Below are 72,089 nucleotides of genomic sequence, written 5' to 3'. Positions count from 1 at the left end.
TCAAAAACGCGTGAAAAAAAAAAAAAAAAAAAAAAAAAAAAAAAAAAACGCAAACGCAGAAGTTTTCATCCCAATCCAAACGCACTCTAAGTGAAAGTCCAGTGATAATGGTATACGTATTTTTTATTGTGACCGATTGAAATCCCATCTCCTCCACCTCACTATATAAAGATTTAAAAAAAAATTAAAAGTCATCAAATGAAACCATCTAAACGTACAATTAAATTTTTCTCAAAAATCTTCTAAAAAAAAATCTAAACAATAAGAAAAACATCTTCATACCATATCAACCACATAACAAAATTACATGATATCTTCAATTCATGGTAGCAATAAATCATATCTTGTTCCTACAAAAACACAAATGAACTTTCTCTCAATTGGCCATTAAAATTGCACAAAATTCCTTCATAAAAGCTTGTACCGTCTTCCAATTTGTTACAGTACCATCTTGAGTCTTCACCAATAGAGGCATCATGGTTTGGGTTATTTTGATCATTAACCTTTTGGAACTTCAAACCCATTACCACCGGCCATTCACCGAAGTGAATTGAAACTCAACAGACAACAGCAGTTCGGTGAGTTTTAATTGAAACTTAGCGGCAATGGTGTTTCTGCAACAAAGAATCTATTAGCTAACAAATTAGAGATAATGTACATGTTATATATATTGTACATGAACAAAAAGAAGATGTTGAGTAAATACCTTTCAAATTTTAATTGGAGCAATTGCCAATTGCTGACTTGGTGAAGACAACCTTGGGGCCAAAGGGAATGGTAAATTTTTTTTTCCCACACTTGAGAGGATGTTGCTCTCTTAGGAATGTAGCCTCCACGATGAACTTTAACTTTAACAGCTGGGTTGTCAACCATCATTTGCAAAATTTTATCTAGAAAAACATAAAACAACCTTACTTAGGGATAGACATGGGAGAGATTATAAAAAAAATTAGCAGGAGAATTTTGTTTTATTTTAAAAGTGAAATTGATTATCCTATCCAATTGTTAAGACTTTCAAGTTTTTAAATGTGGGTATAGACTTGTAGATGTAAGGAATTTCTTTTTTGGGAAATACTAGTAGTTGTGTTTGTGAACAGATAAGTCTTAAGTTTTACCATAAAGTTAATAAATGCCTATAAAACCAAGTAATGGTAAGTGTTCATTGTAAGCCAAATTAACACCAATACAAACTGAAAGGTTGTACACAGAAAAATCACAAAATCTCTCAATCTCAAACAAATTTGTTTTCTCTGGAACACTAAATTTTCGATTTTGTAATATGTATTAAATGACACACATAACAATAAAACAAAATGTATATACTTGAAATCAAAGCCAACAACAAAATGAGAGTTCAAACAAAAAACACAAATGCACACTCACAAAATCTCTAAATTAAAACCCATACCTCCAAACACTCAACTCACCAATTAACCCCCTCGGCTGGAAATCAAATTCTACTCCTATAGTTGTGCAATGAAGTAATCTCGAAGTAGCCTCCATTACAGGCTTACGACCACATCAAATTACTATGAACGCCAACCAAGATGTGTTGTATATTTTTAACTTCCTTCACTTTTTATAGTAGTATAAGTAATCCGAAACTCTTGTTAGAGACGTGGTTTTTTTTTTTTTTTTTTGGTTTTAATAAGAATCTCAATTTCAAATTATATACATGTGTTACATATTTTTAACTTCCTTCAGTTATTTTAGTAGTAGTTATTCGAAATTCTTGTCAAAGATAACAGTTTATTTTATTTTAAGAATCTAAACATGGATTGGGTTTGGACATGGTATATGAAATTTTTTGGATTTGTTTTTAACTTTCATTTTTTTAGTAGAGTAGTTATCCGAAACTTTTGTTATAGAATTGAAAGTGGTTTTTTTTTTTTTTTTTTTTTCATATGTCTAACCCTACCATTTAAGTTTTACAAATTGGTAAATTTGAGGGTATTTTGAGCATCAAAATTGAGGAATCCAAATAGAGAAAGTCCCCTTAAATAGTAGTATAGATAAAAATAAAAAATAATAATAAAAGAAGAAGAAGAAGAAGAAGTTAAGAGCAGTTAGTTTTTTAAAAAAGAAGTTAAAAGTAGTCTAAATTGTAATCGAACGTGTATATATCTATTTATTTTTTTTTTTTTAATAATAAACTTGAGGATATTAAAAAAAAAAAAAAAAAAGGATAGGAAGATAAACGTGAGATTTTTTTTTTTTAAAAAAAAAATCAGCAACATGGAGCTGTTTAACTTTTTTTTACTTAACTTGTTTTTCTTTTCTTTTCCTTTTTAAATAGTAAAGCTATAGTTGCTTTAAAAAAATGGATTAGTGGGAGAGTGATCATATTTTGTAGGAAATGTTTTTTATGAGAGTTAGAGATATATTTTTATGATGTTATCTTCAAGTTTTGCCCCTATTTAAACGTAGGTTGTATGAGTATTTTGGAACCAAAAAAATATCCAGTCCAAATATAGGAAGCCTCATTAAATAGTAGTATAGATAACATGGATAAGCCATATGTGCCCTGTTTGGTTTGTGTTTTCAATTTCGCGTTTTCAAAACTTTGTTTTCCTAGTGTTTTGAGAAATTTTTCTAAAAAATAGTTTCCAAGTGTTTCATAAATATAAACAAAAATTTAAATAAATATGTTGATTATTTTCTTATTGAATGTATTGAAGCTAAAACAATAAAATGAGACCTGCAATAATTAAAAAGTAACTAACATTTTGTGCAAAAACTATAGCATGGGACTCTCAAGCAATCAAATTTACCTCACTTTTTGAACAAAAAGTTATTGTGAAACCCCACAATGTGCCAAGCTGGTTGAGCAATTAGGCTCACTTAAGCCAAACATAACATCTTATTTTGCAATAAGCATTAAGTTGGCAGTTTCAATAATTTAACTGCATCCCAAACACACACTTAGGTTATGTTTAGTAACAGTTTTTGTTTTCTATTTTCAAAAACTTGTTTTTGGAAATATAAAGAAAAAACAATTTTTTTGTATTTTTGAAATCAAAAATATGTTTGGTTAGTTGAAATTAAAAAAATAGTTTTTTGGAAGAAAAAAATAGAAAATATTAAAACATGTTGTTACTAGGATTTGAACTCTAATGCTAATTCATTAAATGAGACAGATTCATTAACTCAAATGTGTGTTTTCATTAACTTTTGAAATATAGAAACTGAAAACAGCATTTTGCGTGTTTTCAGTTTCCTTCACAAATGGAGTTTTGAGAACAGTTCTTATTTTCTGTCCATTTTGGGTTGCCAAACAAGTTTTTTTAATCTAAAAATATATATATATATATATATATATTTATATATATATATATTTTTTTTTTGGAAGCAGAAAATAAGGGGAAAAAATAGTTACCAAACATACCCTTATTTTCTATTTTTCAACAATTTAAGTGCACTCTTCAGTCTTCCCTCAAATAGTGATAGAGAAACGATAAATGAAAATTACAAAACTACCATCAAGTTATTTACAAAAATGCCACCCAAAACAGAAAATAGGACCTAAAAATAAGTTTGGTTTATTTTTCAAAAATCATTCTCCATAATGAAAAATGAGTAGTTTGAGTTTGGATAGGTTGTAATAATGATGTTTGAGTTTGAAGAATATGGTTTCATAAAGTGAAAATTCAAATTCTGAAATTTTCTAAATGAAAATTCAAAATTTTGAATTTTTTGGAATTTTTTGGTGACTGTTCAGAAAGGTTGAAGAGGTTTCAATTTTTGTTAACCGTTTTATGAAAAAATAACTAACTCTCTATACGTGTCTTTTCATGAAATATAACCCTAGGAGTATGAAATACGAATAGAGGCTTATGTTCACTTGAAAAATAACTAACTCTCTATATGTGCCTTTTTATAAAACATAACCCTATGCATATAAATAGAGGCTTATGTTCACTTGAAAATAACAAACTCCACAAAATAGTAAATTTGAGAGAAACACAAGAAATCTTATGATCATTCTCTAGAATTATCATCTGTAGAACCCAACACCTTGGTTGTATCCTAGGGACAAATTTGTGATAACCCTTTAGCAACAAAAGTGTGGGGGGCAAATATTGTCTAAGGAAAACGATATAGTGTCTATAAGTTATCTATTTATGTTTGTCTTTTGTGTTAAACTTGTTCTTTCATTATTACTTTGTGTAATATCCCCAACATTTGGCAATTCTCCTTACCTCACTTTGCAATTTTTTCATGACTTTACGGTGCCTTAAGAGCTCTGACATTGCCCATTCTAGGATTGTGTAAGTAGTAACAGTTCCAGCAACAAACATAACCTAGAAACCAAAATAGGTAAAGAATCTATTGTTAAAAGGAATATGTATGGGTTAGAAAACGGGGCCAATCATGTTAAAGTAGGAGCTATGACTTATAAGCATTCAAGTATTCAACAAAGAGTTTATCAAAAAAAAAAAAAAAGGTATTTAATAGGGCAATGAGGCTGAGGATTATTATTATTATTATTATTATTTTGGTGACAAAAGAAATAAACTAAATAGATATTTGATGTGAACACTAGGTATATGTATGTGATTGAATTTTTTTCAATCAAACAAATAAATTATGAATAGAGATTTTTTTTATAGAAAATATGTGTGTGCAATTTATAATTGAATATTTATTCATACTCCTTAGAATGCTTATTAACAAGACCCTTAGGATCTATTTGGTAAGAGATTTCTAGTAATGTTATTTAAGTTTTATAAAAATACGTGTGAGTAAAAAAGTGAGTAGAAATACATGTTGTAGTGTTTAAATAACAGTTTTTATTGTTTAAACACAATTACCAAACGGGGCCTAACCTCTGGCTTTGTGCTAAGCATATTCAAACAATGGAATATTGCCCTTCACTTATTAATTATTATACCTGGGAATATGGTAAGAAGACTTTGAGTTGTACATTTTAGGCTAAAATACAAAATTCACCTTCTAAATTTGACAAAAATATCATTTCAGTCTTCTAACATTGCTTTTGCTCAATCGAGTCCTCTAAGTTTCAAAATTGTTCAATCAAGACCTTCCGTCAAGCCTCTATTACATGCTCCGTTAAAACACACCTAAGATTATTATTTTATTATAATTTTAAAATTTTTTAAAAATCCAAAAAATTAGAAATATAGAAAGATTCTTCAAATCCGGTGGTGAGGACGACGGTGTTAACCAACTATTGCACAATACCAATTTGAAAATAAATCAAAATCAAAGCAACCACTTCCCAAACACTAGCAAATGGCCACACCCAAATACCCATCTTCCTAAACCCAAATCAAAGCCACCATTTTTTAACAACCCAAAGAAAACTCAACCATTGACTAAGCTTTAATCACTGACAAAAATAGAACAAAAAATGGAAATTAAAACTACAAGAAGGAAAAAAAAAATAAAAAAAGAACAAGAGGTTTACACCACTTTAACAAGGTTAAAAACAAAACAAAAGATCGGTTTACACCATCTTCCTTCCGCCGATCTTGGATAGTTGTCCTCAATGTCCAGATTGCCCTTCCCACAACCACTTGTCAATGTTCAGGGACCTTATATTCAAAAATACATATCCAATGTTTTATTTTCTAGGTTTTTAATTAAACTTTTTTTTTTTGAAAGGTAAACTACATATTTGGTCCCTAACTTTTACACCATATTTCAATTTAGTGCCTAACCTTTCAACTGTGTCAATTTGATCTATAATCTTTCAATGTCGTGCCAATTTAGTCCATGATGTTATATCTTAGAAGAAAATTGCTGACATGACAAACGGCCAAAATAAAATTTAAGTTTATTGTCTCATCAACGTAAGCTAATTTTTTGTTTTGACCATTAAACATGTCATAAATTTTCATCCAAAAGATAACGGTAGGGACTAAATTGACACAATACTAAAATGTTAGGGACCAAATTGACACAATTGAAAAGTTAGGGATTAAATTGAAATATAGTGTATAGGATAAGGACTAAATATGTAGTTTACCCTTTTTTGAAATATTAATTTTTAGTGTGTTTTAATGGAGCACTGTAATAGAAGCTAACTGAAGGTCTTAATTGAACAATTTGGAAACTTCGAGTAGTTCACTGAAAAAAAAAAAATTAAAGGATTGAAATGAATTCCAGTTAAACCTAGAGTATGTATTTTACATTTTAGCCTATATTCTAAAAGGTGCCATAGGTATAGGTAAACATGGAAGCATTGTAATAGAAATTAAATAATCATAGAATATTGGAATATTGACAACTTGTTATAAAGTTATCATAGAAAGATTTGCACCCCTCAGAATTTTGTTAAAGTAGGATATTTAAAGAATAATTCGGAGCGCAATAAATGAATATTATTTCCTCTTTCATTATAGAAGTGAGTCTTACCTTTAAGATATCTCTAGAATAATTTGAGAGTACAGCATACACTCCGCTCCCCCCACCCCTTCTGCACGCGCATGACATAATAAAGGGTCTTACTAATTAAATTTATGGTAAGACCCACTATTCATATGAGAGGTAATTAAATTTATGATAAGACCTACTATTCATATGAGAGGAAAGAGTTGCTAGGGACCTTGTAGTAGAATTGGCATTACCCAAGCACAAAGTGCTTGAGGGTCTAGGGAGAGATGGAGTTCGAGTTGCAAAGTTAGTAATATATTATAATTATCTCTCTAAAAAAATGTGAAAGGGAAGAGTACGTATTTATTGTACTACCAAATTATTTTATTATTTTTCGTTAAACAGATGTTTCTATACAAAATTGAGCAAATAATTTCTTTTCCTTAGTTTTTTCTACAAGATAAAGTAAAGAAGGGAAAACGAGAGTGTTAGGTTTAGTGTTAGCAAATTCCAAGATCATGTATCATGTTTGAGTCATAATTGTCGAATTTCGAGTACAAGATTAAGTTCCAAGATTCAGCTCAAGAGAAGGTAGTAACTAGAATCTCAACTAACCTTTGATTGAGTTTTGATTGATTGAGACAAGCTTCTCAATCAAATCTAGACTAAGGCTCGCTCTATTGAGACATGGGAAACCTCATTTTTAATCAAACTCGTTTAGTCAATTGCTAAGTTGGAAATCATGCCCTACATGCTAAACTATATAAGGGCATATAAGAGTCAATTGAAAAGGGATCTTTCGTAAAACATTTTGTGCAGCGTAGTGAAGAAACCCTTAAACCTCTCTATTCACCATCTATCTAGAGTTCAACAAGTAAATATAAAGATTGGTTGTTCAAGTGGGTGACCAAGGCTACAAAGCCATTGATGTACCTTTGCAATGAAGAAGAAATCTTCATGGTGGTCCTTCAAGTCATGGACACTGTTCATGGGAGAATTTCAATTTAAAAAGTGTCAAATCAATTTAGAGTAGAGAATGAGGCCACATTTGTAAGTATTCTATTGGATAGAGACTAGGGATTAGAATATAACATATTTGTAGGCTTTAATTAAAAATAGTGAAATTTTTCTTGGTGCTAGCTAGGATTAACCCCGGTAATGGTTTTCCTTAGAATGCATCTAAGGTTTTCCACTTCATCACCAAATAACCCGTATTATTTCCTTTATTGTGTATTAGAAAGGCACCCTAGAGTCATGAAGAAATTGCAAAGTGAGGTTAGGGGAATTGCTAAAGACAAGGATTTTGTTGGGAAATTTAGACCCTGGTTGATAGAATTAACAAGTTTTAAACCCAAGTTGTTAATTAGATTTATTATGAATAAAACTTGTTAAAACAAACAAACATCAATATCATGTAGCAGAAAAATAAATAAGACAAGATATGATGACCTAGGAAAACCAATGAAACAAACTAGTTTCACAGTAAAAAACCTGGGGGGAAACCTTCCCAAAAAGCAATCCACTATAGTAAAGAGAAGTTTCAAATATAGTACAAAACTTTTGTCCCTAGACTCTATAATCCCCGTAGATGAACTCACAGCAGAAACTTTCTACCGTTTCAGAACCTCTGAACTCTTCAATATATGAACGCCACCCTTTTGATTATTGCACGAATCCCAGTACGTGACTATCCAATTGCGCGGATCCCAGTACGTGACTTAATCACCAACTAGAAGAAGATGTTGGCTGCAAAGTTCTTCACTTCATCAACAATGAAAATCAAGAAGCACTTGGTTACAAAACCTTAAGGCGCAAAAGACACAATAGCTTCTTTCAGAGAGAATAAGGTTTCGGTCACCTTTTACATATGTTCTCCTTGTATTCTCTTATGTGACGGCTTCTAAAATAAGCCTTATATAGGTCTAGAGTTGTGAGAAAAGAAACCCTACACATACATGTCATCATGGGCTGAAAATCAAATATGAAAATCTAAAATTTGTAAAGCTCGACAGATAAGGTGTCGAGCCAGGTGTCAAGAATTAAAACATCAGACACAAGAGATGAGGCTCGATCGATCCACCAGGTGTCGAGAAGCTATTGAGGGGAAAAAAACTTTCTCAATCGATCGACCAGCTATCGAGAAGGTGTCGAGATTGCGATAAGAAACACCTTAAGAGGCTCGATAGATAGCTTAGCTGTCGAGAGGTGTCGAGCAGCTATCGAGCTTTAAAAACTCAGCACTTCTTCACTTGTTTCTTGGACAGACTTGATGACTTCAATACTTGATCTTGAAACAAGGTTTCTTGAAGTATTAAACACATCCTAGATCTACCCAAATACAAGTAAAATGCATTTTGTCAAACGATTAGCCAATTACACAAAATATGTATTTAACAGATTTTATAATTGAGAATGATTTAGAGGAAATGCATTACTTGAAAGCTATGATCAAAGAGACCCTTCGCTTATATCCTCCAATCCCATTACTAGTTCCTTGAGAATCAACCCAAGATGTTAAAATTAAGGGATATGACATAGCTGCTGGTACCATGGTTATCACTAATGCATGGGCAATTGCAAGAGACCCTTCATTGTGGGACAATATTCCAGCTGAGTTCCAACCAAAGAGATTTTAGAATTCTACAATAGATTTTAAAGGACATGATTTTCAATTGATCCCATTTGGAGCTGGAAGGAGGGGATGCCCAAGAATCGTATTCGCTACAAAAAACGAGGGCAATAGCCGCGTTTCTAAAACGCAGCTATAGACCCTAAAAATGCAGCTATAGGCCCGTTTGGTCTATAGCCATGTTTTCTAATGACCTTTTATTTGCGATGGCTACCAATGACCTTTTATTCACAAATCTTGTGCACAAGTTTGATTGGGCATTGCCTGATGGAGCAAAAGTAGAAGTTTTGGACATGACTGAATGCATTGGGCTTACCATTCACAGAAAATTTCATCTACTTGCTGTCACAACTCCAAGTTCTTGCTAAATTTCTTTATAGTGTTTATGCAAAGTAAATAAGTAATAGCTTATTTTTATGGTTTTGAAAAATTGTTCTAAAAAATTGTTTCCAAATTTTTCGTCACCCAAAAATCTGTTTGACACTTATTGTCTATTTTTATTCCTCTTAATCAGTAATAGAGAAATGCTAATAAAAAGGACTACTTGACTTGTAACCTTAGCAAAAAACATATTTGCCTGCTAGCGCAATGACACTAAAACTTTATAATCACTTTATAGAACTTCCTCCATGAATGAACTCATTCATAACCAAAAAAATTCCGAGCTCATTCTTGGAGTAATCTTCATACTATGGAATCTTTCCCCTTAATTTGTATAGCAAGATTTTTGTTTTAATTATGATGTAAAAGACATGGGCAAAAAATTATCAATTTATCATCTTTAAGTAGATCATAACCTCATCACTCTAGCAACTTTTAACAAAATCTCATTGATACAATCCAAATTTGATGTGTTTTAGAATAGGATTTTCCAAAAAATTTATGAATCCTACCAATAAACATTGTTCGAACTTATTTTGGATGAGATTTTATTCTTAAAAATATGATTTTTGACTTATTTATATTCTTGAATTAACTTTTAAAATATGCATGTATCATTTGTAACTGATGAAATTAATATTATAAAGCAATACCCTAGCAATTTTATTCATAAACTCTCTCTCTTGGAGTGGGAAAAATTCCAGTCTCTAAAGAACCGTGCTAAGTGCTAATTAAGGAAATCAAAATTTAAATCGTGGAAAATTATTAGGTTCCATATGAATCTTTAGCTCTTTTGACTTTGGAGGCACATAGAAGTGAGTGGTTTTACTTCATTTCTAAAATAATTATTAAGTGATAATCCAATTATCTCTCATTTCTTATTTATAATGGATTGAACCATAAATTTAATTAACAACCACCAAGAATACGAGAGTAGAGAGCACCGAGTCATCATTGCTTTCAAAATGAAGTAAACAAAGGTTATTCATAATGGATTCATTACTAAGAAATAGCAGCTAGCAGGATAAGAGCATCTCTAGCAAATTCATTAAATTTTTGCACTGTTTGGAGAATGAACAGTGACTTTTACCTATATCTACACACTTTTTCAAATGCACTTTCCAACAAATTCTCTATCCCATTTGTAAGCGACTAAATTTCTCGGTTCGAAATTAGTCAAACAAGTAAAATAGTTTCACAAATGTGAATTTGTATTGATGATTGTGTAGTACAATTCTCTGTGATTACAAAAGAGTTATCCTCTGATTCGATCTCCTTAAAAGACTTGTTGATTGGATTTGTAGTAATGTGATTTTGACTTGAACACCTAATATACTTCAATTTGGCTGAAGAATGGATCGAAGATCTTTGGAATAGAATTACAATGAATCTCTGGCTATGAGCTTGTTGGAAATCCTTTGTTCTTCACGTTCTTTGTGTTCTTCGTGTGCTCTTCGTCTTCGAAGGTTTGTGGTGGAAGTTCTTCGGGGCTTTAGAGGCTTGAATCCATTGAGCTTCACTGATTTGTGATTTCTTGAGATTTCTAGAGGCTTTTGAGTTTGATTCCAGTGAACTTTGAGATCTAGGAAGATAATTTGGATGATTCCTCTTCGAATGTTCTTTGTATTTGAAGGTTTGTGGTGGAAGTTCTTCGGGGCTTTGGAGGCTTGAATCCGTAGAGTTTCACTGATTTGTGATTTGTTGATGTTTTCGGACCTTTGAGCTTGATTCTCGCAAACTTTAGGATCTAGGCAGATGGTTTGGATGATTCTGCTTCGAATGTTCTCCAATTTTGGGGTTGAAGTTCTTGAACTTGTTAGAGGCTTTAGGGCTTGATTCTAGCAGAGTTTTTTCACTTCTGAGTCTTGGTCGTCCTTAAATGTATTAGGAAGGCTTCTATTTATAGGAGTTTGGAGGTGGGTGAGCAACATGTGGCGGAGTCTAATTGGTGACACATGTCACAGCCTGATTGGTCTGCTTGTGTCATCACTTACACGTGCTGGACTGCTTGTGTCATCGCTTACACGTGCGAGGCTGCTTGTGTCATCGCTTACATGTATGCTGATGCGTGATTGGTTTTTGCATGACACTTGGCAACTTTCCGTTGGCTTCTAAATAGTGATATTAAAATCTAGTAGCAATACATGGTGTTTTGTAATTGGCTGTATTTTGTGGACTTGGTAATATGACGTGTCAGCTTGTAATAGGTCGGGAATTTTCCCTCTCTACACCATTCTCTATCTCATTTAAATATTATTTCTTTATTCATTATTTATTATTTATTCTTTTTTTAACAATTACACATCTTCTAACATTTATTTATTCAACACTTTATTATTATAATAGAAAAAAAAATTGAAAAATGAACAGTAGCTCATCAGACTTGATGAGCTACTGTTCATGAGCCAAAAAAAATTTGGATACATAGAATCCATTGAAGTGGCTTTTTTTAGTCTCATTTTCTATTATAGAGAATATTTTACTTTTGCATAAACTATTAAAGATACTATAAGGGGGCGTAACAACACAATAAAACAACATTTGTGGCTAAAACTTACATATAGAAAGAGAGGGGACCACCACAAAAAAGATGCGGATAATAATCAGATATTCATCAAGTTTTAGTGGAGCTTATTAGCTGAGATGGATCCCATCGTGATTTAAGTTATAACTTCTAAGTTATAACTTCTAGCTATACGTTTTTGCCTTTTTCACTAGATGGACTACACGTGTCGATCATCCATACTAACATATCTGATCCACTCCTCGCGTTCATAATGTAAATATCTAGATCTCATTTGAGACAATTTACAGTGGGCACAAGTATAAAAGTTGACTCACCGCGGAACATCAACAAAGAAGATCAGATCCCAAAAGCTTAAACATACACTTTGCCCGAAAAAGAGAGAAGAAAATGTCACAATTCCTGCAATTTTTAGTTACAAATGTAACATCCTTCTTGCTGCAACCCTCTGTTTTAACAATTTTAGCCTTCATCTTCATACTCCTATTCAAATGGTATTCCATCCTTCCAAACGGTAACACCAAAAAAAACTCACCACCATCACCACCAAAGCTACCCATCATTGGAAACCTTCACCAACTTGGCTTGCAGCCTCACCGTTCACTCCAAACCTTAGCTCAGCGCCATGGCCCTCTCATGCTGCTTCACTTTGGCAGCGTACCAGTCCTTGTTGTCTCGTCTGCTGATGCTGCCCAAGAGATCATGAAGACCCGAGACCTCAACTTTGCAGACCGACCCAAATCAGGCATCTCAGAGAAACTATTATACAATTACAAAGATGTGGCTTCAGCCCCCTACGGTGAGTACTGGAGGCAAATGAAAAGCATACTTGTGCTACATCTTTTAAGTAACAAAAGGGTTCAGTCCTTTTGCTCTGTGAGAAAGGAGGAAACTTTCCTGATGATTGACAAAATCAAAGAGTCCTGTTCTTCTTCATCTGTGAATTTGAGTGAAATATTTGCAAAGCTTACTAATGATGTAGTATGTAGGGTCGCCTTGGGAAAAAAGTATGGTGAAGGGGAAGGTAGAAAGAAATTCAAGGAGCTTCTCGGGGAGTTTGCGGAGTTGTTGGGTGCTATCAACGTGGGGGACTATATTCCATCGCTTGCTTGGTTGAACCGTGCCAATGGCTTTGATGCCAAAGCAGAGAAAGTGGCTAAACAATTAGATGATTTTCTAGAAGGAGTAATTGAAGAGCATATAAATTGTCAGAAGAAAGGGGATCATGACCGTGGTTTTACTTTTAGTCAAGAAAATGAAGACCAAAAAGACTTTGTAGACATTTTGCTTTGGATTCAAGAGGAAAACGTGATTGGTTTCCCTGTCGACAGAGATAGTATTAAGGCTTTAATCCTGGTAAGAAAATTCTCTCTCTCCCTGTGTGTTCTCATTCATTAAGGGGAAAATTTTAGCTCCAAAAGGAAATTTCTTCCAATTCACTAAATGACAATTTATAAATTTGTATACAAGTATTTTTAGTCACATAATTTAATTATTGAATTTTGTGATTTTTTAAATAATTTAGGTTTATGGTTTATGAATCACCAAGAAATGGGTTTGTTGAGCATTGCGTGGGAAGTATGGTTATGTCCAAATTACTACATTTTTTTAGAGGTAAAAGATAAATGGGCATTGACTACTACACACTTTTTACAATACATCGTCTATAGACATCTCGTAGTTCATGTTTTAAGAGTGGGCATACTTAAAAAATACTTGAAGTTTGTATTAATTTTAATAAAAAGGTGAGACATTACTTCGATGCAAAAGTAGCCAGTGGCATGATAAGCAGAAAAAAAAAAAAAAAAATCTTTCGGATTCATTTTCACTATTCTATTTTATACTCCACAAACTGCAGCATTATGAGATGTCTGTTTTTATTTTTATTTTTTCATCTTCAACTTTGATTACTTTAAAAATTAAAAACAGGATACAGGTGGACTGCCATTAGTGAAGTGAACTATGAAGTGGAACCTCTGAACATGACAAATGATTTTTATAAAGATAAATGAACAATAATTGTTTACACAAATTTATTGTATCCAGCTTGTTATTAATTATTTTTAGATTAATCTTATTTCTTAAATGGGGTAGAATATATATATATATATAATTTTTTTTAAAATTTTTTTTTTTTTTTTTTAAGTTTCCACCCAAAATTGAGCAACAATGTTTAGCTGTCAAGCTAATGAGGAGTTAAATGGGGTAGAATAATTTAGAATGGTCATTCAGCAAAAAAAAAAAAAAAAAATTTTGGAATGGTCGACAAGGGACATTATCGGTAATACTAGATGGCCTAATTTCATACAGAAGAAAAGATTTATAAAATAAATAAATAAATAAAAAGGAAAGAAAATATGCTCGACTGCAAAAGGGTCTATATTAGTGTAGGAGGCTATGGTATTTCACACTCTTTCCTCATATATATTGACGGCTTTCTCTAATATTTTACCGTATTTTGTTATAGGATGCATTTGCTGCTGGGACTGACACTACATACACGGTTTTAGAATGGACAATGACAGAGCTCATAAGGCACCCTGAGATGATGAAGAAGGTGCAAAATGAAGTGAGAGAGATTGCTGGCAACAAAAAGGACATAACTGAGGATGATTTGGATAAAATGCATTACTTGAAGGCAATAATCAAAGAGACTCTTCGCCTTCATCCACCTATTCCACTATTAGTTCCTCGAAAATCAATTCAAGATGCAAAAATACATGGCTATGATATCGCAGCAGGCACTCAAGTCATTATCAATGTATGGACAATTGGAAAAGACCCTACATTATGGGACGAACCAGAGGAGTTTCAACCAGAAAGTTTCTTAACTTCTTCAATAGATTTTAAAGGACATGACTTCCAATTGATCCCATTTGGAGCGGGAAGGAGGGGATGCCCCGGAATTTCCTTTGCCATAACTACCATTGAGCTTGTTATGGCAAATCTTGTGCGCAACTTTGAATGGACATTGCCTGATGGAGCAATAGGAAAGGATTTGGACATGACTGAATCTACCGGTCTAACCATTCATAGAAAATTTCCTCTTATGGCAATTGCAACTCCATATTTTGGCTAGTATATATAGACACGATACATATTAGTAGTAGAAGAATCCCGAAGTTTAGTTTGGCTAGAAAGATCTACACTACTAGAAAAATGACATTTAGTGTCGAACTTTTAAAAGCAAAAAGATTATGCAAAAAGCGTATATTTTGCATCAACCAAATTGTTGCCACATCGTGATGTGATAAATTGTGACACGTAAAATCTTTATTTGACATTAAAAATAAATTATTTTGGTAGCAACTAATATCTTTTCCATGTCAATATATACATATATATATATATATATATATATATATATATATATATATATATATATATATATATATATATATATGTATATACTTTGTTGATTGAATCCATGTCAACATTTTGGTTGATGCAATCTTTTTGTGTCAACATTTAAAAAGCCTATTGTAGGTACCCAATTTGTTACGATCCCAAGACAGTATTAGGCTCGTACGAAAAGAGGCCCTCACAATATCATTTGTAGAGAGTGGACTTCAAAGGTATGACCTTGGGCATAGATGAGCTGTTTAGTAGTAGTTTTTACGGGAAATACTGCATGGGCGGGTTTGGTTTCCCTAGCTAAACCCCTTTTCTTTTTTTTAGCAAGAGTTGTAAGACCCCCCTGAGCTTTATTTTCTTCTTCTTTTATACTGGTGTTCCATCCCCCTTTTTTGGTGTCCACGTGTTGATTTTACTTTTGGGGTGCAGGCCTGTCCAGTCGACCCATACCTAGAGTGGTTGGGAGTTGCTGGAAAAGCGCATAGGCATGGGCATGGGCTTATCAGACGCTGAATTCCGTATTACTGTGTTGGTTACTTTTTCCCTGGCCCCGCCCCTACACTCAGTTTGCTCCTTTCTTTGGGCGTTTAGTGAAGTGCCGAGCAGGAGGTCGTCCTCGGCAATGGCTCTCCTCGGCTTGGGCCGCGGACCTTAAGATAAACTGGGCTTGGGCCGGGATTACACTTTCTTTGGCCCCACAATAGCCCCTCAAAAGCCTGCTGCCCGATTTTTTAGTTGGGGAGGAGGGTTTTGATAATGTTGGGCCTGCATCATAGCCTGCTCTGATTCTACACTCCATTAATATTTGCATTTTCCACTTACACGGGGGACGTGTCAAATTAAGAGGCATTCCTTCACCCACTCACGCGGGGTCCTTTAACACCCTTACGCTCGAGGTGCTCCTTCACGAGGATCTTCAGATCCTACGGTCACGAATGGCGTTGGAACTTGAGCCCACTATTCCTTGTCTGTAATATTCTTTGGAACTCTGCGTAAATTAAATATCTCCTACTTTCCCTTTAAATAAGTAGGACAGGAGGTTATTCCTCTTACATTCAAACCCTTCGGTTTTCTTTACAGCCGCAATCCTTCAGCCATAATCACAGTCTCCATATTTAGTGCTCTCCATCCTTAGTGTAATATGCCTAAGGCACGTATAGGGGTGAAGGAACTGCACCCGCCACAGAGGCACCGGATCTCTCCGAAGCTCAAGGTGGTGTGGTCTGGACAAGGTGGACACAGACTCAAGATGATCTTCCATCTTGGTAAGGCGAGGATGGTTTTCTACCTCTTTTAGCCAAAATCCGAAGCAGGTACTGGTCGCGTCAGACTCTTGACGCATCAGAAGTAAGGTTTTCCGCCATCAGCGCCGTCTGCTTTATCGCAGACGTGGTTATACGGAGGCTCCTCCACCTCCGGCTCTCTGCACCGTTTCTTCAAACGGTGTTAGCCTGAGATCAGGTTCCCTGCACCTTTTCTTCAACGTTGCAGGCCCCAAGTTGGGCTCTTTGGCTGCCTGAGTTATGGGCATGTAAAAGTGTTGAGGAATGGTTTCCTTAAACAGCATCTTGGAACAGCAGCCAATCTCTCCTCTGCACTTTTTCTTCGACTTTATCTTCATTCTATCGTATCTTTTCTTTTCACTTGTGTAGTTAGCTTTAGTATAAGCTTATTCCAGCTTTTCATTGTACACTATACTATTTCTTTGTCTTAATAAAAGATGAGTTTATTTCTTTCTAAATATTTTTCATTTCGGCAGCAATTACTTTGTGAATGAATATTAAATATACGCTCGCCTTTGATGATACTTGGAGTAGAAAAATGCCTTAAAACAAACTCCTACTAGTTTAAACTTACTGACATTATCAAGTATAACAATGGTAATCCTCAATAAATTAAACTATTGGAACTAACCGGGATAACGGCTGAGCGCTGTGCGATGCATGCTAGACAAATGTCCGAGAAAGATAAACTCTAAATAATTCATCCGAGAGGGTAGCCGAGCAGTGAGGGACCTCAATTGTGTTTTTGGTAGCATATTGCTCTATATTGCATCAACCCCTTTGGTACTGAGTGTCCGAGGGTAGACTGGGGAATCCATTCAGTGTAGGGATTAACCCAACTGTTAATGGGGAGTTCTCCTCGGATAGATTCTAAGGCCCATGTAACGTAGTTTTTCTTTTAAGTACTTGGTTTCCCCATAGGCTTGAGTTCGAGGACCATGCAAGGCCTTGGTTCTGTCCAAAACTTGTAATTTTGCTTGTAAGTAGTTGGTTTCCCCAGAGGCTTGGGTCCGAGGACCATGCAAGGTCTTGGTTCTGTCCAAAACTTGCACTTTTGCTTGTAAGTAGTTGGTTTCCCAAGAGGCTTGGGTCCAAGGACCATGCAAGGCCTTGGTTCTGTCCAAAACTTGTACTTTTGCTTGTAAGTAGTTGGTTTCTCCAGAGGCTTGGGTCCGAGGACCATGCAAGGCCTTGGTTCTGTCCAAAACTTGTAATTTTGCTTGTAAGTAGTTGGTTTCCCCAGAGGCTTGGGTTCGAGGACCATGCAAGGCCTTGGTTTTGTCCAAAACTTGTACTTTTGCTTGTAAGTAGTTGGTTTCCCAGAGGTTTGGGTCCGAGGATCATGCAAGGCCTTGGTTCTGTCCAAAACTTGTACTTTTGCTTGTAAGTAGTTGGTTTCCCCAGAGGCTTGGGTCCGAGGAGGCCTTGGTTCTGTAAGTAGTTGGTTTCAGAAGGACTGCAAGGCCTTGTTCTGTCCAAAACTTGTTGCTTGTAAGTAGTTGGTTTCCCCAGAGGCTTGGGTCCGAGGACCATGCAAGGCCTTGGTTCTGTCCAAAACTTGTAATTTTGCTTGTAAGTAGTTGGTTTCCCCAGAGGCTTGGGTCTGAGGACCATGCAAGGCCTTGGTTCTGTCCAAAACTTGTACTTTTGCTTGTAAGTAGTTGGTTTCCTCAGAGGCTTGGGTCTGAGGACCATGCAAGGCCTTGGTTTTGTCCAAAACTTGTACTTTTGCTTGTAAGTAGTTGGTTTCCCCAGAGGCTTGGGTCCGAGGACCATGCAAGGCCTTGGTTCTGTCCAAAACTTGTAATTTTGCTTGTAAGTAGTTGGTTTCCCCAGAGGCTTGGGTCCGAGGACCATGCAAGACCTTGATTCTGTCCAAAACTTGTAATTTTTGCTTTTCTCATCTATGGGGCCTTGGCTTTAAGGGAATGAAATCCTCGGCCGAGCCGCTTGAACCATCTGCGTGGCTGACGCTATAAGTGTAGCCCCTAGTCAAGAATCATAGCCCCTATCGAAGCTTTACGCTAGAGCACTGTAAGTGGCTGGTAGAAACGACACGGGTACTATCTCAAACCATCATCTATGCCAAGACACAAACCTTCCCACAGACGGCGCCAATTGTAGGTACCCAATTTGTTACGATCCCAAGACAGTATTAGGCTCGTACAAAAAGAGGCCCTCATAATATCATTTGTAGAGAGTGGGCTTCAAAGGTACGACCTTGGGCATAGATGAGCTGTTTAGTAGTAGTTCTTACGGGAAATACTGTATGGGCGGGTTTGGTTTCCCTAGCTAAACCCCTTTTCTTTTTTTTAGCAAGAGTTGTAAGACCCCCCTGAGCTTTATTTTCTTCTCCTTTTATACTGGTGTTCCATCCCCCTTTTTTGGCGTCCACGTGTTGATTTTACTTTTGGGGTGCAGGCCTGTCCAGTCGACCCATACCTAGAGTGGTTGGGAGTTGCTGGAAAAGCGCATGGGCATGGGCATGGGCTTGTCAGACGCTGAATTCCGTATTACTGTGTTGGTTACTTTTTCCCTGGCCTCGCCCCTACACTCAGTTTGCTCCTTTCTTTGGGCGTTTAGTGAAGTGCCGAGCAGGAGGTCGTCCTCGGCAATGGCTCTCCTCGGCTTGGGCCGCGGACCTTAAGATAAACTGGGCCTGGGCTGGGGCTACACTTTCTTTGGCCCCACACCTATATAAAGTCATCATTTAAGTTGCCACATATTGTATTATATATATTCAACATATGTTTGATTAATTTGGTTTCCCCAGAAAAAATTATCAAGTTTGATACAACAATTGTTTCTATAATTCTCAATGTATGCTGAGGTGAGATATAGAGAATTGGCTCATGAAGAGAGAGACCTGCAAAAGGAATTTGAAGCATTGTTAGAAAAAATCATTTGAAAGCTATTCTTCAATTGTCGACTGCAAAAGGAATTTGATCTCTTTATCAGTCTCAAAACTTTTGATTACCTTATCAATTTCCTTACAAACAAAATGATAACCAAAAGTTTATCAGAAACCTAAAATGAATTCAATTACAATCACGAAACCCAATCTAAAAGAACCAGAAAATATAAAAGAAGATCGTATTAATCAAAACACATAAGAGATCAGAACCAAAAAAAAAAAAGAGAGAAAATATATCCTAAAATCATATCAATGTGAGAAAATCAGAGAAGTACTAATCTCATAGCAACATGGATTCGAAAGTGAAACCATAGAGAAATTCAGAGAGAGAGAGAGAGAGAGAGAGAGAGAGAGAGAGAGAGAGAGAGAGAGAGAGAGAGAGAGAGAGAGAGAGAGAGAGAGAGAGAGAGAGTTATGAGTGGCCTATCTTTTAGCACATAAATAAAATTCCCAACAATCCCCTCTTTATTGGGCTTATGCCCATCTTTTGTGTCAACTTCTTTTTGTTATTATTTTTTTTATGGAATTTGTGTCAACTAATTGAGTGATGAGAAATGATGTGTACAACTTGATGGTAAAGATATATTTTTTCTTGTAGTGTTCTCTTTGTTATCCACTCCATTTTGGCATGAGAATGGTATTTGGAAATAAATAAAAGAGTATGGTACCTAATAAATATTGAACCGAAATGCAATGAAGTTTCACATCAGAAACAAAAATTTAAATTTACTTAATAATGTATGCATTAATAACAAAAATACAAGGAAATTATAATGTCTCATATTAGAAAAATTATGTAAAGAAAAGAAGGCAAGTGCCAAATAGTGGTGCAACTAGAAATTTTTACTTAAGGGGGCTAAAATAAATATATCAATATTTTTTTATCTCACCAAAAGTATATAATCTATATTTAAAACATATCTTTAATATGACTTTTATATATATACCAAAGAAAACTGCCACCACCAACCTCAACTAGTTTTTATCATATGTGGTGTGATAATGACTAATTATCTTAGCACCAATGGACAACCCTAATTCTTATATCATCTGTTATCCAATATTCAAATTCATCATTGAATTCAAACAAAACTTAGAAATATAACTACATACATACATTTATATATATATATATTTCAATAGTTTTGATATATAAATAATCTCATTGATGTATATAAAAATTCGTGATATTGCATCAGCGTTATTAAGGGAAGACTCATAGTTTATCTCTTCATATGTATATCATGAATCAATTTTCATAAAGTCTCTCTCTTAGAATGGGAAAAAAATTTCATCTGTGAGGAGTGATGCTAACCAAGGAAATCATCAAATCAAGATTCAAATTGAGTGAACCCACTCACTTCTATGTGCCTACAAGGTCCAAGGAGCCAAATATTCAATGGTAACTAGTAGGAGAAATGGCGTAACTATACAAGAAAACAACATTTGTGTCCAAAACCTACAGAAAGAGAGAATATACCACCATAAAGTGTTGGAATATTAATCAAATATTCAAACATTTTTGTGGAATTCAAATTGAGGTGCATCACACACATATCGTGTTTTACCTTCTAGCGTGTAACATTTTCATGCCCAGTCTGTATTTTCCTTCTTTTCACTACACGTGTCTAGCATCCACACGTCGCGTTCGTATCCTGCGAATTGAAGCGTATAATTAGTCACATGCTGACTCTTATACACATTCATGTTGATACTATTCTTTGGGCGGTTGGGCATGACATGAGCATCCAAAGCGGCCTTTTATATATATAAAAGTTGAAAATTTGTGGAACATCAACAAGGGAAACATACACTTGCCCGGAAAAGAGAGAAGAAAATGTAAAATTTCCCGCAAATTTTAGGCCCAAATGTAACATCCATATTGCTCCAACCCCTTCCAAACGGAAACACCAAAAAAAACTCACCACCTTCACCACCAAAGCTACCTGTTAACGTGTATTAGGGTATGTGGGCATTAGGCCCATCTTGTTTACTTGTATAACACACTTACTTGTACTGCACATTCTACCTCCTATATAAAGGCACTTATGTATATTCTATTACTTGAGAAATACAATACAATCATTCAGTATTTCTAACATGGTATCAGAGCCATTACTCTAATTTTCTTGTGTTGTATAGTCCTGTCTTCGTTGGTATTTTTCGCTGCCTCGACTTCATCGATTAGTAAACCTTTTCCGTGCCCTCTCCTGACTGTTCCACCGCCGTCAGAGGTGCAAAGGTTGAATCTTCACCGCCAGAAGCTCGATCACCGCCACCAAGATCACTACTTCTGTCGGATCTTCCACACCAGATCTCCGATTAAGACATAAGACCTATCACCGGGTAGATCTTCAACCGATCTACACAAAAGTCGCCGGAATCATCATCAGCTGACCATTCATGTGCTTCCACGCACCGGTCAAAGATTCCGCAGCTTGTCCACGCGCCTTACGCGCCATCAGTATTGCTCCGATCAACTCACCGCCGCCGTCATCAGAATCGTCTTTCTCTGGTCTACATAACCGGAGAAAAATCAGCCTCATCGAACTCTCCACGCGCCCTTATGCGCCAACCAAAGTTCCGGCGAGGATTGACTCACGCGCCTCATGTGCTCCACGCGCTGTTGTGCACCTGCTGACGTCATCGCTAACGTCATCATTACACGTCATCATCCACGTCAGCCCTAACTGAGGTCTTCAGCTTACGCCATCCTGCTGACGTCATCATAGTGTTGACCGTTGACTTTGACTTTGATTGTTGACCATTGACTTTTTCTCAGAGTTGACTTTTTGCAATCTAGGTGCTCCTTACCCAGTTTTTCGCGTAGATTTCATTTTTACAGTCCATTTCTGCATATTTTGCTTCTAAATGAAAAATAAGGACAGGTCTTCTTGTTGTTGCAATAATCGTCACCGACAATCTAGCAAATGTTTTTGCAATTTTTGCAAATGTTTTGGCCACAATATTGAGACTTGCTATCATCGCAACAAATCAGCTGTGTCAATCTCCACTGCTACTGTTGCTAACACTGAGAGTGTCCAACCAATGGCTCCCATTTCTGCATAGTCTAAGTCTTCAAAACGCTCTTTCACCATGTCCACAGATGATCTTAAAAATATCATCGCCAATGTTATTTGTATGATTGGTAATGCATCTTATTCCTCTTCTCTCTCAGCTTTATCTGGTATGTCTCATTCCTCTTGGCTTATAGATTCTGCTTGTTGCAATCACATGACTCCTCACTCGTCCTTATTTTCTGAACTTAAACCTGCACCACACCCTCTTAATATTCACACAGCAAATGGTTCCACTATGTCTGGTCATAATATAGGTTCCGTTTCGACCTTCAATCTCTCGGTTCCTAATGTCTTTAATGTTCCTAACCTTTCTTACAATTTATTTTCTATGGGACAATTAGCTAAGTTAGGTTATCGCATTATCTTTGATTATTTTGGGTGTATTGTGCAGGATCCAAGAACGGGACAGGAGCTTGGGACCGGTCCCAGAGTTGGGTGTATGTTTCCCGTGGACAACCTTCTTCTTCCACTTGTTGCTCTTGTTTCTGTTGTTGCAGCTGCTGCGGTTTCTTCTACTCCTTCCCTTGCACTTTGGCATGCTCGACTTGGTCACATATCTTCCTCTCGAGTACAACAATTGGCTTCTAGAGGTTTGTTAGATTCAGTGTCTATAGGAAATTTTGATTGTGTTTTATGTCAGTTAGGAAAACAACCAGCTTTGCCTTTCAATACTAGTGAATTAATATCCACTGATATCTTTGACCTTATTCATTTTGATGTTTGGGGGCCTTTCTCTGTCTCTAGTATTGGTGGGTCTCGATATTTTGTTGTCTTTGTTGATGATTACTCTTGCTATAGCTAGATTTTTAATATGAAACATCGTTCTGAGTTATTGCAAGTATATTCTAATTTTGCAAAAATGGTTGAAACTCAATTTTCCAAACGTATCAAAATTTTTCGATCTGATAATGCTCTTGAGTACACTCAATATGCTTTCCAAGCTGTTTTGCATTCCTATGGCACTGTTCATCAACTAACTTGTCCAGGTACCTCTCAGCAAAATGGTAGAGCCGAACGAAAACTTCGTCATATTCTTGACACTGTTCGTACTTTTCTTCTCTCTGCCAAAGTTCCTACTCCTTTTTGGGGTGAAGCTGCCCTTCATGCTGTTCATGCTATTAATCACATTCCAAGTCCTGTTATTCAAAATCAAACTCCATATGAGTGCCTTTTTGGGTCACCTCCAGACTATCACCACCTTCGCTCCTTCGGTTCTGCTTGTTTCGATATTCTTCAGCCACATGAGCATAACAAACTTGAGCCTCGGTTAAGGCTTTGTTGTTTTCTTGGCTACGGCGAAACTCAAAAGGGGTATCGGTGTTATGATCTTGTCTCTCATCGTCTTCGTATCTCCCGCAATGTTGTCTTTTGGGAACATCGCTCCTTTGTCGAGCTCTCTCACTTCCATGCCTCCCTATCTTCCTCCTCTGTTTTAGAACTTTTTCCAGATGAGGCACATATTCATTCTGTAATTGCTCTTGATCCTCCTGTAGTTGCTTCTGATCCTCCTATAGACTTCTCTGTCCAACCACTAGATACCTTTGATCTCTTTCCTAGTTCACCTTTTTAATGAATAGGTGGAAGATGCATATGTTGAAGACGCATAGGTTGAAGACGAGCTACCTAACCCTGAGCTTGGGTCCCCTGCTCCTGCTTCGCTTGAAGATCTTGCACAAGACATTCCACCTCGTCACTCAACTCGGGTAAGATCTATTCCTATACATTTACTTGATTATCATTGTTACACTGCCCTTGCTACACTGCATGAGCCTCACACCTATCGTGAGGCTTCCACTGACCCTTTGTGGCAGATTGCAATGAAAGAGGAACTTGATGCATTGTCTAAAAACCATATTTGGGATTTGGTGACTCTCCCCCCTGGGAAATCTGTGGTTGGTTGTAAGTGGATCTACAAGATTAAGACTCGCTCTGATGGGTCCATTGAGCGCTACGAAACTCGTCTTGTTGCAGAAGGTTTTACACAGGAGTATGGGATTGATTATGAAGAGACCTTTGCTCCGGTTGCTCGTATCTCATCTGTTCGAGCTCTCTTAGCTGTTGCTGCTACCAGAAAATGAGACATTTTTTAGATGGATGTCAAAAATGCATTCCTTAATGGGGATTTAAGTGAAGAAGTTTATATGCAACCTCCTCATGGTCTCTCTGTTGAATCAAATAAGGTTTGTTACCTTGGGCGTGCTCTTTATGGCCTTAACAAGCTCCACGAGCTTGGTTTGCCAAATTCAGCTCTACCATCTCTCGGTTAGGTTACATGGCCAGTCATTATGATTCTGCCTTATTTCTTCGTCACACTGACAAAGGCACTATTTTACTTCTCCTGTATGTGGATGATATGATCATAACTGGTGATGACCTTAGTGGCATTTAAGAACTCATGGGTTTTCTCAGTCAGCAGTTTGAGATGAAAGATCTTGGACATCTCTGCTACTTCTTGGATCTTGAAATCACTCATTCTACAGATGAACTTTATATTACTCAAGCCAAGTATGCCTTTGAACTCTTGTCTCGAGCTGGACTCACTGATAGCAAGACTGTTGACATTCTAGTTGAGCTTAATGCGCATCTGACTCCATCGGGGGGAAACCGTTGTCTAATCCCTCTCTTTACAGACGCTTGGTTGGCAGCCTAGTTTATCTCGCTATCACTCGTCCAGACATTTCCTATGCTGTTCACCAGGTGAGTCAGTATCTATCTGCTTCACGATTGACTCACTATGCTGTTGTTCTGCACATTCTTCGATACCTAAAGTGCACTCTCTTCCATGGTCTTTTCTACTCTGCTCAGTCTCCTCTTGTTCTCCGTGCATTTTCTGATACTGATTGGGTAGGAGATCCCACTGATCGCAGGTCCACCACTAGTTATTGCTTTCTTCTTGGTTCTTCTCTGATTTCTTGGCGAAGTAAGAAACAAACTCATATGGCCCGCTCTAGTATTGAAGTAGAATATCATGCCCTTGTTGATACCACATTAGCAAAGACATTATTTTACTTCTCTTGTATGTGGATGATATGATCATAACTGGTGATGACCTTAGTGATATTCAAGAACTCAAGGGTTTTCTCAGTCAGCAGTTTGAGATGAAAGATCTTGGACATCTCTGCTACTTCTTGGGTCTTGAAATCACTCATTCTACAGATGAACTTTATATTACTCAAGCCAAGTATGCCTCTGAACTCTTGTCTTGAGCTGGACTCACTGATAGCAAGACTGTTGACACTCCAGTTGAGCTTAATGAGCATCTGACTCCGTCGGGGGGGAAACCGTTGTCTAATCCCTCTCTTTACAGACGCTTGGTTGGTAGCCTAGTTTATCTCACTGTCACTCGTCCAGACATTTCCTATGCTGTTCGCCAAGTGAGTCAGTATCTGTCTGCTCTACGATCGACTCACTATGCTACTGTTCTGCGCATTCTTCAATACCTAAAGTGCACTCTCTTCCATGGTTTTTTTTACTCTGCTCAGTCTCCTCTTGTTCTCCGTGCATTTTCTGATGCTGATTGGGCAGGAGATCCCACTGATCGCAGGTCCACCACTGGTTATTGCTTTCTTCTTGGTTCTTCTCTAATTTCTTGGCGAAGTAAGAAACAAACTCATATGGCCCGCTCTAGTATTGAAGTAGAATATCGTGCCCTTGCTGATACCACATCTGAGCTCCTTTGGCTACGGTGGCTTCTCAAAAACTTAGGTGTATCCATATCCTCTGCTACTCCTCTTTATTGTGACAACCAGAGTGCCATTCATATTGCTCACAATGATGTCTTCCATGAATGGACTAAACACATCGAGATCGATTGTCATTTTATCCTTTATCATCTTGTCCATGGTGCTCTCAAGCTGATCTTAGTTTCTTCTAAAGATCAACTTGCAAATATCTTCACCAAGTCACATCCAAAGGGACGTCTTCGCACTTTGGTTGACAACCTCAAGTTGGTCTCACATCCACCTTGAGTTTGAGGGGGGCTGTTAATGTGTATTAGGGTATGTGGACTTTAGGCCCACCTTGTTTACTTGTACAGCATACTTACTTGTACAGCACACTTACTTGTACTGCACACTCTGCCTCCTATATAAAGGCACTTATGTATATTCTATTACTTGAGAAATACAATACAATCATTCAGTATTTCTAACACTACCAATCATTGGAAATCTTCACCAACATGGCTTGCAGCCTCACCGGTTACTCCAAACCTTAGCTCAACACCATGGCCCTCTCATGCTGCTTCACTTTGGCAGCGTACCAGTCCTTGTTGTCTCGTCTGTTGATGTTGCCCAAAAGATAATGAAGACCCAAGACCTCAAATTTGCAAACTGCCCCAAATCAAGCATGTTCGATAAACTATTGTACATTTCAGTGGTGACTCCAGGAATTTTGTCCAGGGTGTTCCTATTCCACTTTGAAAAAATTTCGGGTCAATTTGGTCTATTTTGGGTGCTTCGGGATGTTTCGGTAAATACTAGCCGAAATTCAATATTTGGCCGGCATGAAGTTTGTGCTTAAAAAAAAAAAAAAAATTCCTAAAACCAAACCAAAACAAATTTGCATTCTAAACACTGAAAAACTTCAAAAGGAAAAAAAAAATAAAATAAAAAGAAAAGAAATGAACAAAGGTAAGGTTATTTGAAATATTAATAAAATTATTAATTATTGTTGTTTAGTTGTTTCATTAATTTGTTTGTCTTTTATAAACTATAATTTGTTGTATTGTTGTTTCATTAACTATATTATTAATTGTTATTTAGCCTAACATAATTTAATTTATTTGTCTTTTATAATGTATTAGTTAATTAAATTATTAATTAGTGGTGTTTAGTAGCTTCATTAATTTTTTTTACTAACTACTAGCAATCTAGCACACAATCTACTGTGCATAAGCACACACTAGCACACACCTTATGTGTGCACACATCTCTGCCTCTGCATGCCTTTACTTCCCCAATTCAAATATCCCATCCGACCCCACACCACACAGGCCCTGGCCCCATCTAACCCCACTCAACAAACAAAATTCACACAAGAGGAGCCAATCAAATAAATTCACAAATCACAATATACAAAAAGACAAACTCAACAACACCAACTGACCAACACAGTGACACACCAACGGATAAAGTAAAAAAAAAAAATAGGGGCAAGCAAATAAATTGAATAATTATAATTTATAAAAACTTAAAAGAGAGAGAATCACTTCAAAAAGAAAGAGAGCTCTCTTTCTCTTAGTCTCAGACAGTCAGACCACAGTCCACAGCAAAACCCAAAGATTAAGAGAGAAAAAGAGAGAGATGTAAAGTCTAATAAAATACCTTGAGGCGTCGCAAGCTCTAATCCGATCAGTGTCGCATACACTAAGCTCTCTCTCTCTCTCTCAGTTGGTGTGGCAAGCTCTGATCCGATCGGACCGATCTTCGATCTCTGATCTCTGATGTCAGATCCAAGCTCTGTTGCTCGAGTTTCAGGCGGAGGTTCCGTCGCCGCGTCGCGCCTATGTGCTTGATGATGAGGTTTCAGGCGGAGGCGTAAGGGGTTGTCCGTGATGAGGTTTTTTTTTCTTTAGGGTTTTTGATTTTAAGTCTTAGCTTTACCATTTGATGATTGAGGCGGATGCGTATTCTTATTGGGTTTTGGTTGTTGTTGTTGTTGTTTTTTTTTTTTTTTTTTTTTTTTTTTTGAGAATACGTTTGGGTTGGGCCTTTGGGTATTTGTTTAGGATTGATGTTGGGCTTTTTTTTGGGCTTGCTTTGTAAAATCCAAACAAATTTGTCCATAAAATCATAAGGTTTTACAATTTTTTTTTTTTTTAAGATTTTAGTTCAAAATTTGTTTGGCATAAAAATTGTTGAGAGTGTTCCTAATTTTGTTTGAGGGTGTTCCTATTTTATTTTTTTAAAGGTAAACATGACGTCGCCACTGGTACAGTTACAAAGATGTTTCAATGGCTCCCTATTGTGAGTATTGGAGGCAGATGAAAAGCAAACTTGTGCGACATCTTTTGAGTAACAAAAGGGTTTAGTCCTTTCACTATGTGAGAGAGGAGGAAACTTCCCTAATTATAAAGAAAATCAAATAGTGTTATGATTCATCTTCATCTATGAATTTAAGTGAGGTGTTCACAGAGCTCACTCATGTAGTATGTAGGGTGGTCTTGGGAAAGAAATATGGTGAAGGGGAAGGTGGAAGGAAGTTTAAGAAGCTTTTGGGGGAGTTTGTGGAATTGTTGGGTGTCATAAGCATAGGGGACTATATTCCATGGCTTTCTTGGGTGAATCAAGTTAATGGCTTGGATGCTAGAGCGGAGAAAGTGGCCAAACAACTTGATGATTTTCTAGAAGGGGTAATTGAAGAGCATTTAAATTTTGAGAAGAAAGAGGGTCATGATCATGTTCTTATAGCTTGTTTGGATGGAGGGGAGTAAAGGGGATAGAGTAGAGTAGAGAGAGGGAGAGTAAGTTAAATTACATTATTTGGATTTTTTTTAAGGGAGGAGGGGGAGGGATTTGGAGGGGTTCTAACTACTTCTAACATTTTATTTTTAATTTCTCCAAATTGGAGAGATTTGGAGGAAGAGTAGAGCATAAAAATACTTGAGCAAATGAATTATTAAATTTACCATTAACATATTAACAAAATTACAAATAATGAAAAGACTAATTATTCCTCTCCCCCTAACTTAATTTTAAAAATATCCAAATAATGTGGTTAATAACCATTTCCCTTTACTCTTCTCCCCACTACTCTCCTCCCCTCTACTCTCCTCTCCCTCCAAACTTCCAAACATAGCATTAGTGACTTTGTCGATGTTTCGTTTTGGATTCAAAAAGGAAAACGTTATTAGTTTCCCTATTGATAGAGTTAGCATTAAAGTTCTATTCCTAGTGAGCATCTCTCTCTCTCTCTCTCTCTCATATGTGCATCTCATCCTTATTTTTGGGATTAATAAACTTCGCATGGGAATAAATGGCATAACCATAATTTGACGTTGAGGGCTAAAACTTGTAACTAATATATATATATATATAGAGAGAGAGAGAGAGAGACACACACACACACACACACACACACACACACATTAGTAGACATATAAATACACCCACAATGCTCGAGCACAACGTATAGACATGTATATTTATATTCAAAGATTTGAATGGTAAAATACCACTAATTTGAATAATATTTAACATCATTTCAGTGTTAGATTACCCATAAAATGATAGTATAACTATTATATAATGTTTATTTGTTAAGGTTTAATATATATACACACTAATAAGTTGTGTTTTAATTTTTCATAGTCAAAGTTTTGCTTATAATTGTCATGTAATGAATTTTAGTACTTTTAAATAAATTTCAATTGAAATTCATTATGGTTATTGACTTATTGACTTAGTGCCCTTAATTCCTATTGTATGAGGCTATGTATGACATTATGTTGTGATTAATAAAGTTGTTTTATTATTATCTAAAACAATGGTAACATGAATATTTAGACGTTATCATATAGTCCATGTGATTTAGTTACAGAAGATATAAATCACAAGTTCTTTGTAAACTCAGAATTTTAGTTCGTAGTTGTTGATGAAATTGGACATTTCATTTGCAAAAACTATAACATATCAACTAAAATAATTTGTCTTGATCATGGAAGTGGAGACTTCTAATTGATATGTTGATATGTTTTAAGAGTTAAGACATATTGAACTGGACCGCTGTGAGATTTATTATTCTCCTAACGACTGTTAAATGAATAATAAATTTCACGACTTCTATTTACATAAATTCTTAATCCTGAGAGAATAATAGACCTGATCATGAAGTGTAGGTTGCTTTGATATATCAGGAGTGAGATCTAAAGTTACGATCAAAATCTCAGTATATTGGGCAGCCACATTTAGTGTTGATGGAATATATATTCTCAAGATGGAATTCATAATCTCTTAATGGAGATATAAAATATTCCCTTGAGATAAGTTTAATATGTTTGGTTATTCAAAATGTTAGGCCAAACCACTTTAGTAAGGAGTTACTAAAGTATATATTTATGAAATTGGATTTCATAAGTATATGATGAATAACTTAAAGGATTAAATCTGATACTCAAGGATTAAGATGTGGTAGTCTATATTCATGACTTTGTATTACTACGAATATTTTATGAAGGGGTTACATGTATAATAAAGTCTTGGGATATAATTTATTAATAAAGCCTAAAGTGCAATTATATTTATATAGTGGTATTAAATATAATTATTGGTAATTTTGGACTTGTCAGAAGTTGACAGAAAAGCACAAGGCCTATTGGAGCTAGTCATATTTGTTCCCTTTTAGTCCCACTCCAAGCCAAGCCCAATTAAATAATCAGTTATAAGGAGAGAAACATACAGAATTTTGAAAATGAATGAAATGGTTTGTATGTGAGTGTAGGACACTCTCTTGTTCTCCCTTGAAAACACACATAAAAACTGATTGAGAGATCACACTTTTTGGGCACAAGTGGAATTGGATTGAAGATTAAAATGTGTTCCCAAGTACTTTTAATCTTTGGTTTTGAATTTCACCGCTTCAAGGTACACTCTTTTGTTCTTATATTTTGAAATTTACATAGTACATGTTATCAATTACGAATGAAGTAGATCCATTAATTTTTTGCTGCGTATGTCTTGTATACGATACAAACATGTATTTTTCTAACAATATATATATATATATATATATATATATATATATATTTATATTTACCTAAGGCATCCATATCAGGGGTGAACTCTTTTCTTATCACCATGAGTTGATGATCAATTTTAGTTTCTTGTTGAAAGGGATCTTCCATATCTGTTCCTGATGGTGATGGGTATTTCTGACTAGTGTTGTCTTCTTCTTGATCAACTACTAAGTCTTGCTTGACTGTGTAACAATGGGTGTTTTAGATTTGTATCTGATAACTGGTAAGACTCTGAGTAGAGAATTCCATCTTCTTGAGGAATCTTAGGGAGGGATGTACTAGAAGATCTAATGCTAGTAGAAGAGCTGCTTCTAAACAACCTATTCATTGTTCTGAAACAAAAGCTTAAGATAAACAATTACAACCTAATCACCTTTATCTCCAAATTTTTGGATATTTATATATATATATATATACACACACATATAATGGTTTTCCCCATCCAAGCGCCAAATCCGATCGATTAGATGAGTCATGACCAGGTTTTAAATGTAACTAGTCACTAACCCGTATGATGCACATGTTTAGGATTTATCTCTTCTTTAAGTAGTTTTTTTCTAAAAAACATGTAAATTCAAGCTTTTAGAACATGTTCTTAGCGTCCATAAAATTGCCACTAGGAAATATTACATATCTGAAACACATGGGCATGTAATGTGGTTCAAGCTAATTATACAAAGTTAGAACATCTATGTTTGTAGATTATTCATAAACAAATAATTAGAAAATTGGTATTACATTTTGAACATAAGATGATAGTGGTACATTTTTAGCTTGTAACATAACACAAATCAAACAATTAGAAAACATAAAATGATATCCAGAAGATAATCACATATTTGAATCATTTGCTTAGTAGATAACTTGAAGCTTTCTCACATCTTAATCCTTGTATGCAGTACCTTGCAACTCATTGAGGTAATTTCTCTATGTTTTCCCTAGAGTTTGGTGTTTCCATTTGAACCATTCACTTTACCCTCTGATTGCTCATCATCCAAATCAAAAGATTCAATTGATCCTCCACCCAAGATGGAAATTCCTACACACCTAAGACAAAAAAATCCATCTCCAAAATATGAATGCAAATTAATTTTGTGCTTCTAAGATCTTACCGACATCAAATTTGGGTCTAAGACACAAAAATCCATTTTCGAAATATGCATGCAAATGCTATAAGCACGTAACGGAGCCCCAATATTTACTTTTCCTTTATTATCTATGTGATGTGCAAATAAACACATTATATGGCATTTACCCAAGTACTGAAAATCATAAAGTAAAACTAACCAAGCCCAAAATTTCGGAAATGAATTAAAAAGAGAACTTTTAGCACCAGAAACAAACCACATCACCATTAACAGTATAAATAAAACTACCTTTCCATCTACAAATAAGACCTTGACGGTACATAAAACTACAATTCCATTGACTTTTGGGCTAAGCAATAGTTGCATTGCCAGTTTTGTTTTTATTATTAGAAAGATCAAGATGCCAAAGAAGTTATGATAATCTGAATTTTTATATATTCAAAAAAATTTCATAAAAAATCGACTAAAGAATTGATTTTGACTAATTAGGAAATTTCAAAACTTCATTTCAACTTAATTTGAGTAATGACTTGTGCATAAAAAAAATTAAGGCTTGCAATTGAACATTTGTTACATTGAAATTATCAAGAAAAAGTGTAGAATCATAATTTTTAAAGGAATCCACATAAAACCCAAATTTTCTTTTCCTAAAGCAAGATAAAGGAATAGAAGAACCAATCAATGAGGGAGATTGAGCAAGCAATATTGGCAAAATAAAAAGAAGGGATGAATATGAAATTTTAACATTGCTTAACTAACCTTTTCCTCCTCAAGTGTTGTATCCAAACAAATCCAATCTTTCTTGAACTCCATCAGATCAAAGGTCAAATCCTTTCTTGTACAATTTAGATACTCAAAAAAATCTTTAGGAAGTAAATTTTCCAACATGAAGCAAATTCTAATTTAGCACCAAACAAATAAGATAAAGTAATGGAAATTTTTTTGCATTTCCATCCTTTTCATGCTTCTTGATTCTAGGCAAATCAAAGTATTCATATGACATTGCTTGTAGTAAACATGAAAGATCTAATTTCTTCCAATTAACTATACTTTCACAAAAAAAGGATTAAAAAATTGGTTGTTTGTGGCCGAACAAAATATATTCTACTAAAGAATCAATTGAACCACTAAACTCCTTCATCTAACTATATATGAAGCTTCTTTCTTTTCTTTTTTTTTAATAAGTAAACTATGAAAGCTAATAACATTTATTATTTAAATATTTGCAGCTATGAATTTTTACAAAGAAAGATGAAAAAACTTAACAATAATGCCAATGGTTAGAGAGTTCATTACATCTCACTCACTGGCTATGATGGCTCATTATTGTTTGAACAAAGGTTATACAAGTGCTTCAGGTCAACTGCACATCTAATTTCTATTGCAAATCTTAACAACATCTTACATGAAATTCACCTCATGGAATTCACTTGAACTAAAAGCAACCAAAACACCAAAAATTCTACAAAATCCCATTAAGTACCTACAAAGAACAAAAATAAAGAGCTAATCAACACTGGAACCATCACTTACTAGCCAAATAGCTTTTGAGTGTAAATATGCTTTATTAACAGAAAATAAAAAAATAAAAATAATGATTCCCAAAGCCAAAGTTTAAAAGCAAAAAACAATGAAAACCATTCAAACGAAACCCAAACAACTCAACATAACAAAGTATTCAACCTTTTGAGAGAGAGAAAGTAACAATTAGATAGCAAGGACCTAATGTCACATACAAACCCAATTGGCAAACATATTGAATATACCAATATGAATATGTATGTAAAGCTTAATTATAAACCAAAGCAATACTAAAGAGTAGCAAAAACCAAAGCCCCGTAAACACAATTAGAAAATTTTTAGAAAACCCCTTTTTGTCAGTGGCAAACCAAAGCCCAACCATTTAGCCAAAGTAACCCACAGCCACAAACCAACAAAATTCCATGAACAATTGAAGTGGAGAGAGAGAGAGAGAGATAGAGACAGAGAGAGAGAGAGCGAGCAATATATAGAAAATAATATTAAAGCAAATTAAGGAGAGAGGGAATTCGTACCTCGGATTCAAGAGATGTGTTGGTGAGAAATGATGGATAGGTAGAGAGTAATCGATGCAATGGTGGTCTCCCAACTATGACTAATCTGTGGTGGACGGAATACTGTTTAGATGTATGTATTTTGTAGCAAATAGTTACATTGTTTTCCTTCAAAACTAGCCTAAAGACCCATAAAAAAGTTTTTTAAAAAAAAATACCATTTGACTGGAGAGAGGGAGAGAGAAGCAACTCATATCAAATATCAATTATCAAATAACTCTTGTATGTAAATATCTAACACTACATCATTAGGGATGGATATTGTAATAATGACAACCAACTAAATCAACCACATATAAGTGGAAAGTCTTGTGCCACATAGTTGCAAGACCTTCATATCATTAGGTTTTACATGGATTGGGGCATTCAAGGCTTTCATAATATCAGTGTAAAATTGTGAAGAACTCCTTGCACTTGAATTGTGTACACCATATAAACTTATCAAAAATTACCTCACGACACTCCTGGTTGTATTGGATTGGTTTGGGGGTTTCAATCTTTATCAAAAAAAGAAAAAATAATATCTATTTGAAGGAAAAATTAAGTCAAAACAAATATAATTTAAGCCATGAAGTCAACAAAAACAAATTTTAAGAACAAATTGTTCAAGCTCAAAAATAAACTTGTGCCCATTTTCTCCAACTTAAATTTGTCATAAAATATCCCTACTCTAAAAGGAAAATATTAATGTCGTCCACTATTCAAATTTGTGTAGTTTGACTAATTTAAATATCTTAGTGCTCTATCCAACCAAGAACCATGTAGAGAGGTAAAGGGAAGAAGGCTGATTTAAACAAAGAAAAATGATGGCCTCTAGAAGAATTCAAACTCGTACAAATAGCGAGCATCACCTCCAACTTAAAATTAAAGCCCTTATGTTTGGAATTTGGGCAATATAAAGGGATAAAAACAATCAGATATTTAATAGTGTGGTACTCTCAATTACAATGCTAAAATTATCGTGCATGAATATGTTTATGGAGTGGTCTCACACCCTTGGCCCAAATGATATGCATTTGGCTGTACTTCTTATTGAGTTCTTTGACCATATAATTCCTTGAGGGTTTACTTTTATTTGGGTACACAGTCATGAGGCTTCTCCTAAATTCCAAATAAAATCCTAGCACCAATGCACTTTTGTGGGCTTTCAAATGTGAAATCATAATTTCAACTATAATACCTAAGCTTTTAACTTTAAATATACATGTAGAATCACTACTTCTCTTTTGCATAATTGGATGCCAAATGCAAGCATCACCGTGTGATTTGTTTTAGGTCTTTTCTTTATTATTCTTGTAAAACATGTATTTAGTGCTCAATGTTTTGTTTTGTTTTGTTCTATTTTTTTTTTGTTTTGTTTTTTTTGTTTTGTTATTGTTTTTTTTGTAATTTTAAACTCTTCTCAAAACAATTTGTGAATTGAAGTATACCTTACGTATCCTAAAATGGATAAGGAAAAATAAATAACATTAAATCTCATGCTCAAACATTATGTCCAGTTTAATCGTAGATACCTACAAAACTATTGAATCTTTGACTTGTATAATTCTTTTCATAACAAATTTTGGGTATCACTGTCACATCTTCTACCTAAAAAATAACAAACCCCAAATAAGAAATCTTAACAACAGTAAACCCATGTCTCCAAGACATTTAATCGAACACCCTACCTGTTTACAAAGAATTCACACAGAATATATAATCAACTGGAACTCATAAGAATTAAAGAATTCACACAGAATTATAAATTAACCCACATAACCTACAAGAATTCCAAATTAACACAAATTACTTAATCTAAAGCAATAATGCTCAAAAGCAATTAAAAACATTAGCAGATTAGTAAAAATCTAAAAGCAATCTTTCAAAAAACTAATAAACAAACAAACAAAGAGGGTAACTTGAAGATAAAAGGGAAATATGAAAAGAGAAAACATACAAATATAGTATTTAAAATTTTAAAAATAGAACAGAGAATCCAAATATTTGACCTCACACCACATGGAGAGAGAAATATAGTAAGAAAGCTTTTACGAATTTGAATCAAAAGAGGACGTCCACGGCATCTTGATTTTGCTTCTTCAATCCCAATTTTGCAAAGCTCACAAAAAACCAATAGGAAATTGGTTGTCAATTAAAATGAAGGTGAAACAAAGAGAAAACAAATCTCTCTATTTACTTTTAATCGCTTACCATCGGCAGAAAAAGATTGTCTCAGATGGGAGCGGAGACAAAGGAGAAGGTACTTGACTCCAAAGGCAAAGCATAGAGACTGGAGAGAGAAATAGATGAGGGGCTATCTTTTTTATTTTTTTGAGATAGGAAGGGGCTATGGATTTTGATTTGGGGGTTTCCTGCATATTAGTGTATGGTCTTGTAGTTGGGTTTTTTGAAATTTCTGTTTTTTTTTTTTTTTTTTAATTTTTTATTATTGAGTTTTAGAAATATAAAATCAGATTTTTTTTAAAAAGAATTTAAATAAGCAGATGTGTAAAAATGTGGGAGCTCTAAAAAAAGTCAAACACTTCGGTTTTGTATATATAAATGAAGTAAAACCACTCAGTTCTATGTGCCTCTAAAGTCAAAAGAGTCGAAGATTCATTGGTTAGAATTAGCAGCTAGCAGGATAAATGGTATAACAATAGAAGAAAACAACATTTGTGGCTAAAACTTAGCTATAGAAAGAGGGTGCCACCATAAACAAGCTATGGAAAATAATCAGATATTCATAATATTTTGTGGAGTTCAACAATTTAGATATAGACCCCATCGTGTTTTAACTTATAGCTAAACGTTTTTGCCTATTCCACTAGCTTTACTTAACGTATCCTTCCTAGCATTCACTCGAGACAATTTACAGGGTTCATAATTTGCAGACTTTTACTCACATTCATATGTCCGTATTATCCTTTTCTTCAGGCTGTTAACATGTTTGAACATCAACAAGGGAAACCCCAAAAACTAAGGCATACACTTGCCTGAAAAAGAGAGAAGAAATGGTCACATTTCCTGCAATATTTAGTGCCAAATGTAACATTGCTGCCCTTTGTTTTAACAATCTCATTTTTTTAATGGCAATTTTTTAATCAAATTGGACATGAAAGCTTGAATTAAGTAAATTTGAAATTTAGAGGACTCAATTGAATGAAAGTAAAGTTAGAGGATTAATTAAAATAAATTTCAGTAAACTTAGTGAGTACAAGTTTCATTTTAGAGTGTAAATTGCCCTTAGAATTATTATATTCACCTTACTTCTAGTTTGGGATAAGACTCATTTTTCCTAAAATATAAATTATCTACCTAGATGGCTTAAAACAAGTTTTAAAAAAAAAAAATTACAAAATTTGGCTACAAACTTAGTGGTTGTAGTTTAAGGCTACAACTTTGAAAAATTTAACATTATTACATATTTTGAAAATCCAATTATTAAATTGTATTTTCTTTGCGCTTTTAATACACATATAAAATTCTGTGGCAATCAGATGTTATTTACTATATAATTTGTAAAATTATTTTTATTCATAATTTTAGACTCCAAAAACTTGAAATTTAAATAATTGATTAATAACATAACTATTGATCTTGAATCTTCGGAAAATTTTGCAAGTATTAAGAATATAAAAAGAAAATATAATTTAATAGTGAATTTATTAAAATCACATCCGATAAAAAGATATTGAGTGAAGTTGTAGATTTAGGTTACAATAAAGTTTGTAGCCAAACGTTATCCTTAAAGAAAATTCTCAATTTCTTATTTTACTCTTTGTTGAAACTGTCATCCACAGTCCATACTATTGTAATATTAATTGAAATTCAAGATCTTTTAAAACTTTTTTATGAGATTTTTCTAAGTCATTTTAGTTACACAATGCAAATTAATATAAAATCATTTGCATTTTAGAAGAGTTGACTCAGCTGAGTGTCTTACTCCAAATTAGGTATTTGTTTGATTTTTGTCTTAGCTTAAAATTTTGTTTTAAAAGTAACAAAATTAGATTTTTTTTTTTTAAATAAACTAATTTTCAGCTATTTGTCACATATTTAACATAAAAATTACCAAAAATTATATCATTTGTTTCACATTCATCAAATATACTATCAAAATTACATATACTTCTATGTTTATGAAATGATTATAAACTAGTAATTTTTGCTTATTTTATGTACTGTTTGTAGGTCTCATACTATTTCTCGTCTCAATTTTATTTCAAATAATTTAACTTTGATAAAAACTTTTATATGATAATTTTAACCTTCTGTCATGCAAAAAAAAAAAAAAAAAAAGGCTATAGAAGAGAGGGGGTGGATATAATTATACAAGAGAAAAGTTAATGGATGTTCTAAAAGCATTGATTTAAGAATTATTTTTAGAAACATTTAATGAAAAAATGAAAAAATAATTAATTTTTTTAAAACATTTTATATTTTTCTTCAAAGTGATTTCAATTTTTTATTTTAAAAAAAAGGTTATTAATAATTGTCCGGAAAAAAACTAAGAAGTTGAAACCCTTGACTGAAATCTACACGGCGCTGATGGAATCCAAATAACGCAATAGGCAAAAAAAGCACACGCGATGAACTATGGGCCAGATGGCACATTATTTGAAAGGATGCGTGTGAATATAACTTTCTTTGTAGATATTCTCTGTCCTTATTCTTTTTGTCATTTTGGGTTTGGGCCGGCTTGATTTAGAAGACCTTTCCTCTGTCCTTATTCTTTTTGTCATTTTGGGTTTGGGCCGGCTTGATTTAGAAGACCTTTCCAAGTAAGTTGTGCTTGTTGGGTTTTTTATTATTATTATTTATTTTTTTATTATTTTTATTTTTATGTCGAATTTATATTTGTTGGGTTAGTCCAAAAGCCCATTCAACAAATGAATAATGGGCAAAATTTCACATTATTTAAAGGGGACAAGTGTGAATCTAATTATTTTTCTCAAATTTGTTTATTTAATTTTAAAACAAAACGTAAAATATATGATGACCACACAACAAATAAATATAAGAGAAAGATAGGGTTACTCTCAAAATACTAATCCATTCCATGGTTATATAGTAGATAGGTTCAGTTATTGCAAAAATTGAATTAAAAAATTCAGATGTTAAAACATTCAAAAAACAAAAAAAAAATTAAAAAAAGATTGAAAACAACATAGTTGTCCCAAATTTTAAATAACCAAATTTAGCTTATTTCAAATCTAAATTGGGTCAAATGTATGTCTATTTTAAAACTCTAGATTTCTACTTCCAAATTAGAAAAGTTTTACTAAAAAATTCATTATGATGTAAAAGACATGGTCAAAAAATTATCAATAAATCATCTTTAAGTAGATCATAACCTCTTCACTCTAGCAACTTTTAACCAAATTCCATTGATACAATCCAAATTTGATATGTTCTAAAATAGGATTTTCCAAAACATTTATGAACCCTACCAATAAACATTGTTCGAACTTATTTTGGATGAGATTTTATTCTTAAAAAAAATGTGAATTTTGACTTATTTATATTCTTGAATTAACTTTTCAAATATGCATATATCATTTGTAAACGATGAAATTAATATTATAAAGCAATGCCTGGCAATTTTATTCATAAACTCTCTCTATTGGAGTGGGAAAATTTTCAGTCTCTAAAGAATTGTGCTAATTAAGGAAATCAAAATTTAAATTGAGGAAAATTATTAGATTCCATATACCTATAGTACTGTGACGTGTCACTTTCTCTTGTAATGAATCTTTGGCTCTTTTGACTTTTTTTTTTTTTTACAAGATAAGATTCTACTCTAACCTAATCTAAGTGTATATGTGTGTGAAGCTCTCTCTTGGAGACTTGAACCCCGACCTTTGTCTCCCACACCTCACAAGCACTTATACTTGTGGAGTGACCATCGCACCAAGGGTGTGCGGTGGTGCTCTCTTGATTTTGGAGGTACATAGAAGTGAGTGGTTTTCCTTCATTTTGAAATAATTATTAAGTGATAATCTAGTGCTCTCTTCTTTTATATTCATAGTGGACTCAATCATGAATTTAATTAACATGAACGACCATAAATATGAGAGGAGAGAGCACCAAATTATCTCTTAATAATTGCTTTTAAGATAAAGTAAAACCACTCAATTCTATGTGTACGAAAATCAAAAGAGTCGAAGATTCATTACTAAGAAATAGCAGCTAGCAGGATAGGTGGTGTAAGAGCATCCATAGCAGTGGAGCTAAAAATTTAGCTTTTTAGCTCCACCAAAATTTACTTTATCTATTATACCTATACATATGCTGCAGCAGTGGATCTATTTTAGCTATCAACGCAATAAAATAATATAAACATCACAATAAAATAATATATCACCTACAATAAAATAATATATCCCACTACCCAAAAAAACAACCCAGCACCATCCACAACTACCTCTGCCATTAGCCACAGCCACAACCACACCCACACCCACACCCACAACCACCACCACCACTACCACCACCACCACCACCATCAGACACAACCAAACCCACAAAAAAAATAAAAAATCAAACCACCATCATAGTCACCAATCCAACACCACAACCACCAAACCCACAAGAAAAAAAAATCAAACACCGTACCACCAAACCATAGCCACAACAGCCACCATCGCCACCACCACAGCCATCAAACCCACAAAAGAAAAAAAAAAATCAAACATCATTCCACCACCACAACCAAAATCCATAAACCCACTGTCAAAATCATCCACCACCACCGCCATAGCCACCAAACCCATATGAAAATACATTAAAAAAAAAAAAACAAAAAAACAAACAAACTCAATCATGGCGGAGTGGGGAGGACTGGGCGGCTTGGATCTAATCGGAGGACTGGGTGGAGGCATGGATCAGCAGCTTGGGGCTTGGGCCAGTGGCGTTGAGGCTGGCGGAGGGGCACGGACTGGGTGATGGGGCTTGGCGTGGGTTGGCGAGCTGGGTCGGTGGAACAGGTCGGCGATGAGGGAGCTGGCCGGCGAGTTGAGGGATGAGGGAGATGAGGGAGGCCGACGAGATAGAGAGAAAAAAAAAATTAAGGAAGAAAGAAGAGAAGCCGAAGAGAGAGAGAGAGAGAGAGAGAGAGAGAGAGAGAGAGAGAGAGAGAGAGAGGAATATTTTAATGAGAGAGGAGAGAGAAGTGTAATAATTATTATTATTATTATTATTATTATTATTTTTTTTTTTTGAGCTTTGAGCTACAATGCACATCTAAAGATAGATGTGCACTGTAACTGAGGAGCCACTGCTACGTAATGATTTTTTGATGTTTGAGAGCTAAAAAATAGCATTATACCTATATAGCACCACTGTTGTGAGTGCTCTAACAACACAAAAAATAATATTTGTGGCTAAAACTTACCTATAGAAAGAAAGGATACGTAATTGGGCTCTGTGCCTCTTGTTTCTTCCGAGTGTTGTCCTTCTCCTAGTGAGCGCCTCTTCTTCCTCTTGAAGTTTGGTCTCTCCATCCCTGTCAGTTTTTTCTTTTCTTTGTTCTCACCTTCCTCCTTTTCTTCTCTAATGGTGTCATCCCTCAAATCTCTCACCCTCCTGATTTGTCCTTTGTGACTTGGATCTACCTGTCATGGCAGAGGATACAGTTGATACAATTACTACACAAGCGACCAAACTCAGCTAGCTTAAAAGAAAAATCAATCTAGAGGTGGTCCCATCGTCCAAAGAAAACTCCAGAAAGCTCCTCATTGGTAAGATCCTTTCCAACAAGTCTTTCTCAAAAAAATTAGTCAAAGAAATCCTAGTGAAAGCATGGAATGTAATAAATGATATAGATGTTTCGCTAGTAGACAAGAACATTTTTGTGTTTTCCTTTAAGCATGAGGCAGATGTGAGGTATGCTTGGGACAGAAGACCTTAGACAGTAAAGGGAGAACATTTAATCCTGAAGCGTTTCAACACCGATATTAGTGTATCAGAAGTGGATTTTTCAACCACAGATTTCTGGATTCAGATCCATGGCCTTCCTCTCAACAGACGAAGTGAAGAAAATGCTCTTAAAATTGGTAGCATGGTGGGTAGGGCCTTGGAAACAGACTTTGTTGGTCTAGGATCTGAGATATGGAAAAGAAGTGTTAGAGTCTGAGTGGAGGTGGATATTAGCTGTCCTCTTGTCCCTAACTTCCTTTTAGAACGGGAACAACTTCCGGACCTTTGGATCCTTTTCAAATTTGAAAAACTGGGTAATTTTTTTTTTTTTTTTTTTTGGATGTGGAATGTTGGGCGATGACCTACATGATTGCTTAGATAAGGGGGTTCAGACTCTCCTAAGGGAAGGGGTCAACTTTGGCTTCTTTGGCAGATGGCTTCGAGCAGAAAATGAAGAATTTCATCCAGGCATCAACTTGGAAACACTCCTCAACCCAGACATGGTAGAATGTACTAAAGGTAATCGACTGTAGATAAGCACACCACCAGTTTCAAAGTCTTGTGTAAATCAAGGCCAACCCGATTGGATTCAATTGGCCATGGATTCTTGGGATGCAATGATTACCAGAGAAGAGCTAGGCATAAGAGATGAGCTAATAGAGGTCCTTGAGTAGTGTGAGATTGAGACCCTACAGCAGATTGATGGGACTTGTTTGGAAAAGGCCACTATAGATTTGACAAAATCCTGGGTATGTCTCAATCCTTGTTCTAATCTAATTACTTCCCAACCCCATTCTAACCAAAATTCCATTACCCTTTCCCCGATGAGCCCATACAAGACCTCATGGGCCGGACCTTCTTCCCCACAAACCTCCCCTAAAAAAAAAAACATATTCACACAAACACAACTCCGCTTCTCTCACCTAGGCACTTTAGCCCTCACAGGAAAAAATCTTTTAAGGCCCAAGCTAGAGCAAAGGCAGTTACACGAGCCATAAGTTTCAAGCAAAGCAAATATGGTTCCCCTAAATCCACTAATTCCAATCCTGATTTTTCACCATGCAACTCTACAATGGCCGAGGAGGCGGGCCTTATTATGCCCCCCACCTCGCCACGAGGGCCATAACGTGGAACTGTCGGGGTGCTGGTAGAGCCCTGATGGTTAGAGCTCTTAAAGAGCTAATCCGTGAGTCAAATCCGGATTTAGTTTTCCTCTCCAAAACCAAAATAAAGTCTAAAATGATAAATATGATTTGTGATAGATTGAAGTTTGTAGATTCTTGGTGTGTTGATGCTAATGGTTTGTCTGGGGGTCATGTGCTGTTTTGGAGATCGGGTGTTGATCTAGAAGTGGTTTTCTTAAATAAAAACATGATAGTGGCGTTGGTTTATTTAGACCCCCCTAAAGCTCCATGGCTTCTTTTTGCTATTTATGGTACAATCCAAAGATCCAAAAAAGGAAAATTTTGGGAAGTGTTGGAGAATATGGTGTCTTCCTTCTCAGGGCCTTGGGTAGTAATTGGAGATCTCAATTGCCTCAAACGAGTGAAAGAGAAACATGTGGGATGTGTAGTGGCTAAAAGTTCTATAAGTCACCTCAGAGATTTCATGTCCAATACAGGTGCTATTGATTTGGGATTTACTGGTCCATCCTTTACTTGGTCAAATAGAAGGGAAGGCTTGGCCAATATAAAAGAAAGGTTGGACCAGTGTATATGTGACCAGGAGTGGCAATCTTTATTTCCCAAAGCTGGGGTTAGACACTTATGTAATTCTAACTCGGATCATAACCCGATTTTGCTTGATACAATTCTGGAACCTGATGTTTTGTCTCGGCCGTTTCGTTTTGAAGCAATGTGGACTAGGGAAGAGGAAAGTAGATCAGTTGTGGAAAATGCTTGGCAAATTTGGGTTGAAGGCTCTCAAGGCTTTAAGTTAGTTAAAAAGCTGTCTGTGACTTGTCGAGAGCTAAAAAGTTGGAACAAAAGCACCTTTGGAAATTCAAAGGAAAAAAAAAATTAAAGACCTCAAATCCAAAATTGCTGAGATACAATAGTCTACCCCCACAAGAGAGAACTTGGAACTAGAAGCCTCGCTAAATTTAGAGCTTGATGAATGGCTAGCTAGAGAAGATACGAGATTACGACAAATGTCTAGAGAATTGTGGGTTAAAGAGGGTGATCGTAATTCAAGGTTCTTCCATCTCTCAACCATAATTCGAAAATGTAGAAACTGCATCTCCGAAATTAAGCTTGAGGATGGTTCTTGGATAAGAGACCGGGAGGAAATTCAAAACTATTTCTTGGATAAGTTTACTTCCCTATTCTCATCTAGCCTCCCTCATTTCCCAAAAAACCTGGAGAACTTAACAGAGCCTTGTGTCACTGACCAAGAGAATTTGGAGCTATGCAAAATTCCCAATAGAGAATAGATCAAGAAGGTGGTGTTTGGGATGAAATCCCTCAAAGCCCCAGGTCTGGATGGCTTCCCAGCTCTCTTCTACATTATTGGGGCACAGTGAGTGATCAAGTGGTTCAAGTTACCCAAAGCTTCTTTTGTAATGGCTGGCTTTTGAAAGATTTCAACAAAACCTTCATCTCCCTCATTCCTAAAAAGAAAGGTGCTTGCAATTTCAATCATTTCTATCCTATTGGGTTGTGTAATGTGTGCTACAAGGTGATATGCAAGATTATAGTGAATAGACTAAGACCTCTTCTAAATAAAATGGTGGATCCGGCTTAAGTGGCCTTCATGCCTAATAGATGGATAAATGAAAATGTGGTCATGGTCCATGAAATTGGTCATAGCTTCAAATATACAGGGAAGAAGAAGGGTTTCCTTGGAATCAAGCTTGATTTCCAAAAGGCCTACGACAGAATGGAATGGAATTTTTTGTTGGTATTATTAAGAGCTTTCGGTTTCAGTAACAGCTTTATTAATCTCATCCATCAATGCCTCTCCATGGTTGAGTTCACTTTACTTTTGAATGGAGGTCTTGGACCAAGTTTCTCTCCCTCTAGGGGGCTTAGGTAGGGGGACCCCCTGTCTCCATATTTATTTATTTTGGGTAATGAGGTTCTCGTAAGGTTGATAAACAGGGAAGTGTTTCAAAAGAACTTAACCGGGTTTGAAGTCTCCAATACCACCCTCCCCCTATCTCTAAGCTTTGCTATGCAGATGATATTCTATTGTTTTGCAAAGCTAAGTACTACAAACTAGCCATTCTTAGAAATTGTTTGGAAAAATTCTGCTCTTGGTTGGGTCAATCTATCAGTGTGGAAAAATCTGGCTACTTCCCTTCCAAAGGTGTGAGCCATCAATTTATGAATCAAGTTAAGTGTTGTTGGGGTCTCAACACACTTCCACAAAGCACAACCTATCTAGGTGTTCCTCTCTTCTTGTCAAAGAGCAAATCCTAGGATTTCAAATATGTTAAAGAAAGATTGGCTAGTAAGCTTGGTGGGTGGAAAAGTAAAAAATCTATCTTGGATTGGTAGAGCAACTTTCATTAAATCAATGGCCCAAGCCATCCCGGCTTATTCTATGTCGTCTATTCTTCTCCGTAAAAGTTTTTGTGATCAATTAGATGCATTTGTGTGCAGATTTTGGTGGAGCCCCAAATCAAAGGCAGGTTTGTACTGGACTCCGATGTCTTGGTCTTGTCTTTGTTTGCCACAAAAGGAGGGTGGCTTGGGATTCAGGAATTTCTAGGATTTCAACCAAGCTCTCCTTTCCAAATTTGGCTGATGGATTCTATTCGGAAAGGATTGTCTTTGTATTAAGGTTTTAAGGGCAAAATACAAGTTTCGGGGTAATTGGCTGGCTCATCATTCTCCTAGCAATGCTTCCCCCTTTTGGAAGAGTATGTTAGGTATAAAACACCTTATTGCAAAGGCAACTTGCCTTTTAGTAGGCAATGGGGATTCCATTAGAACATGTTCTGACCTGTGGATTCCTAATCTCCCTAGCTTCACCCCAACCCCTAAAGTTGATGCTAATCCGGATATTGCTTTGGTGGTTTCTCAGCTCCTTACTCCAAACCGAAGCAGTTGGGATATTTCAAAGCTGAGTTTGTTGTTTGAGGAGCAGGTGGTTGATCTAATCCAAAAAATTCTCATTCCTAGTTACCCCATGGAAGATAGTTGCTCTTGGACTGCAACAAACTCCGGGCTTTTTTCTATCAAGTCCGCTTATTGGCTTTGTAGGGAAGGCCCTCCTCTCTTAAACTCCGACTATATTAGGGGTCAGATTTGGAGATTCAAAATTCATGAGCACCTTAAGATTAATTTATGGAGAATAGCTGCCAATGTTTTACCTACCATGGAGGTAATAAGTAAGTTCAATGAGAATGTGGATGGGTGTTGCCCTTTGTGTAATTCAACTTTGGAAACATCCCTTCATCTGTTCATGGTCTGCCCTTTTGCTAAATCCTTATGGTTCTGAAGCCACTAGGGTGTAAGAATAGACTCATTGGCTTTTGTTTCGACAACTGATTTACTGATTTTGTCAACTTCCTTTTGTCTCCCCCTTTTTTGGTTAATCAGTGATTGGGCCATAAGGAAGATTTTTTGTTGTATGGTGCCATCATTTGTGACATGGTTTAAAGGCAGAGGAATCAGGCCATATTTGGAGACAACACTCTAAATATTGATAGGGTTGCTTCTAAAATCTCATGTCTCTTCTCGGAGCACAAAAACTCCGATGCCTCTACCACTAGACAACAAGTTCCTTCCTCAACTCAGACTTGGATCCCTCTCCCAGGTTTGTCTTTTAAAATTAATGTTGATGCTGCTGTAGGGCCTTGCTTTTCTTCTATAGTTGCGGTAGCGAGAGACCAGAGAGGGGAGTTGGTATTTGTCGGTACCATGAAAGTGAACACCACCCTTCCTCTCTAGGCGGAAGCTGAGGCCATTAAGTGGGCCCTCTCTTTAGCTCCTGCCATGGGTGATGAGTGCATTATAGTGGAATCAGACTGCTAGTATTGTGTGCATCTTCTCAATGACTTCGCTGAGCCCCCTCCTTGGAGGATTAGGTCCTTGTGGTCTGATTTGAGGAATTTGTTGTCTGTTTCTAATAAGCTTTTTTGAAATGGGTGCCTAGGTCCTGTAATGCGGTAGCCCACTCTTTAGCAAAGTGGTCTCTTTCTTGTAATTTTTTTGGCCTTTTTGATATTGGGAATAGCCCTGCTTGTTTCTCTTCCATTATTTTGGAGGAGTCCAGTAGGGCTTTGTAATCTGTTTCTTCTTCTAAATAAAGTTTCTGGTTCATAAAAAAAAATAGAAAGAAAGGCTACCACCATTAAAAAGCTGAGGATGATAATCAGATATTTATCAATAAATGAGATGGATCCCATCGTGATTTAAGTTTTAACTTCTAGCTATACGTTTTTGTCTTTTTCATTACCTGTACTTTATTTGGATTCAAGGTATCCTAGCATTCACTCGTCGTGTTCATAATGTAAATATCATAGTTGTCTTATCCCACACAACAGACTCACAAGCTAGTCATTTCATTTCACTTGATTTTCCTTTTGAAGTGTTTAGATCTCATTTGAGTACCATCTGAGACAATTTACAGTGGCTACAAATATTCAAATAATCATTTGATATAAAAGTTGAATCATTGTGGAACATCAACAAGGGAAACCCCAAGAACTTAAACATACACTTGCCCGGAAAAGAAAGAAGAAAATGTCAAATTTCCTACAATTTTTAGTGCCAAATGTAACATCCATGTTGCTCCAACCCTTTGTTTTAACCATCTTGGCCTTCATGTTCATACTCCTATTCAAATGGTCCTCCTTCCTTATAAACAGAAACACAAAAAAAAACTCACCACCTTCACCACCAAAGCTACCAATCATTGGAAACCTTCACCAACTTGGCTTGCAGCCTCACCGTTCACTCCAAACCTTAGCTCAACGCCATGGCCCTCTCATGCTGCTTCACTTTGGTTGTGTACCAGTCCTTGTTGTCTTGTCTGCTGATGCTGCCCAAGAGATCATGAAGTCCCGAGACCTCAACTTTGCAAACCGCCCCAAATCAAGCATGTTCGATAAACTATCGTACAATTACAAAGATGTGTCAATGGCTCCCCATGGTGAGTATTGGAGGCAAATGAAAAGCATACTTATGCTACATCTTTTGAGTAACAAAAGGGTTCAGTCCTTTTGCACTGTGAGAGAGGAGGAAACTTTCCTGATGATTGACAAAATCAAAGAGTCTTGTTCTTCATCTGTGAATTTGAGTGAAATGTTTGCAAAGCTTACTAATGATGTAGTATGTAGGGTTGCTTTGGGAAGAAAGTATGGTGAAGGGGAAGGTGGAAGGAAATTCAAGGAGCTTCTCGGGGAGATTGAGGAGTTGTTGGGTACTATCAACGTGGGGGACTATATTCCATCTCTTGCTTGGTTGAACCGTGTCAATGGCTTGGATGCCAAAGCAGAGAAAGTGGCTAAACAATTTGATGATTTTCTAGAAAGAGTAATTGACAAGCATATAAATTGTCAGAAGATAAGGGATCATAACCATGGTTTTAGTCAAGAGAAAGAAGACCAAAAAGACTTTGTAGACATTTTGCTTTGGATTCAAGAGGAAAATGTGATCGGTTTCCCTATCAATAGAGTTAGCATTAAGGCTTTAATCCTGGTAAGAAAATTATCTCTCTCCTTATGTGTGTTCATTTCATCAAGGGGGAAAATTTAGCTCCAAAATGAAATTTCTTCCAATTCACTAATGGCTTGTTTGGAAGTTTAGAGAGGGAGGAGAGAAGAGGGGAGGAGAGTAGTCGGAAGGAGAGTAGAGGGGAATGGTTCCCCTCCACTTTGTTTGGATGTTTTTAAAATTAATAAGGGGGAAGAGAGTAATTAGCCTTTCCCCTTGTTTGGATGTTTTAAAAATTAGGATGGAGAGGAAAGGAAATGATTAAAATAAATAAATTTACCCCTATTTGAAAATGGACTTGCAACATTGGTCTATTATTAATTTAGAAATGGTAAATTGGGAAATTTACCTAGTCAATAATTTATCTACTCTACTCTCCCTCCAAATCTCTCCAATTTGGGGAAATTAAAAATGAGGGGTTAGAGGTGATTGAAACCCCTCCAAACCCCTCCAAACTTCTCTCCCTTCTTCCTTAAAAAATTTCCAAATAAGGTAATTGAATTACTCTCTCTCCCTCTACTCTACTCCCCTCATTTTTTAAACTTCCAAACAGGCCATAAGTGACAATTTATAAACTTGCCCACAAGTATTTTTAGTCACATTATTAAATTATTGAATTATGTGATTTTTTAATAATTCGGGTTTATGGTTTATGAATCACCATGTAATGGGTTTGTTGAGCTTTGCATGGGAAGTATGATTATGTCCAAATTACTACATTTTTTAAGAGGTAAAAGATAAATGGGCATTGATTACTACACACTTCTTACAATACATCGTCTTAAACATCTTGTAGTTCATGTTTTAAGAGTCGGCATACTGAAAAAATATGGACAATGGGCTTGAAGTTTGTATTCATTTTAATAAAAAGGTGAGACATCACTTCCATGCAAAAGTAGCCAGTGGCCTGATAAGCAGAAAAAAAAAAAAATCGGGTCCATTTTTACTGTTCTGTTCTACTTTATACTAAAACTGCTGCATAATGTCATGTCTTCTCTTTCTCTCTTTTTTTTTTTTTTTTTTTTTTTTTTTTTTAAATTTTTTTAATTTTTTTTTTACAGGATGTATTTGCTGCTGGTACTAACACTACATATACCGTCTTAGAATGGACATGGCGGAGCTCATAAGGCACCCCAAGATATTGAAGAAGGTGCAAAATGAAGTGAGAGATATCATTGGCAACAAAAAGTACATAAATGAGAATGATTTGGATAAAATGCATTACTTGAAGGCAATAATCAAAGAGACTCTTCGTTTTCAAACACCTATTCCACTGTTAGTCCCTCGAAAATCAATTTAAGATGCGAAAATACATGGCTATGATATTGCAGCTGGCACACAAGTTATTATCAATGCATGGGCAATTGCAAGAGACCCTACATTATGGGACCAACTAGAGGAGTTTCAACCTGAAAAGTTCTTAACTTCTTCCATAGATTTTAAAGGACATGACTTCCAATTGATCCCATTTGGGGCTGGAAGGAGGGCTGCCCAGGAATTTCCATTGCCATAACTGCTATCGAGCTTATTTTGGCAAATCTTGTGCACAACTTTGAATGGACAGTGCCCGATGGAGCAACAGGAAAGGATTTGGACATGGTTGAATCTAACGATCTGAGCATTCATAGAAAATTTCCTCTTATGGCCATTGCAACTCCATATTTTGGCTAGTATATATAACCACAACTGCAGAAAAACCCCCCAAGTTTAGTTTGGCTAGAAAGATCTACAATTGGTCAATTTGAATTCCCACTACAAGAAAAATGACATTTAGTGATTGTTTCGATAGCACGTCCAATGTACGTCCATGTCCAATGTCCAATGTTTTTTTGGTGAGTCCTGTGCACTGCTCATGGAACCTGTAAGTACTTTTTTTCTTCACAAAAACAACTTTAAAACTGGATCTCATGATACTATTTATACATTTAAAAATTATTTTGCTGCAATGTTTTCAGTTTTCAGTAATAAATAGTATCTAAACAGCACCTTAGCATCAACTTTTAAAAATAAGAAGTTTATGCAAAAGGCCTTTTATTTTGCATCAATCAAATAGTTGCCGCATGGTGATGTGATAAATTGTGACACCTAAAATCTTCATGAGAAATAAATTATTTTGGTAGCAACTAATATCTTTTCCATGTCAACATTTTGTTTGACGCTTTTCTTTTTTTGGTGTGTGTTAACATTTAATAAGCCAATATAAAGTCATCATTTAAGTTGCCACATATTGTATTATATATTCAACATATGTTTTATTAATTTGGTTGCTCCATAAAAATATCTAGTTTGATACAACAATTGTTTCTATTATTCTCAGTGTATGCTAAGTTAAGATATAGAGAGAATTAGCTGATGAAGAGAAAGACCTGAACGTATAAATTCAACGAACTTGAATTGAAGCATTTTTAGGTAAATCATCTGAAAGCTATTCTTCAATTGTTGATTGCAAAAGGAATTTGGTCTCTTTATCATGTTGGGAAAAATTTTATATAACTTTGAATAAATTTCAGCAAGCACAGCGGAAACACAACCTATCAACTACATAAAAACACAAAGGTTTACGTGAAAACCCTTTCTTTTCGAATGAAAAAACTACAGGATAAACTCTGAATAATTTAACCATATTAAATAGAGATTACAACACTTAAAGATACCACTTGAACAAAAAAAAAGTTCTCTTTTTCTTTTCACTCACTTCTCTCTTCCTCATTATATATCTCTCACAATTTTCCCTTACTCTCTACATTTTTCTCCTCTTTTTGCTTGCTCTCATTCACGCAGTTCTTTAAGACTGCACTGTCCTTAATAGTCTCACTCACGAGGACTTCTTCTCTTCACTCTTCTACATCAAATTGCCGAATAGCCTTCCTTTTATTTCTTCATCTTTTTCTTCTTTTCTTCCTTTCACACTATCGACATCAATTCACAATAAATGCAACCTACTTACCTGGAATTTTTTTTTTTCTCTGAATACTTACCTTGACTTTTGTGCATAACAAAGATGACTTCAACTCCTCTTTTTGGCAAGCTTCTCCAGCAAGTTCACTTAAACTTTCTGAATTTCCCCATGGTGCAGTGCACCCAACATATCACTCTCAAAACTTTTGATCAACTTATCAATTTCTCTGCAAACAAAATGATAACCAAAAGTTCATCAGAAACCTAAAATGAATTCAATTACAATCATGAAACCGAGCTAAAAGAACCAAAAAATATAAAAGAAAATCATACTAATCAAAACATGTAAGAGATCAGAACAAAAAAAAGGAGAAAATATATCCCAAAATCATATCAATGTGAGAAAATCAGAGAAGTACTTATCTTTTTTTTTTTTTTTTTTTTTTTTTGAGAAAAGAGAAGTACTTATCTCATATCACATCAGAAACAAAAATTTAATTAATAATGTATGTATTAATAAAAAAAATACAGGGAAATTATAATGTCTCCACAATATTAGAAAAATTATGTAAAGAAAAGAAGGCAAGTGCCAAATAGTGGTACAACTAGAAATTTTTATTTAAGAGGTCCAAAATAAATATATCAATAATTTTTTATTTCACCAAAAATATATAATTTATATTTAAAACATATCTTTAACATGACTTTTATATATATATATATATATATATATACTAAAGAAAATTGCCACCACCAACCTCAACTTTTTATCATATGTGGTGTGGTATTGACTAATTATCTTAGCACCAATGGCAACCCCTAATTCTTATTTCATCTATTATCCAGTATTCAAATTCATCATTGAATTCGAACAAAACTTAGAAATACAACTATATATATATATATATATATATGGATAGAGCCCGGACTTGGAGTTAGGGGGGCAGAAGTATAAAAAAAAAAAAAAAATTAAAACTCCAAATAAACATTCATTTAATAAACCATCAACAAAGAAAAATACACAAAATTATTGTTTTTTAAGATATTACAATGCAGTTATTTATGAAAATGGAACTCGCCGTCTTTTTAAATCTTCGAAATCATCTATGATTGAATCCGTACTAATTGTCGTAGCAATGTCCCTTTCAATGAATAACATCATAGCATCTGACAAAAACTCATCTTCCATTTTGTTGCGAAGGTCAGTTTTGATGACATTCATAGCTGAAAATGCTTGTTTTGTAGTTGCAATAGAAACGGGAAGAGTAAGCACAAGCTTGACCACTCTATAAATAAGCGGATAGTATTTTGATTTTCTGTTCTCACCATCCATTGGCACAATTCAGAAATATTTTTCAAATTCTTGAACCCTGAATGCTAAACTACATCATACTTATAAAGATCAAGTTCCTTTTTCAAATCATTCTTTTCATCATCTATGAAGTTTATTGGATAAAAATTATCTACCAATGAACAAATATCATTGACTCAAAAAGATTCATATGCCTCTCGAGGGTCTAGTGCTGAGCTAAGCGTAAGTAACTCTATAGTATGCTCACTAAACCGATGATTTAGTTCCTGTAATTGAGAATCTATTCCTGCATTAAAAATATCTACTTTATAATAATGCTCATTTCTAAAGTCCTCTTGTTGATGATGAGATCGACCAAACCTTGCAACATAACGAGCATTCATATCAGGGACATCTAAACCACGTTCCTTACAAAATGATATCATAGTAGCTAGTAAGTCATCCCATTTCTCATCTCTAAATTGTTGAATAAGTTTTTTAGTGGATGAAACTAAATGTGTAGCATTTAAAATGTCTTGCAAATTGGTTTTGCAAAGCTTGACAAAGTTTATCTGTGATCCTCATAGTTTCATTAACAAAATGCAAGATGAAGACAAATTCAAATGAAATTAATGCCTCATAAGCGGATTCTGTTTCTACTTTTTGCGAAGAATTTCCTTCATACATAATTTTCAGTAGAACTTCACATGTTGGACTAAACAACTTTATCAAGTTAGAAACTGATTTATAATGCGAACCCCAACGAGTATCTCCAAGTCGCTGTAAAGTGACCATCTGATTAAGTCCTTTCCCAGTCTCAAGCTCTTCAATATCAATCAAATATGCAATGTCAGAAGCTCTAGCAATTTTTAATTGCTCAATACGTTTGCATGAAGCACGAATATTATTGATAACCAAAATCAATTTAGTGAAAAATCTATTAAGAGGGACAACTTCTTTTGATGCTCCTACTAATGCCAATTGTAAGCGATGTGCAAAACAATGAATGTAGTAAGCATATGGACAGTCATTCAAAATCAAAGCTTGTAATCAATTCCACTCACCCTGCATGTTGCTTGCACCATCATATCCTTGCCCCCAAATGTTTTGGATATCTAAGCAATAATTAGAGAACAAATAATATATCTCCTTTTTAAGGGTTACTGCTGCAGTGTCAACAACATGAACAATCCCAAAAAACCGTTCTCGCACAAAGCCATTTGTATCAATATATCTTAAAATCACAGCCATTTGCTCTTTCATGGACTCATCATGAGCTTCATCAACCAATCTGCAAAACTTTGCATCACCAATTGCTTCCCTAATTGCCTTCTTCACTTTGGTTGAAATAACATGTAGAATTTCTTTTTGAATCTGAGGTGATGTGTAGGTGGCAATTTTTGGAGTTTTTTCCATTTTTCAACAATATTATTATTATATCCCACCATCAAATCCAATGTCGTAAGAAAGTTTCCCTGATTGGTTGAAGTAGAGCTTTCATCTCAACCTCTAAAAGCAATAGCTTGTAAGGAAAGATGTCGAACAACATCAATTAAAGCCTTCAATCATATTAGATTATTTGCAATTTGATCTGAAGTGAAATTGCTCACTACCCTGTCTATGTGTTGAGACTGGTTCATCAAATCTAGACATGCTTTATGGGCAATTCTATGAGTGGAGTTAAGATCTTTCCCCATATGAAGAATAAAAGAACAACTTTCACCATTTTTAACTTTCTTCCAACTCTTAAATCCGTTAACTGTGAATGCATTTTGTCCGTCATGCCCAGTTGGCTTATGAAAGAGAAAGCATGGTAGACAAAAAGCAGCATCTTTTTTAGGAGAATATTCAAGCCATGGCTTAAAGCGATCATCTTCATACCAAAAACCTTGAAAGCTTCGACCCTTCTCAAATTTTTTTAAAAATTTTAAAACGAGGTTGGTATGGACCCAACTTAATGTAACGTCGTCGGATCTCATCTCGTTGATCAACATGATAAGTATATATTTGTCTACGCAATCCAGGATCAAGTTCTAATTGCAATGAACTCATATCAACCTTTTGAAATTTTGTTTGAGAATTTTGCTTAATAGGGACATCAAGATTTTCCTCAACAGGTTCATCATGATTTTCCTCAATTGGGATGTCAAGATTTTCCTCAATTGGGACATCAGGATTTTCCTCAACATTAGTGGTTGGCAGTGCTGCACCACTAGTATTAGTTTCTAAATCATTTGAAAATTTTCTTTTGAAAAAATCAAATATGGTAGTTGACTTTTTCATAATCTACAAATAAAATATAATTTGAAATTATTATGTTATTATATGGTCAATAATCTATAATTATTACACACAATAGACAAATACTATGCACACAAACATTCAACAACTAACCAATAAATTTTAAAGTTATAAATAATTTCTTTAATTATTTATCCAACTTTAATATTTTAAAAGACAAAAACACTAAAAACAAAACTACAAAAAAAAAAAAAAAATACAAAATATCAATGGCTTGATGACTGTTGCGTGTTTAGTTGTATTTGTCAACTTTTTCAATTATAAAAGAATGCTAAAGACAAAGCTACAACAAAAAAAATTACAAAATATCAATGGCTTGTTGACTATTGCGTGTTTAGTTGTGTTTGTTATCTTTTTCAATTATAAAACTTATAAAAGAATGCTAAAGACAAAGCGACAACAAAAAAAAAATTACAAAATATCAATGGCTTGTTTACTGTTGCGTGTTTAGTTGTGTTTGTCATCTTTTTCAATTATAAAACTTATAAAAGAATGCTAAAGACAAAGTTACAACAAAAAAAAATTACAAAATATCAATGGCTTGTTGACTGTTGCGTGTTTAGTTGTGTTTGTCAACTTTTTCAATTATAAAACTTATAAAAGAATGCTAAAGACAAAGCTACAACAAAAAAAAATTACAAAATATCAATGGCTTGTTTACTGTTGCATGTTTAGTTGTGTTTGTCAACTTTTTCAATTATAAAACTTATAAAAGAATGCTAAAGACAAAGCCATAAGTTAGGTGTTTACTACTCCTATACTAGTTAGATATCTAATTAGAACTGGCTCTATTTTTTTTTTTTTTTTTGGTGTTGTTTGGGCTTAATTTTTATCGGTGGGCTAATATTTTTTTTTTATAGTATTTAAAAATATCAATAATATTTTTAAGGGGACAAAGTGCAATTTTATTGAAACAAATTGCTAAAAATAATATATTATATATATACTAAATTTTTTTTTTTGAAAATTTGTCCAATGAGCCAAATATTCAATGGTAACTAGTAGGAGAAATTTTCTCCCAAAAAAAAAACTATTAGGAGAAATGGTGTAACTATACAAGAAAACAACATTTGTGTCCAAAACCTACAGAAAGAGAGAATATACCACCATAAAGTGCTGAGAGAGGGCGCTTTCTCCCTTACCTCAAGCAGTAGAATTGTTCTACCTTCTTGTAAGGTCTTTTTCCCCTTGCGTGACAATGTTACGTATAGGGCTTGTGGGTTAACTTTTTTCAGGGGATTGGGAAATAGTTCTCTTCTTTCCTTTCATTCCTCAAAGGACGGTTCTTTTCTATTCAGTATTCCATGGAAGATCTCACAAGGCATTGGAACTGCCTATCTCTTTCCGAAAAGGAGGGGGATGATGTTTGTTTCAAAAAAGATAGATGCTCAAAGGAATACATCATAACAGCACAGATTTTCACAAAACGGGCTTTGAATATGGATGCAGTGGCAAGGACTTTTAAGCCACTATGGAAGGCTGACAGTGGTTTCACGGTGAGTAAGGAAGGGTCTCACACGGCGCTATTTATTTTTGATAACAAGGAAGATGTGGATAGGGTTCTCTCTAGTGAACCATGGAGTTTCGATAAATATTTGGTGGTCTTGGAGAGATATGAGAGACAAACTCCTCTGGAAGAGTTGAAATTCGACAAGGCATCATTCTAGGTTCAAGTGCATAATATTCCAATTGGTTATAGAAAAAAATCGGTCGCTGAAGATATTTGTGAAGCGATAGGCCAGGTTGATAGATCAACTAGTGTCTCTGCCAATGAGGGAGGCAGTTATGTTAGAGTGCGAGTCACACTGGATGTATATTAGCCACTTTGCTGAGGAAGGGTCGTCACTTTCGAAGAAGGAGGAAAAATATGGGTAAGTTTCAGGTATGAACATTTGCCTAATTTTTGCTACTGGTGTGGTTGTTTTGACCATGGTGACAGGGACTGTGATAGTTGGATCCCAAGTAAAGGCACACTGAGGGCAGAGGATCAACAATTTGGATCGTGGGTTCGTGCGTCACAGACAGGTCCGCCAAAGAAAACGGTGGTTCGGGTATCCGGGTTCTATAAAGATAGGATGGAGAACATGTCTACACGATGGTGGAGGGAGAAGAAATCCCCTCCGATGGCGACAGGACCGATCCCAAAGTCCAACTCCACTGCCCATACGGATAAGGAAACAACAGATATGGGCGCAGATTTTGTGGGAACCATTAATTCAAATCCCCATAAACATGGGTCAGTAACGGAAATTCCCATTCCAGTTGTCCAGGCCCACGGAAATCAAGGGAATGATTTTGAGGAGCAATTAAATGAGATTGACATAGAACTGGGGATTTACAAGTAGCCAAAAAATTTGGGTTACACCGAGAATGTAGCACCTATTCACGTACACACCCAGCCTTTCAACATGGAAAATTTGAAGTCTGAGCTGGCACTCAACCAGGGGTTTGCTGTGACCCCACCAAGAGACATGCCACATCATAGGGCCCATGCACGTCCACTCCAAGATGTCACTAATTACAGCCAAGCACCCCTGTCCGTGGAGAAACCATCTCAGACAAAATGGAAGCGTCTGGTCCGTGAGTTTTCTGGTACTGCTTCCACCACAGAAGCCCCGATTGGTTCTAAACGCCCCATTGACATGGCCATTGATCTTAGTAAGTCACCACGCAAGAAAATCTTGGTCTCTTATGGAGATACAGAAAATTACCGGGTAATGGCGGAGGCTGATTTTTAGCCCTGCCAAGCGCAATGAGTTGCATCGTTTGGAACTACAGGGGGCTTGGGAACTAACTGGCAGTTCAAGAACTTGCAGAGGTAGAGGGATCCGTTTTGACAAAAAGTTTGTTGTTCAGAGGTTAACAGAGGTGGAGGTTTGGTCCTTTATTGGAAGAATGACTTGTTAATTGATGTTGTTTCTTCTTCGTTGAGTCATATATATGTAATCATCAACAAGGATACAGAGGCAGCATGGCATTTTACCGGCTTCTACGGCGAACCGGAAACTCACAAACGGCAGGAATCATAGGAGTTGCTTTGCAATCTTCATAGCCAAAACTCACTGCCTTGGCTGTGCACCGGCAATTTCAATGAGATTCTAAAGCAGAGTGAGAAGCTAGGGGGGCAGACTAGACCACCAGGACAGATGCAACTCTTCCGAGACACACTAGATGAATGCGGACTGATGGACATTGGCTTCAAGGGCTCTCCCTTTACATGGAGTAAACATTGCAACAACGGAATTTCGATATGGGAGAGGTTAGATAGAGCTGTGATTTCTTATGAATGGTTCTCCAAACATCCAGGTACTCAATTCCATCATATTGACAGCACAACTTCAGACCATAAAATTCTTTGGATTGAACAGTCGGTTTTGGATTGCTCACCGAGGAAAAAGCTCTTCCGTTTCAAGGAAATGTGGCTAGGTGACAAGGGGTGTGGCGAAACTGTGGAAGGGGTATGGCATATTAACTATGAAGAGGAAGGAAATACTAGGGTGATCCGAAAGGTTGAGAAATGTGGGACGGCACTGACCAATTGGAGCAAGGACAGTTTCGGCAATGTAAGAAAGCAATTGAAAAAAAAAGAAAAAAAAAAGAAAGAGAACTAATGAAGGCTGAAAAAGTGGTCATCCAGGGTGGAAATTCAAGTAGATTAATTGAGCTAAAGAAAGAGATCAATTCTCTTATGGGTAAAGAAGAAAGAATGTGGCGACAGAGGTCACACACCTTGCACATTAAAGATGGTGATCGAAACACCCGATATTTCCATTGTCGGGCAACTCAAAGAAGGCGCAAGAGTCTCATCACAGGGATTAAAAACCAGTCAAACATCTGGTGCACAAAACCAGAGGAAGTCTCGGGCATGTTCATGAATTATTTTCAGCAACTATTCTCATCCACCAATCCAGAAATTGAAGTGTCTGATTTAAACTCCATTCCACGGGTAGTTACAGCTGAAATGAATGATAGTTTGACTGAAAACTTTCAACCTTGGGAAGTTGAGTTGGCTTTGAAGCAAACGACACCACTTAAAGCACCTGGACCAGACGGGATGCCGCCACTATTTTATCAAAATTTTTGGGATTTGGTAAGAGGTGATGTCATCCATGATGTGCTTGGTTTTTTGAATTCAAGTTCCCTTCCTAACTCTCTAAACCATACATTCATCACTTTAATTCCCAAAATTAAGAATCCCGAATTTGTTACTCAGTTCAGACCTATTAGCTTGTGTAACGTGCTTTATAAAATTTTTTCAAAAGTTCTTGCCAACAGGTTGAAAAGAGTCCTCCCCAACATTATCTCAGAACATCAAAGCGCTTTTCTCAAAGGGCACTTGATTACAAATAATATCCTAGTAGCCTTCGAAACATTGCATTATATGAAGAATCACAACTCCGAAAGCTCAGGGTACATGGCGCTCAAACTTGATATGAGCAAAGCATATGACCGAGTGGAGTGGTCTTTCCTAAAGGCGGTGATGTCTCAGATGGGGTTTAATGATTAGTGGATAGATTTGGTCATGGAGTGTATCACCTCAGTCACATACTCAATCTTGATTAATGGAGAACCTAGTGGCGATATCATGCCAAGTAGGGGTATTCGCCAAGGTGATCCCCTATCACCCTACTTATTTCTACTTTGCTCGGAAGGACTACATTGATTGATTCAACAAGTAACAGAGAAGGGTGACATTCAGGGGGTATCTATCTGTCGTAATGGCCCTAAATTAACTCACATGTTCTTTGCAGACGATAGCCTCTTATTTTGCAGGGCTACCACCCAGGAGTGTGAAAAGGTGATGGATATTCTCTCCTCTTATGAAAAAGTGTCGGGGCAAAAATTGAATAGAGACAAAACTGCACTCTTTTTTAGCAAGTCTACCCCTACCGAAACGCAACGGCAAATAATAGAGACTCTTGGAGTTAATGAGTTGAAGCAATACGAAGATTACTTGGGATTGCCGGCCTTGGTAGGGAGAAATAAAAGAGCTAGTTTTGACCAATTGAAGCAAAGGATTTGGAAGAGATTACAAAGATGGGAGGGTAAGCTCTTATCACAAGCTAGAAGGGAAGTACTCATTAAATCAGTTATCCAAGCTATCCCTACCTACATGATGAGTTGCTTTAAACTCCCTATTACTTTGTGCCATGAAATAGAGACTCTTATCAGGAAGTTTTGGTGGGGGCAAAGGGGAGATAGGAGGAAGATACATTGGATTAAATGGGAGGATTTGTGCCTGCATAAAGATCAAGGGGGAGTAGGGTTTAAAGATTTGACAATGTTCAACGAGGCGATGCTTGCCAAGCTAGATTGGCGCCCTCTCAATGATGATAAATCCCTATTTTACCGAGTCTTTAAGGCTAGGTTCTTTCCTAGATGTTCCATCCTAGAAGCTAAGGACTCCCCTTCCGCTTCTTATGCTTGGAAAAGTATTCTAAAAGGAAGGGAAGTTATTCAAAAAGGGGCCATTTGGAGAGTGGGAGACGGAAAGAAGATAAGGATTTGGGGGGACAATTGGTTGCCATCAAAATCTTCAGGCAAGATTGCTACACCGGTTCTTTATGGGCAGGAGGCTTTGAATGTGGAGGTGCTTATAAATCTGGTAACTAAAAGGTGGAGAACTGAGATCATTGACCATGTTTTCAATGAGCAAGAAGCTGAAACCATAAAAAATATTCCCCTGTGTGCCACAAACCAAACGGATGTGCTGGTTTGGCCTTTTACACCATCCGGCAACTACTTGGTCAAGTCAGGCTACAGGTTTCTTTTTGAGAATTCTACACAACCTCAGAGAACAGAGCAAAACTCTGGTTTGTGGAAGAAAATCTGGAGTTTGGAGGTCCCGAGCAAGATCAAAAATTTTGTTTGGCGAGCCTGTAGAGAAGCGTTACCGGTGAAAGCAAATTTATGCCGTCGACAAATCATCCCTGAGGGTCAGTGCGAAATATGCAGAACAGGGGAGGAGATTTGTTCACATGCTATTTTCTCTTGTGTTGATGTGCATGTAATGTGGAACGTAGATCCTCAATGGCGTTGGCTCTCGGAGATGACAGGCAGAAGCGTAAAAGACATCTTCACACGAGCCTTTGAAGAGGAGATGGATGTGGCGCTGTTGGCCTTCACGAGCTGGGCAGTGTGAAACAGACGAAACCAGGTTCGACTCAATGAAATGGCATGTCCTCTTGAACAGATACATGCCTTATCCAAAGACAGGAAGAACGAGTTTCAACTCCTCCATAAATCGGTTGGAACGCCTCAGCACATGAATCATGTCAGATGGAAGCCACCAAACCAAGGCCTCTACAAAGTCAACTACGACGGAGCCATTTTTGTCTAGCAAGCAAGAGCTGGTATTGGCGTTGTCATAAGGAATAAAGACGGCGTTGTAATGGCGTCGATGGCACAGCAACTGCCACTCCCAACAACTGTGGCCTAAGTCAAAGCACTAGCCGTGAGGGGAGCTCTGGACTTTGCACTGGACCTTGGCTTTACTAGAGTGATTTTGGAGGGAGACTCAGAAGTGATTTGCAAGGAACTGAATGACCCAAACCCATCTTTAGCTTTGCACGGGCATATTCTCCAGGACATTAAGTGTTTGTCAAGTACTCTTCAATTTATTGGCTTTTCTCATGTACGTCGCCAAGGGAATAGTGTAGCACATGCTTTGGCTAGAAGGGCTGTTAGGGAAACTGATTTAACTGTCTAGATGGAAGATGTACTACCAGACATCCACCATTGTGTTCAGGCTGATTTAGCCAATTTTGATTAATAATAATAGTTAACTTCTTTCTCAAAAAAAAAAAAAAAAAAAAAAAGTGCTGGAATATTAATAAAATATTCAAACATTTTTGCGGAATTCAAATTGAATTTGAGCTGCTCTAGCTTATCTTATTTGCCTCCTTTTCACTGTACGTGTCATCCGTGGAACCTTATTTGAATTTGAGGTAATATAGAATCCACGCGTCGCCTTCGTATCATTAGCCATTTGCTGACTTTATTCACATTCGGACCTCTATGGTCTCTATCATTCCAGGCTTTGCCCTGGCCTAGTTGTATCTTCGCCTCTTTTTTAGTTTAATGCATTCTCCAGTTTACCAAAAAAAAAAAAAGACTTTATTCACATTCATGTACATACTATTCTTGTGGCAGTTGGGCATGACATGGGTATCCAACGCTGTTTGATATATATATATATATATATATATATATATATATATAGAAGTTGAAAATTGGAAAATCAACAAGGGAAACCCCATAAACTTTAAACACCCAAAAAAGACATACACTTGCCCGGAAAAAAGAGAAGAAAATGTCAAATTTCCTGCAATTTTTAGTGCCAAATGTAACATCCATGTTGCTCCAAACCTTTGTTTTAACCATCTTGGCCTTCATGTTCATACTCCTATTCAAATGGTCCTCCTTCCTTACAAACAGAAACACCAAAAAAAACTCACCACCTTCACCACCAAAGCTACCAATCATTGGAAACCTTCACCAACTTGGCTTGCAGCCTCACCGTTCACTTGAAACCTTAGCTCAACGCCATGGCCCTCTCATGCTGCTTCACTTTGGCAGCGAACCAGTCCTTGTTGTCTCGTCTGCTGATGCTGCCCAAGAGATCATGAAAACCCAAGACCTCAACTTTGCAAACCGCCCCAAATCAAGCATGTTCGATAAACTATTGTACAATTATAAAGATGTGTCAATGGCTCCCTATGGTGAGTATTGGAGGCAAATGAAAAGCATACTTGTACTACATCTTTTGAGTAACAAAAGGGTCAAGTCCTTTCACTATGTGAGAGAGGAGGAAACGTCCCTAATGATAGAGAAAATCAAGCAGTGTTATGATTCATCTACATCTGTGAATTTAAGCGAGGTGTTTGCAAAGCTCACTAATGATGTAGTATGTAGGGTGGCCTTGGGAAAGAAATATGGCGAAGGGGAAGGTGGAAGGAAGTTTAAGGAGCTTCTAGGGGAGTTTGTGGAATTGTTGGGTGTCATAAGCGTGGGGGACTATATTCCATGGCTTTCTTGGGTGAATCTTGTCAATGGCTTGGATGCTAGAGCAGAGAAAGTGGCTAAACAACTTGATGATTTTCTAGAAGGAGTAATTGAAGAGCATTTAAATTTTGAGAAGAAAGAGGGTCATGATCATGTTCTTGGTGACTTTATGGATGTTTTGTTTTGGATACAAAAGGAAAACGTGATCGGTTTCCCTATTGATAGAGTTAGCATTAAAGCTCTAATCCTAGTAAGCATCTCTCTCTCTCTCTCTCTCTCTCTCTCTCATGTGTGTCTGTGCATCTCATCCTCGTTTTTGGGATTCATGAGCTTCCAGTGGGAAGACATAGCCAGAATATCTCTCTCCATACATCAGTAGACATAAATACACACACTATGCACGGGCACAACGCATAGACATATACATATTTATTCAAAAATTTAAAGAATAAAATACCACTCGTTTGAATAATATTAAACATCATTTCAATGTTAGATTACCCATAAAATGATAGTATAACTATTATATAGTGTTTATTTGTTAAGGTTTAGTATGTACACACACTAGTTTAGCAAAAAAAAAAAAAGTATGTACACACACTAATTAATAAGTTGTGTTTAAATTTTTCATAGTCAAAGTTTTGCTTACAATTGTCATGCAACGATTTTTAGTACTTTTAAATAAATTTCAGACGAAATTCATTATGATTATTGCTAAACTCATAAAATTTATAAATTATTACAGTTTACAACCATTTTTGCATATACTTACTCATTTTTATGAAATATAATACATTATTGTATAAATAATTTGAATACTTAAACACTTTTGAAAGGTAAAGGTATATATATAAATAAATAAATATATATATATATATATATATTTTTTTTTTTCTGTTTTTCCTTCCCAAGCACCAGATCAATCAATTAGATGAGTCACGGTCACAAAGGGAGCTAGGTTTTAAATGTAATTACATGCTTTATACATTTTGTTTTCATTTATTTTTATTAGATTAGTACTTGATTAAGATGTTTAGTAATCAAATTGTTGAACAACTCTAAGAGGCCGTTTGGATTGCGTGTTTTGTGCGTTTCAATTTCAGCGTTTTTTTTTCACGCATTTCGGGGAGTAATGCGGCTACTGTTCATGCACTGTTCATGAATAGTAGCCACAAATGTTGACTTTTCCATGGTGAACAGTGCACCTGTGCACTGTTCACAGATCCACAATTTCCACTTTTCAACCATTTTTTTCATTAAAAATGGGTCCTATGGTACTATTCACATATTTAAAAATTATTTTGTTACAGTGTTTTCAGTTTCAGTAAAAATAAGCTCAATCCAAACAGACCCTAAAATGAGGGTTTTTGGTAGGGCTAAGGGGGGCAACTGGCCTCTTGGCTCTGCCCTTGAATGGGAAGTATGATTATGTCCAAATTATATATTTGAAGAGGTAAAAGATAATTTCATCATTCCTAGAAGAACGGTCGCATTTTCTTTATTGTACTTTAAATTCTACCAATCACAACTTGTTACATTTTTTTTTTCTCCCTATAAATCAATCACATGGTATAACCATAATAACACTTTCACATAAATCTGTACTAAAACCATTTTTATTGCTCACCGATCATAATTTGTTATTTGAGCAAGTTATGGAAATGTATGTCTATAAACTTTTATTTTTGAAAGTGTCTATAGACTCATTATTTAAACATAAGTAATGGGTGAAATTAAATATTTTCGCCCAAAATGAGCAAAGATGTATAATAAAGAAAATAACTTAGAATGTTTGACGAAGGAAGGTCACCAGTAATACTAAATAGTCTCTTATTTCACTCCAAAAGAGGTTAATAACCTTGGTTGCAAAAGGGTCTGTTTTGCAAATAGTAAAGGGATAGTTATTTACTTATTTAATTATTTACCCATGCCACCTAGTGTATAAATATTTTTTTTGATTCTATCATGAAAGCTAGACACATATATATATAGTCATGATTTCTATAGACACACCTAAGGACTAAGGTACTACATGATGCTTTAGTTTTTGTAGCCTTGCATCTCACTGTAGCTATATCTAGAGAGAACATTCTTTGTAAAGGAAGAACTGAATAATAAAAAAAAAGGGAAATGTTAACGAGTGCCCTTAGGACATTGGTTAAGAATCCAGTTACAGAAAATTTTTATGGGAAAAGAAAAAAAAAAATTTAATGTTTTGACAGTTTTTTTCATTTTCCATAAAAGTAATGTCAAAACTTTTTTAAAATGGATTGTTAACGAGTATCGTTAGCAGGACTCAAAAAAAAATATAACTTTCTTACTTCTTCCATAGTTTATATTCCAAATATTGTCTTCGTGCTATGGTTTACCATCTTTAATATTTACCATCTTTTATTATAGGATGCATTCGCGGCTGGTACAGACACTACGTACACAGTCTTAGATTGGGCAATGACAGAGCTCCTAAGGCATCCAAAGATTATGAAGAATGTGCAAAATGAAGTTAGAGAGATCATTGGCAACAAAAAGGACATAACCGAGTATGATTTAGATAAAATGCATTACTTGAAGGCAATAATCAAAGAGACTCTTCGTGTTCATCCACCTATTCCATTGCTGGTTCCCCGAAAATCAATTCAAGATGCCAAAGTACATGGGTATGATATTGCAGCTGACACACAAGTCATTATCAATGCATGGACAATTGGAAGAGACCCTACGTTATGGGACGAACCAGAGGAGTTTCAACCAGAAAGGTTCTTAACTTCTTCAGTAGATTTTAAAGGACATGACTTCCAATTTATCCCATTCGGAGCTGGAAGGAGAGGTTGCCCAGGAATTTCCTTTTCCATAACCACAATCGAGCTTGTTTTGGCAAATCTTGTTCACAACTTTGATTGGACATTGCCTGGTCGAGCAAGAGGAGAGGATTTGGACATGACTGAATCTACTGGTATAACCATTCATAGAAAATTTCCTCTTATGACAATTGCAACTCCATATTCTGGCTAGTAGTATATAAAGGCCATATGTATTAGTAGCAGCAGAATCCCCAAGTTCATTTTGGCTAATAAATACTAGAATTGGTCGGTTTGAGTTTCACTTTTTTCTTCACTCCATTTCGGTTGCTGAGAATGGAACTTGAAAATGCATATTATAGTATCTAAAAGGATACATAATCGTATTACACCAAATGCAATGAAGTTTCACATCAGAAATTTACTTATAATATATGTAAGCGCAATAACAAAAAGATTTATGTAGGGAATCTATAATGTCTGCTCAATAATAGAAACATTTTTGCTAGAAAATTAAGGCAGGTACCCAAACAAATGCCTAACAAGTAATAACGTTAACATTGCCCAAAACATGCTTTCAAGTAAAATAATGCAATGGATAACCCAAAAAAAGAGTAAAATAAAGAAGTTGTTTGGAAGAGAAAAAAAGGAGGCCCAAGACATCAGTGATAGAAATTTAAACAGATAAAAGGTAGCAAAATGGCACAAACATTGACAATTTTTGACACCCTATCCTTTCACCTTCCTTTGTGCACATATTTGACTCAATATCTACTTCAATATATTTCAGTATTAATCACCACACTTAAAAATAATAAATGAGTCTCTCTTTTTACCAATGTAGGATTACACAATTTGAATAACTCTTTATCTCCGATATTAACTCCTACATTTTTACATTTAAGTTCACATTTTTATTACTTTAATTATTTAATATGAAAATGCTACAACACTATATTTCTACCAACCCCAATACCCACAAAAGTGAAGTTGGAGTTCATCAAAAAACTCTTGAGGGATTGGGGAATTTTATCCATATAAAAGAGTTGACCAATTAGACACTTCTCATTTATGCAAAGCTGTAGAATTGTAGCGATTTTGCTTGGATGTGAACTCCATTTCTAAACCTACTACAGTGGATGTTCCAGCATATTTAGAAAGGACTTGGTGAACCCATTCATTTGCCTTGCTAGCTTTGTCAGTGACTATTATTTCCATGGTTTTTCCCAGAAAAGTTAACAGAGTATATTTTGAGGGGTAGGATTGATAGTTACGCTGGGATTTTGTATCAAGTGCAGACATTGGTAGCTCTTAATGAGACATGAAAACGAAAATCTGGATATATGGAGCTTATACCAATATGGACTGAATAGGACCAAATTGGATCAAAGTGGACTGAATTGGACCAAACAGGACCAACATGGACCGAATTGGAATGAAGTGGATCAATATGGATCAAATTGAATGAATAGGACCAATGTGGACAAAATAGGACCAAATTGTACATAATGTAATGGGACCAAATAGAACCAATGTTGACCGAAAAGGACCGGATCGACTCAATAGGACCAAAGTAGACAAAATAAGACCAAAATGGACTAAAGTGGATCAAATAAGACCAAATAGGACCAAAGTGGATAGAATGGACCGAATAGAACCAAAGTAAACTGAATAAGACCAAATTGGACCGAAGCAAACATAATAGACTGTAGTGGACCATATCGGACCAATGTGGACCAAATAGGACCAAATAGAATCAATGTCGACCAAATAAGACCTGAGTGGATTGAAGTGGACAGAATAGGACTAAAGTGGATAGAATAGACCAAATGAGACCGAATGGGACCAAAGTGGACCAAATGGGACCAGAGTTTGTATTAATTTTAGGGGTAATTCACTCTCCTCCCTTGAGGTTTAGGAAAATGACACTCCACCCCAAACTTGAAGGGAAAAAACATTTTCCCTCTTTTAACATCCAATTGACCAAACATTATTAAATTAATATTAAAAATGTTGTGTATTAACCTATTCTTTGCTTAAGAGCAAGTTTCCAAAATTATTTTATTTTATAATTAAAATTCATTGTTTTAAATTTTTAATTATTAAAGTGTATTTTGAATATTAAGTGTGAATTTTACTTAGTATTTCTTTCTTTCTTTTTTCAATGGGTTATGAAGAGATTTGCAGCTGCAAGTGTTTTGATGTTTGATAAATTTTGCATTTTTATTCTAAATTTATTAGTTCTTTTGTTACTAATTATTGTTAAATTTTTGTAAAGAAATACTTACAAAAATTTAGAATATTTCATTATTAATATATACAAAAAGGGGTGGGGAGAGTGTTAATTTCTTCAAACCTTAAGGAAGGGGAGTGTTTTCTCTTCAAGTTTGGGGTGGAGTATCATTCCCCCAAACCTCAAGGGAAGGGAGTGTAATTACCCCTTAATTTTAATAAAAAGGTGAGACATTACTTCCATGCAAAGTAGCAAGTGGCATGATAAGCATAAATAAAAAAAAAAAAAAAAAAAATCTTTCAGTTCCATTTTTGCCTCTATTTTATAATCCACAAATTCGACTATTTCATGTCTTTTTATCTTTTTTCATCTTAAACTTTTGATTACTTTATAAATTAAAAAAAGTGAAAGGTGTACCATGAGCTACCATCAGTGAAGTATAAAGTGGAACCCTCCGAACAGGACAAATGATTTTTATTCAAATAAGTGAACAATAATTTTTTACACAAATTTATTGTGTAGCTTGTTATTTATTTTTAAATTAATCTTATGTCTTAATATACAGACACTTTGTAACGAGGGAGATTGAGCTAAGATGTTTAGCTGTCAAGCAAATGAGGAGTTAAATGAGGTTGAATAATAGAGAATGTTCAACAAAGGGAGGTTACTGGTAATACTAGATGGCCTAATTTCACACACACACACACACACACGCACAAAAAAAGAAAGAAAGAAAGAAGAAGAAGAAGAAGAAGAAGAAATCCTCAACTGCAAAAGGGTCTATATTAGTGTTGGAGGCTATGGTATTTCACACTCTTTCCTCATGCATATTAACAACTTTCTCTAATATTTACCATATTTTGTTATAGGATGCATTCGTTGCTAATACTGACACTACATACACAGTCTTATAGTGGGTGATGACAGAGCTCATAAGGCACCATGAGATGATGATGAAGGTGCAAAATGAAATGAGAGAGAATGTTGGCAACAAAAAACACATAACTGAGGATGATTTGGATAAAATGCATTACTTGAAGGCAATGATCAAAGAGACACTTTGTTTTCATCCATCTATTCCGCTGTTAGTTCCTCGAAAATCAATTCAAGATGCGAAAATACATGGCTCTGATAATGCAGCTGGTACACAACACAAGTTATTATCAATGCATGGGCAATTGGAAGAGACCCTACGTTGTGGGATAAACCAGAGGAGTTTCAGCTAGAAAAGTTCTTAACTTCTTCTATAGATTTTAAAGGACATGACTTCTAATTGATCCCATGTGGCGCTAGAAGGAGGGGCTGCCCTGGAATTTCCTTTGTCATAACCACTATCGAGCTTGTTGTGGCAAATATTGTGCACATATTTGAATGGACATTGCTTGATGAAGCAATAGGAAAGGATTTGGACATGAGGGAATCTACCGGTCTAAGCATTCATAGAAAATTTCTTCGTATGCAATTGGAACTCCATATTTTGGCTAGTATATATAGACACAATACATATTACTATTAGTAGTAGAAAAATCTCCCAAGTTTAGTTTTGGGTAGAAAGATCTACAACTAGTCAGTTTGAATTTCCACTACAAGAAAAATGACATTTAGTATCTACCTTTAAAAATAAAAAGTTTATGCAAAAAATGTTTATTTTTTTGGATTCAATCGAATAGGAGTGGCAATTTGTGCTCGCATGTCTGATTTATGTCGTGTCGACTAATGTGCAACACAACACCCGTGTCGTGTCGTGTTCTTAGATCATGTCAAATTTTGCCACTCCTATGATAAATTGTGAGACTTAAAATCTTCATGTCAAACTTTTAAGTTGACATGAAAAATAAATTAGTTTGGTAACAACTAATATCTTTTCCTTATCTTGGCTCGACATGTCAAGGGTATTGATAACTATATAACTTGGATAGAGGAAAATTCTAATATGCTTGAGACTACTTTAGCTCAAGATGCTGTGTATTTCTCTTCTTCTTAATGAAAGTTACAATATTCATATATAAAAAATAAAAATAAAAATCTTTTTCCATGTCAACGTTTTGGTTGACGCAATCCTTTTGTGTCAACATTTAAAAAGCCTATATAAAGTCATCATTTAAGTTGCCACATATATATATATATATATATATATTTTTTTTTTTTCCTGAAGAAGTTGCCACATATTGTATTGTATATTCAACATATGTTTTATTGATTTGGTTGCCCCGGAAAAAAATATCTAGTTTGATACAACAATTGTTTCTATTATTCTCAATGTATGCTAAGGTGAGATATAGAGAATTTGATATTTATCAATCTCAAAACTTTGGATTACTTTATCAATTTCTCTACAAACAAAATGATAACCAAAAGTTCATCAGAAACCTAAGAAGAATTCAATTACAATCACGAAACCGATCTAAAAGAACAAAAATATATAAAAAGAAGATCGTATAAATCAAAACATGTAAGAGATCCCAAAAAAAAAAAGGAGAAAATATAACTGCAAAAAACATATCAATGTGAGAAATCAGAGAAGTACTAACCTCATAACAACATGGATTTCAAAGCAAAACCCTAGAGAAATTCATTGAGAAATTTGAGAGAGAGAGAGAGAGAATAAAAAAAGAAAAAAGCAAGAAATTGAAAGAATCATCGAGTGGACCTATCATTTGACATATAAAGAAATTTCCAATAGTCCCCTCTTTATTGGGCCTATACCCATCTTTCTTGTCAACTATTTGAGTGCTAAGAAAGGCTGTGTACAACTTGACCCTAAGGCTCCGCTTGAGAGTTCATAAGAGAAGGGAATGGAATCGAATGACCATAAGAGAATGGAAAGGAATGAAATGGAATGTATTTAAGTAAGAGAAAGAAATGGAAAAGAATGGAATGGAATGAAATGAAATTAAGTAACCTTGATTGGATGTTTTAAAATAAAGGAATGGAAAGGAATGAAAATGAATGGAATGTAAGTAATCTTGTTTGGGAGCAACATGGAGGAAATGGAATGGAATCATTTTATGACAATATTACTACTAGACCCCTATTTTAAAATAAAGAATTGAATATACAGGGGTATTTTGGGAGTTTTAGTAAAAAAATCATTAAATCTAAATCTATTCCCTCCCATTCCTCCCAATTTTGGGGGGAATGAAAATTTAAGGTTTTAAGGGAATAGAAAGGAATGAGTGTTCCCTCTTACTCATTCCATTCCCTCCTACTTAAACTCCCAAACAAGGGAATAAGCTTTCCATTCCCTTTATTAAAACTCTCAAACAAGGGAAGAGAAAAATATTCTAAAATGATTCTTTTCATTCCTTTCCATTCCATTCCATTCCCTCCTCCCAAGCGGATATACCCTACCAAATGAGCCCATATTTTCTTGTATGCAGCTTTTTCTTGGTTCCCCATTCCATTTAGGTTAGTGAGAATGGAATGAAGTTTCACATCAGAAACTAAATTTTAATTTACTTATGATGTATGCATAATAACAAAAATACAGGGAAATTATAATGTGTCCTCAATATTAGAAATGTTTATTTAAAGAAAAGAAGGCAAGTGCCAAATAGTGGGGCAACTAGAAATCTTACCTAGGG

At 35.5% G+C, this 72,089-nt stretch overlaps 3 protein-coding genes, 1 long non-coding RNA gene and 1 pseudogene across 5 annotated transcripts; 3 read left to right on the top strand and 2 right to left on the bottom strand.

Moving 5' to 3' along the window:
- Window positions 1–12,180: 12,180 nt before the first annotated feature.
- LOC115964097 (cytochrome P450 71A3-like) lies at window positions 12,181–15,183 on the top strand. Of its 2 annotated transcripts, XM_031083419.1 has the most exons (3): window positions 12,181–13,226; window positions 14,338–14,710; window positions 14,792–15,183. In XM_031083419.1, exons 1-3 carry the CDS (start codon window positions 12,261–12,263, stop codon window positions 14,947–14,949), a joined length of 1,497 nt encoding a protein of 498 aa, XP_030939279.1. In that variant the 5' UTR covers window positions 12,181–12,260; the 3' UTR covers window positions 14,950–15,183. The 2 variants fall into 2 exon arrangements, with proteins under 2 accessions (XP_030939279.1, XP_030939278.1); XM_031083418.1 differs by having other exon boundaries at window positions 12,182–13,226; window positions 14,338–15,183.
- An 18,371-nt stretch (window positions 15,184–33,554) lies between these two features.
- LOC115963208 lies at window positions 33,555–36,730 on the bottom strand. Its single transcript, XR_004085745.1, has 3 exons — window positions 36,408–36,730; window positions 34,378–34,462; window positions 33,555–33,806 (listed from the first exon to the last, which is right to left on the bottom strand). It is a non-coding gene; the product is annotated as an uncharacterized LOC115963208 (long non-coding RNA).
- Window positions 36,731–47,948: 11,218 nt separating this feature from the next.
- Window positions 47,949–50,651, top strand: LOC115964266 (annotated as a pseudogene).
- A 2,715-nt stretch (window positions 50,652–53,366) lies between these two features.
- LOC115964265 (zinc finger MYM-type protein 1-like) lies at window positions 53,367–54,585 on the bottom strand. Its single transcript, XM_031083613.1, has 3 exons — window positions 54,234–54,585; window positions 53,806–54,137; window positions 53,367–53,741 (listed from the first exon to the last, which is right to left on the bottom strand). Exons 1-3 carry the CDS (start codon window positions 54,583–54,585, stop codon window positions 53,367–53,369), a joined length of 1,059 nt encoding a protein of 352 aa, XP_030939473.1.
- Window positions 54,586–62,678: 8,093 nt separating this feature from the next.
- On the top strand, window positions 62,679–66,580 carry LOC115964026 (cytochrome P450 71A3-like). Its single transcript, XM_031083311.1, has 2 exons — window positions 62,679–63,724; window positions 65,875–66,580. Exons 1-2 carry the CDS (start codon window positions 62,783–62,785, stop codon window positions 66,484–66,486), a joined length of 1,554 nt encoding a protein of 517 aa, XP_030939171.1. The 5' UTR covers window positions 62,679–62,782; the 3' UTR covers window positions 66,487–66,580.
- Window positions 66,581–72,089: the final 5,509 nt, after the last annotated feature.

Source organism: Quercus lobata, chromosome 10 (genome assembly GCF_001633185.2).
Source record: "Quercus lobata isolate SW786 chromosome 10, ValleyOak3.0 Primary Assembly, whole genome shotgun sequence".
Classification (NCBI taxonomy): Eukaryota; Viridiplantae; Streptophyta; class Magnoliopsida; order Fagales; family Fagaceae; genus Quercus; species Quercus lobata.
Note: the sequence above shows the minus strand (reverse complement) of the source record. Positions and strands in the feature narration are given on the sequence as shown.

Coding starts and splice junctions, on each gene's coding strand:
- LOC115964097 (XM_031083418.1), top strand. CDS start 12,261: ATGTCACAATTCCTGCAATTTTTAGTTACAAATGTAACATCCTTCTTG. Junction 13,227..14,337: donor GTATTAAGGCTTTAATCCTG/GTAAGAAAATTC, acceptor ATTTTGTTATAG/GATGCATTTGCTGCTGGGAC.
- LOC115964026 (XM_031083311.1), top strand. CDS start 62,783: ATGTCAAATTTCCTGCAATTTTTAGTGCCAAATGTAACATCCATGTTG. Junction 63,725..65,874: donor GCATTAAAGCTCTAATCCTA/GTAAGCATCTCT, acceptor CTTTTATTATAG/GATGCATTCGCGGCTGGTAC.
- LOC115964265 (XM_031083613.1), bottom strand. CDS start 54,585: ATGGAAAAAACTCCAAAAATTGCCACCTACACATCACCTCAGATTCAA. Junction 54,138..54,233: donor TGGTGCAAGCAACATGCAGG/GTGAGTGGAATT, acceptor TGGCATTAGTAG/GAGCATCAAAAGAAGTTGTC. Junction 53,742..53,805: donor AAACAGAATCCGCTTATGAG/GCATTAATTTCA, acceptor TGAGGATCACAG/ATAAACTTTGTCAAGCTTTG.